The sequence below is a fragment of the Notolepis coatsorum genome (assembly GCF_963971535.1).
Source record: "Notolepis coatsorum genome assembly, chromosome: 3".
Classification (NCBI taxonomy): Eukaryota; Metazoa; Chordata; class Actinopteri; order Aulopiformes; family Paralepididae; genus Notolepis; species Notolepis coatsorum.
In genome coordinates, this window is record NC_140167.1 from 19,325,854 (window position 1) to 19,397,942 (window position 72,089).

Genomic DNA, 72,089 nt, shown 5'->3' on the forward strand with positions numbered 1-72,089 from the left:
AAAAAAGACATGCTAGGTTCCTGAGAAACTGGTTCTTATATATACTATGCAATATACAATTTACAATGTTAACTCTTACTGTATCTAAACTATACAGTACTCAATTATTTTAAAGTGTTTCTAAAGATTACATTTTTTAAAGTGACATTTTGTTTTTTTAGCCGTTGCTGCATGAGTGGTGTGTGTGTGTGTGTGTGTGTGTCTGTATGTGTGTAACGGAGGTACCGCAGTATATCCACAGTCACGATGGTACAAGTAGTTCAGTGGCTGTGGATAGTAAGCCTCCCATTCCTATCTAAGGTGCTGGAGAAGGTAGTTGCCGCTCAGCTTCAGGACCACCTAAACTCGAACCAACTTCTCGAGAAGTTCCAGTCAGGTTTCCGCTCTGGCCACAGCACAGAAACTGCCCTGGTCAGGGTCACCAACGACCTACTGATGACGGCTGATGCTGGCTCTCCTTCCCTCCTCATCCTCCTTGACCTCACAGCAGCCTTCGACACTGTCGATCATGACATCCTCCTTCACCGGCTCCAGTCCACCATCAGACTTTCAGACTCTGTCCTTGAGTGGTTCAGATCCTACCTCACCGGAAGAACGGAGTATGTCTCCTTGGGTGAGGCAGGGTCTGACACCCATCATGTCACCTGTGGTGTCCCACAAGGATCAGTCCTCGGCCCCACCCTATTCACCCTCTACATGCTCCCCCTTGGCTCTGTCATCAGCCGGCATGGAATATCATTCCACTGCTACGCTGATGACACCCAACTATACCTAAAAATAAACCCCACCCCATCCACAGTTCTGCCATCTTCCACGCTGACCACATGCCTGGAGGAGACCAAGGCATGGATGAAGCACAACTCTTTACAGCTAAACAGTTCAAAAACTGAAGCCATTATCATTGGCACCCCACACCAGGTTCGTTCATCCACCATCACCACCATCACCTTTTCCGGCCAAAACATCACCCTGTCACCAACAATAACCAACCTAGGGGTAAAAATGGACCCTCACCTGACCTTTGAGGCACACATAAATCAACTATACAAAAATTCTTTCTACCACCTTAGAAACATCGCCAAACTACGCCCCTCACTCACGCTGTCAGATGCCGAAAAGCTCATCCACGCCTTTGTTTCCTCCAGGCTGGATTACTGCAACGCACTCCTCATCGGGATTCCTAGCAAGAACATCCAAAGGCTACAATGTATCCAAAACAGCGCTGCTAGGATCCTGATGAGAGTGCGGAAATACCACCACATCACCCCCATCCTCAAGTCCCTTCACTGGCTCCCTGTCTCACTCAGGATTGAATTCAAAGTCTCCCTGCTCACCCACAAATGCCTCTACGGAAACGCCCCCCCTATACCTCAAAGAACTCATCATCCCTCACTCCTCCTATCGACATCTCCGCTCTGGCCAGGCAAACCTCCTCCAGCGCCCAAGGACAAATCTATGCACTATGGGAGATCGGGCTTTTTGCTCCTCCGCTCCCAGTCTGTGGAATGCTCTCCCTGACTACCTGAGAGCACCACAGACTGTGGATGTTTTTAAGAAAAGCCTCAAAACCCACCTTTTTAGTAGAGCCTTCTGTTGACCTTTTATCAAATTTTTTTTTTGCTCCACACATTTTATGTTCTTTTACCAATTTATTTTATCAGTTTTATTATTCTATGTTTCTCTGCTATTTTATGTTTTAGTCTTGCCTATTTTTATATTCTTTCTTTCCTTTATTCTCGCTAGCTTTTAAGTCCCTTTAACTGTAGCGCTCTGAGAGTTGCCCCGCAACTGTAAAGCGCATTACAAATGAAATCTATTATTATTATTATTATTAAGCGGTACTGCAAGTTAAACTCACTCCCCAGAGGCATACAAACTATAATAATAATAACAATTTAGGACCTGCTCAGAGGTCATCAATCGGCACACATGCGATGCATGCATGCAATTCGTATCTGCGATTAACCCATCCCGTCGTCCTTCCCCCCCAAGGGCAGCCGGGAGCAGACAGGCGTCAACGTGAGCCGCGCCAGGGGACCAATCCAAGTGCTCCTGTCCGTCTTCGTCAAGGACGCCACAGCGTTAGCGATCTATTGTTGTGCATCTTTTTCCATTGGGTTTATCTTATCGGGGGGGAAACCCTTGCGAGCACAGGGAGAACATGCAAACTCCACACAGAAAGGCCTAGGAGATACCCCACCTGGGTAACTGGCATCATGGAAACCTGGTCCCCAAGCGGGAATCGAACCCTGACCTTCTTGCTGTGAGGCGACAGTGTTAACCACTACACCACGTGCCGCTATACAACTGAGCGCTTAGGAGGGATATCCTTTCTTGGCGCAGCAATTTGTGATGTCTGCCCCGTTGCAGAGAGACCGGGGTTCAACTTCCACTCAGGGCGATCCCTTAACAGGGGTCGAATCGAAATACACAATGCAGTTTATATCACACCGGCTATACGTGCTCATGTGTATTTGTGAGTGGAGAGTTCAGTGTTCAGTGTTCTGATGGCCTGGGGGGAAAAGCTGAGTCGGAGTCTCTCTGTTCTTGCAGCGTGTGACCGTAAGCGCTTGCCTGACCGCAGCAGATTAAAGGTGACATGCATTATAAATTCAGCATTGTATTATAGTAATAGGAGTTAGTATCTATGTGTTTTTGTGTCTAAATACCATATTGGCGGATTGCTCTGATTCAGCTCAGACCATTTCCTGCTAGATTTAATTAGGTCATCCTGATTTGAGGCATGTCGTGACATCACCGGGGCCTGGGTAAGCGGACAGTGATGCGATTGGCTCTGTGGTTGGAGCTAATGCCCGCCCACAATCTACCTAGACTGACTACACAGCGAGTGGAAACCACTTCCTCATACTGCGGCAGAGTGAAACCCGACACCTCTGCATGCACTCTGGAGGGAGAGAGAGAGAGAGAGATAGAGAGGGAGAGAGAGAGGGAGAGAGAGAGGGAGAGAGAGAGAGAGAGACAGAGAGAGAGAGGGAGAGACAGAGAGAGAGAGGGAGAGAGAGAGAGAGAGAGACCACTGTGCAAACACTCCGCGCGCAGGTCCCCCCCCCCCCATTCGGGAGCACAAGCTGCCGCGCGGCACACACCCCCGAACGGGAGAGGGAGAGAGTGAAAGAAAGAAAAAAAGAAAGGAAGAGAGAGGGAGGGAGGGAGAGAGGGGGCCTTATCAATAACGGCCTGTCTTTTTCTTCTCTCTCTCTCTCTCTATCTCTCTCTATCTCTCTCTGTCTACCAGTCGCAGACTGTGTGGGCTGACTGTCACTCAAAGTGCTTATGGGCGAAGCCAGGCCATAACAGCCTGAAATCCTGAGGCTGAAAAATTATGGTTTTGAGTACTTGATTAGAAATATAAAACAATGCATTTAAAAAAAAATTACAGATGTCTTCAAATAGTGCCCAAATAGTGCTAGGAATAGCAATGCATGTAGCTTAAACAGGCTGTTGTTGGGGTGGTGAGGGTCTTTCATAATTCTGCAGGCTCTGGATTTGCACCTCCTGTTATATAAGTCCTGCAGGGGTGGTAGTGCAATACCCGTATAGTACGTTCAGCTGAGCGCACCACTCTCTGGAGTGCCTTCCTGTCCTGTGGGCAGTGATGTTTCCAGTCAGAATGCTCTCTACAGCCCCGGAGTAGAAGGAGTGGACTCAGTGGAGTATCTTCCCCGATACTCTGAACTTCCTTAGCTGTCTCAGCCAGGTGATAGAGGTGCTGTTTTGCCTTTTTCACCACAGAATCTATGTGTGACCATGTCAGGTCCTCTGTGATGTGGATTCTCAGGTACTTGAAACTGCTCACCCTGTCCACGATAGACCCGTTTATCCACAACGGCGCGTGTGTGTCCCCTGCTGTATTCTCCTAAAATCCACGATCAGCTCTTTGGTTGGCCTGCCAACAGTCCTGACCTCAACCCAATTGAACACTTGTGGGATCAGCTTGGGCAGCATGCTGTTCGTGCCAGGGTGACCAACACAACCACGTTGGCTGACTTGCTACAAATCCTGGTTGAGGAGTGGAATGCCATCCCACAGCAGTGTGTGCCCACGCTGGTGTCCAGCATGAGGAGGTGCCCGGCTGTTGTGGCTGTGTATGGTTCTTCCACACGCTACTGAGGCTCCTTGGGTTCTATGAAAGGCGCTATATAAATTTGATCTATTATTATTATTATTATTATTATTATTATTATTATTATTATTATTATTATTATTATTATTATTATTATTATTATTATTATTATTATTATTATTATTATTATTATTATTATTATTATTATCTTGACTGTTTGTTAAATTAAAACTCTTCCGGGTCTCGTTTCATCCTTGTTACTGATAAGACTTCAATCATCCAATCCACCAAATGACACCAAACAAGAGGCAATAGCAACAGCAGAATAAGCTGTTTGGCATTGGCAGAGAAGATTTGGCACAATTTTCATGGGCGCACAACCCACATACTCAGCTGTGCTGCTCATCCCACACATCCATGTTCCTTACAAATGGGGCACCATTTAAAAGGTAAATAAACAGGCTTTCCAAACAGTATAAATTGTATTGCCAAGAAGCATTGTTACAACATAGAGACATAATCTACCAAACACACATTTTACTTTTTGTTGGATGTTTTTATATATTCTGTAATACTTTTCCTCTCCTACCGCTGTGGATAATGCACTATTATTAGGAAGTCTAAGTTACGACGACCTTTGCTACCACACCAAATCTGGTACATTTTGGGGATGTATTTTGGAACATAATGATCCTAATTTTAGTTTTAATTTAGCTTTAGGTCTATTAGTGAAATGGGGGACCCTGATGTAAACAAGACGAAAGTCTTTCTCTGGTCTGTATCCCCTTAACAATTGTGTGTATTGAGCCGTACTGTATTGTACCCATTCTGCAATCTGTTAATAAAATGTTCAATCAATCAATCAATCAATCAATCAATCAATCAATCAATCAATCAATCAATCAATATTTCATTATTTTCTGCACAAGTACCAAGGTCTTCAGAATATAAACTTTGCCTAGTACTTTTAGAATAGTACCTATTCCTGGCCTGCTTGAGTAGAACTTCTACTTCAGTAGGCTACTCTTTACCCCTCTGACATAATCATAATGCAAGTTATTTGGAATCATCAGTGGCATTACATAACAGTCTCTCTGATTGGCATTACATAACAGCCTCTCTGATTGGACAGTGTGTCTTGAGGTTTGTAACCGGAAGCTGTCGTCTATGCCAGTGCTGAAAAACTTCCGCCTTCATTTGTTAAGAAAACATAGCAGCTAAAAGGCAATCGACGCCGTCAGTTGGCCTTCTTAAGAAGTCAGACTAAAGGTAGATATACCAAGATATTTATCACTCATCTACCGAGAGACCTATTGGCATCAACTCGTTTGTTGGCGCGTTTTAGCTGGACAGTAGTACATACAAAAACCAAACGTTACCATTTACGTTAGCTAGCAAGCTACGCTGAAGAGAGCAGTCTCGTCGGTCGGCCACAGCTAACGGGCCTCGATTGAACATTTTCGGGAGTATTTTTTCTTTAGAAACTTGGTTGACGTCAATTTATCCAGCCATACCAACATTAACCAACATTACACACGATTGGGCCAGTCTGTTTGCCAAAAACAGAACATCTACTAACGTAACTAAGGTTGCACCAACTACTTTGCTAGTCGGGTGGCTATGTCAACAGTCAGCTAGCTGGCTACAGTACAGCTCAATACATACAGTTGTTAAGGGGATGCAGACCAGAGAAAGACTTTCGTCTTGTTTACATCAGGGTCCCCCATTTTCAATTCATCATAACATATATGACATACATGACGTACAGATAGACAGTACTGTTACATCTATAGTTCTATACATTTGACATACCAGATTTACAAATGCTGAATACAACTTGCCAGGCAACTTACGTTGTGTAGAACCAAAGTACTCTGCAAACGCGCCAAGGAAACTTGACAGTGGCCTCTGGTCACGAAGTTCACAGCTGAATAGCTGACTACTAGTAAACATGTTTGATTGATTGATTGAAAACTTTATTAACAGATTGCAGAATGGGTACAGTACAGCTCAAAACATACAATTGTTAAGGGGATGCAGACCAGAGAAAGACGTTCGTCTTGTTTACATCAGGGTCCCCCATTTTCAGTCCCCCATGTGTAGTCAAATGGCTAAACAAACCAATTATTATCACACCATGTGAAAGACCACAGGTGTAGTTTGGCACCGTTAATCTATCCTGTTTAGCGAGGTAATTTAACTAAGATGAATCAGGGGAGGAAACTAACTTTTTGGCTTACCAGCCAACTGGCGAGTATCTGATTTTTTTTACCAGCCAAACAGATTTTTTACCAGACAAAAAAAATCGCTAATTGTGATAATTACTTCTTTGTATGTCAAGCCGTGTCAATGTTGTGTATGCATCTGGGTAGGCACACTGTGCCTTTAAGACAGCACGGTGGTCTTACGACAGTGCTGTGAAGTACCGTCAAGTGTTGTGGTAACGTCAGTTGGGTTGGTGTGCTGTTGTGCACAGTGCACTGGTTGAGCTAGCCCCTTTCGTGACTGCGATGTGCAAGCCAGGGGCTTTTGAGCATGAAATAAAATGTCTAACCTTACGTCGTAGTCCGGTGCTTTTTTGGAAACATTATAGTCATAACAGATACACCTAGCTGGCTGCTTTGAGCACACGGGGCTAACGTTAGCTAGCAAGCAGCTATAGCTAAAACGCTAACTAGAAGCTAACCACTGTATACAGTTCCAGTAGACTAACATTACACCTCTGTGATTTAAATGTGTCCTTAGTAACTTATACTCGAGGGTTGTACTAGGGTTGGATGCAGTTCCCCGTTGGTCAGTCTGTCTGTTTTCCATCTTCTGCTGTGTTTAACGTTATCTGTTTGCGAGTGCTCCTGATGGCTAGCCTAGTACCGCGGGACTTTTATTATATGTCCGCGGGTTGGCCAGTACTGCGCAAACGTTTATTAAACATTATATGTCCGCGGGTGGTCTTGTGCAGTGCTCTCGTGGCACTGTCAACTAAAGCGAACACTCAGAAGACGCGCACCGTTTGCCAGTGCAGTGATTGCAGAATGTTTTATTTTTTTGTATACTCGCCAGCAGGGGAGGAAACTAACTTTTTGGCTTACCAGCCAACTGGCGGGTATCTGATTTTTTTTTACCAGCCAAACGTAAAAAATACCAGCATTTGGCCAGTAAAGTGGCCTAATTTCCTCCCCTGATTTAGATGATCTTTCTTAAACTATAAATGCCCTGATGTTCTTGTGTCTCAACATCTGCCCAGGTTGCCGTCACTCTGGGGCCCGTGGGTTGTTCAGAGTGTTGGTGTGTGAGTGTGGGTGGATGAGTGTATGTGTGAGTGTGTGTGAGTTGCTGTCTGCCTCCTTCCTGTACCGTTTCACCGAGAGCTGCTCCACCCTGGAGCATGACAATGGAGGAGATGAAGAATGATACGGAGACAAACTCCATGGTTTCCATGACGCTGTACGCTGTGATGTACCCAGTTTTCAACGAGGTAAAACTTGTCAACTTAATTGTAACAGCCTCCCAAGAAATGACATCAAGGTGTATTTAGCTTCCAATCACTGCAGCAATTTGTGAGGCATAATTGATCATGGGAATGGCAACCATTAGGCCATCATAATGTCCCAAGACTAGGGATGCTCGATATTGGCTTTTTTACCGATACCGATATTCCGATATCGTCCAACTCTTAATTTCCGATACCGATATCAACCAATACCGATATATGCAGGGTTTCCCCCCAAAAAAACGGAATAATTTCATGTAACTAATAATTTCACTGGATGCATTCAAAAGGCTTTCTAAATGTAAGCATTATCTGTGCAAAATATGATCATTAAAAAAGTAAAAATTAACATTACATATCTCTTGTTGTTGAATTAAACCAACATGCATACTTTTGACAATAAATAAAATAAGAATTGGTTCTTACTTGCTTGCCTGGGTAAATAAATGTAAAAAAAAAAAAAAAAAAAAAAAAAGATTGTTATTGTTTTTTTCTTTTTCTTTTACCGATACAGATATTTTCCGATATCACATTTTACTGCCGATATCGGCCGATAATATCGGTCGGCCGATAATATCGGACATCCCTACCCAAGACCCTTTACACTCAGAATTCTAATAATTTCAATGTGCAAGATAAAAAAATAAATCTATTTCCTGACCTCTGATCAGCAGGTGGTTTTGGACACTTGGTGGAGGAACACATTGCTGGTGTTCCTTTTCTGAAGTGACACTGGGAACTAGAGTTGGGTGATGTGCTCCATATTCAGATCATTCCATCGTCACCCAATGCTATCACCCACATTTCTTCTCTCCCTCTCCCTCTCTCCCTTTCCCTCTCCCTCCTGTGGATTGGGTTGACGGGAGTCTAGGTTATTGGGTTATTGTTCAGATCACGCAAAAACAAAACATGATTGGTCATTGCATTGTTAATTGTAGTAGCTCAACAAATACTTGTTTGCATGATCTGGCTGGATTGTCAAAAACTTTGCAACCACGTCAAGAGAGGCTTGGCCTGGAGGAGGTGGTGAGAACATTACTAGTGTTAAGTCTGTAGTTGTTAAGTTCATCACTGGGTGGCAGCGCGGAGCGGCGCATGGGTTTTGAATAAAGGCACAGGTGTAGGCTATTGCAATCAAGGTATCAATGTATGGGTGACGGAGAGGTCTCACGGTTTTTACCGCACGCACGTACCCTCGCTCGTTTTCACTATTATGAACAAAATTGATCAGACACTATTGTTTGGCTCATCAACCATGTATTATGTAAATACTTTAATTAAATGGGAACTTCACCCAACGGCAAGTGACACCGCCTGGACATTACCATTATTCTAATTGCGCGTAAAAAATGCTTTTTGTAAACTTTATGTACATTATACCTGTTATGTCTCATTCTATGTATGTCTTATTCTTATTTTTATTACATGTATTATTGCACAATCGCTGCAGGCATGATCACCCGCATTTCACTGTATGCTTGTATGCCGTGACAAATAAAACTCTTGACTTTACTTGAAAAACGAGGATTTCCCGCACCCAACCGAGCGCCTACCAGGACGCGTCTATTCGAAATCCAAGCGGTTCATGCGTTTTGCGAATCTGATTGGCCACTGACGTTTCTGGTCATGTGACTGACATGTGCGCCCAATCGCGTGACGCGCCCATTTCCGCCTCGACCAGCAGCAAACTACCTAACGCCTAGTTTATCACTGGTTAAGCTTAGGCGACTTTTTCGAAGTTGGTTAAGGTTAGAGTTTGGAATCAGGGGGGGGCGTTCTATCGCCATGCTCTAAGACAAACTCTAATCTTAACCAACTTCGAAAGAGTGCCTAAGCTTAACTGGGGAAAGAACTTGCCGTCACACGATTGTTGCGACCAGAAACATCAGTGGCCAATCGGAGCGTAAAACGCGAACGCGGAAGCATGCACCGTTTGGGTTTCGAATAGACGCTACCAGGACATCAGGATAGTCGCTACAATTAGAGAGACCAATGGAATGAAACTGTCAAACCTAATCAGAATAGAATAGGTTTTTGGAATAGCATTATAAATGCTCAAACTCAAGCGGTTAGGTGGCCGAGCGGAGATTGCGTTCGTCACCAACCCCGGAGCTGTGAGCTGGATTCGCCTGTTCGAATCCAGCTCAGAGCTCCGGGGTTGTCACCAGCTTGGCTGGCCGTTCACACTAATACAATTGGCTGTATTAGAGGGTGGGAGAAGCTAGCGGGGTGGGTCCGGGTCGTTGTAAACAGCGACTCCTACAGTTCGGTCGGGGCGCCTGCTAAGCGCGGATAGGACCTGAGGGGGATAGTGTGATCCTCCCACACGCTACGCCCTCTCAATGAGAATCCGCGCTGCCAGGTGAAAAGAAACGGTGATTGGCTGGACGTGTGTCGGAGGAAGCACGTGGTAGCCTCCACTCTCCCAGATGATCTGACTGTGGGGGGTAAGTGCGCAGCGACCAGGAAGGGACTGGGAATTGGCATACGACTAACATTGGGATGGGAGAAAATCGGAGGAAAATGGAGGGGGAAAAAGATCAATAAAAAAAATGAAAATAAATGCTCAAACTCAAATGTTTTATCTTATTGAAAGGTACGAGTCAACATATTAGGTTATTTTATGTTGAACTATTGCAAATATCAATGCAATGTTGTCGGTGCCATTTTCGCGGTGGTACACTCATGTCTGGAGAAAGAACATCATGATTGATGAGAGATGACAGACATCCTTTTATTCATAATGGTGATATAACTCCTGTAGTGAGTTTGTGAACGTAATGATTTGATCAGTGTGGATGAACTCGCACAGCTCCAGTCTGCAGTTCCCTGTGCTCGGCATCAAGAGAGAGAAGAGAAACATAAGAGATGGGCTACAGTGAGAGCAAGGCACCTGAATATCAATTGATATACATTTTTTATTCAATCACATCACGTTTAACACAAAGCCTATTTAACGGCACAGGTCTCTGCTTAAATGCCAGTCGGTTGTTTTGGCTCAAGCGACCCAAAAATCATCATGCAATTGGCGATCGGTCTGAAGATCGTCGATGCACAACCCTAAGCTTTTGGTCCTTGGCTAAAAAGAATGGCAAAAAATGAAGTAGTTTTTGTTAAAGATATTCATATATCTTTGTATTATTTTATCTGCAATCAGTGCAATGTCTGAATAACTAATGTTCGATAAGATCAAGAAAAGTCATTTGTGTGTCTGGCATGTTTCTCAAGGCTAAGCACTTCTGCTTTGCACCTCTGCTAAAGCAGGAAGTTCCACTGGGCCTCTTTCAGTGGGCCATTTCCTGTAAGCCATCCTCTGCCGAGATACGCAGACATCCTCGCTTCTCTTTATCTGCTGAACCAAGTATATATATATATATGGGGCGCCTTTATTGTCACATGATGTTCTCCTTTGTCTCTGTCTTCTCTCTCTCAAATAAAACTGTGACAAGAAGTATTCCTCAGTGTGCTCTGAGAAGAGACACTCTCTGGACTGCAGCCTTGAAATAATTCTTACCATTTCCATTTGTCCTGCGTTGTTCTTCACTGTTTTGAGTATGTGCATGTTTAGGGCACAGTTAAATAACCTTTACAGTTTTCATTTTTGACATGTTTTTACATGTGACTCTCTCTTTGCCTGGTATATCAACCTGATCCAACATTGGTGCACAAAGTCAGTGGGCACTAGTCTGTCCTTGTACTAACATTGTGTGTTCTTTGTGTTTGTCAAACAGCTGGAGAGGATCAACCTGTCAGCAGCTCAAACACTGAGAGCAGCCTTCATCAAGGTAGGACCGCTGTGACCTCTGATGCCCATTAATAGATTGCAGTGTTTCCTCTAAAATTCACCGCTTGCAAAATGATGATTGACGTAGTGGTCCACGATTAAAACTCTCTGTAGGCGGTACCTCCTCAGACATCAGTGCTCGGACACAGTGCACTGAAAAAGATGTTCGACCCGACAAGGAATGGTGTGATGTTACGGGAATAATATATAAAGAAGAATTAACACATTAACGGATACAAATATGTTAAAAGATGTTATTGGAGTGTCTGGAGGACAATGCTATGTGGTTTGTTCTTGTGGTAATTAGCTGAGGCAGTTCATCATAGAAGTTTGTTGGACACAGCAAAAAGAAAAACGATCAGTTTTTGGTGGCAGTGACTACAAGGGTCATTTCAGTGCTGGAACCAGGGTCTGCTCCCAACCCAGACATTCTCATCAGTTTCCATATGTGTTCTGGTTTAGAAATGTCTTGTATTTGTACAGTTCTGGAATAATTGGAACAAAACGTGTTTGCTTAGAGTGAGCAGTAAGTCAAACTTTCATTGTCTTTACATTGTTCTAGCAGTGGGGACAATCTTTCTGCAGGCTAGTTGGGAGGGCACTACTGCTGAATGAATCTAGGGGAAATACTGGGGTTCTTGAAGCTCATACTACCAGCATATTTACAACCTGCTGTCATGATCTTTGTCTCTGGATATGTGCTTGCACCTATTTCCACATACTGAATTTTTGGGACTGATATTTTTCAGAGCAAAAACTATTCTGATAGCGATGTATTGGCTGATATTCACACAAATCTTTTGCAGGGATTCGGGTCTCTAACAATAATGTAATTGTGCTGGATTGATCAATGCACGCCACCTATACACAATTTCCATATTGCTGTCAAACAGCCCTAGTGTTCAGTACTGTGCATGATGGAGCGGATGAAAGAGTAATGAAGGAAGATTTTTATATATTTTACCTTTATTTAACCAGGCAAATCAATTAAGAACACATTCTTATTTACAAGAGCAGCATCATTATTATTAACCAAACCTGACGGAGATAAATCACCTGAGATTTAATAATTTTTGTTATGATACTAGTAGTGGGCCTTTATTCACCCTTTCCTTTTTATGTTTTTGGTAGATTTTTATTTGTTTGTACTACCGGGCAGTCCGGTAGAGGGAGAGAGAGAGAGGAAGAACGGGAGACAGAGCAGCGGGAAGACATTCGGCAAAGGACGCCGGGTCCGGGAATCGAACCCGGGTCGGCCGCTTCGCGACGCAGCGCGTTACATGGGTCGCCACTTGGGCGCCCTATTCACCCTTTCTATTGTCTACCACACCCACTGCTTCCAAACAACTGTAACTCGGCGAGTCGGCGTTGAATTATTCAGACTTTTAATCTAGATTCGGGGGGAGAGCTTTGTATATTCAATTGACTCTGTCCATCCTGTTCACAGCTCACTGTAGCTAACTCCCACGTGTCATAGGTCGCTTTCACACAGGGGCTGTTTGTTCCGGACTTTCGGACCAGAATTCGATAGTCCGGTTTTTCGGGTCTGTGTGAATGCGCGTCGAACTCGGTCCGCGGACCAAACAGGCGAACTCTAGTCCGCCTGAAAACGTCGGTCTCGGTTCGCTTCAGCGGACCAAACGCGAACCAAATATAGGAAGTGATTATTATTACCACTGCTCGCAGCACTCACTGCAAAACAAGCACACTGCATCTAATCTCTCTATCTATCTCTCTATCTCTCTATCTCTCTATCTATCTATCTATATATGTCTGTGCATCTTGGGAAGAAGGAAGAAAAAACGCGGCTTATTATTATTACCGAGGCGCGCGGCTTATTATATTATTAAAACAGCTACTTGTGGGCACTCATAAAAACACCGTGGTCTACAAGTTGTTTAGCGAGAGGATGGTGGTAATGTGCTTCAATAGAACAATGGATCAATGCCATGTCAAAACTCGGCTCCGCTGATCTGGGCTCCGCAGTACACACACAGACACACACACGCGCGCGCGCGCACACACAGGATCGCAGCCACACACACATTTCCACTGTCCAATAGACAAGCGCCCTTTTCGACCGCGTGACATTGTTCAGAAGGTCTCGGTCCGCCTGACAGAAACCTGTGTGAAAGCAGGCGAACCAAATGAAGAATGCAACAATGTTGCAACTTCACCCCCAGAACCGCACCGAGTCCTCTAAAACTCTTTTTGAACCTGAATCTTTCCTCCTTCTCCAAGGCACCCCAACTCTTCGAAGAGTTAAACAATTGAACAGACCTTATACTAAAAACATCATGAGGAATTACATTTGAATTATTGATGAATAATAATATGAATACGTATGTTATAACTTATTTTGTTTTGGCTGAAAATACTGCCTTTGTAAAAAATTTAATAACAATGCACAAACAAACCTGAATGAGACATAGCATGGTTGATTGATTGATAGATTTTTATTTAGTACAAATATTACAAAGGGCAGCATGTACCGGGATAACACATAGTTATTCAACTGATTTCCACTGCGGCCACATACATGTACAACATGTATTTTTCCATGAGTTTTAACAGGATAATAAAAGCATGGGCAAGAATGCATTAGCTCAGTCAAACTTTCATTAAATTAAAAAGTTCAAGTTCTCAAGTTCTTTAATAGTTGTCATACAGAAGTACAGAATACTTTCATACAAAATGCTTCTTACTGTTACGCTCCAGAGACTGTGCTAGACAAGATAGTATCAAATAACATAATAACATAATATAGCATGAATTTAGAAGAAGAAAAGGAAGAAAATGAGGTCACAGTGTTCGGTATAGACATATGTACAATGTTCTGAGTTACCATATAATATACAATACACAATACTATGCAGTGTACTAATGTACAGTACTATCTAGTGCAAAGCAGAAATGGGATGAGGTACAATTTTAGGTACAATTTACAGTAAGGTGTACGAGTTGTAGTGCAATCCTTCATCCATAAATATAAAGTGTGGGGAGTGGGTGCTACAGTGTGTTTGTTTAAAGTGGGTGTGTGCTATAAGTGTGTGGAGTGGGTGCTACAGTGTGTTTGTTTAAAGTGAGTGTGTGCGTGTGGATGTGTGTGCTATGTGCGTTTGGTGGTTGTTGTTGTGTAGTGTTCATTCATTGTTCGTTTAGCAGCCTGATGGCCTGGGGATAGAAGCTTCTTCTGAGTCTTTCTGTGCTCGCCTTGAGACTCCTGTATCGCTTGCCTGACCGCAGCAGTTCAAAGAGGCAGTTGTTCGGGTGACTGGAGTCTTTAATGATTCTCTTAGCCTTGCCCTTGCAACGCTTGTAGTAAATGTTCTGGAGGGTGGGGAGCCCCCCTCCAATTGTGCGTTCGGCTGAACGTGTCACTCTTTGTAGTCTGCTTTGGTCTTGTGCAGTGCTATTCCCAAACCAGGAGGTGATGTTGCCGGTCAAGATGCTCTCTATTGTACATGAGTAGAAGTTCTTAAGGATCTTCTGGCTGACTTGGAACTTCCTTAGGCGCCTGAGGAAGTAGAGGCGTTGTCGTGCCTTCTTCACAACACTGTTAATGTGTGTGGTCCATGTCAAGTCCTCGGATATGTAGGCTCCGAGGTACTTAAAGCTGTTGACTCTCTCAACCGGTGCCCCGTCGATGCTGAGGGGGCTGTAGTCCTTGACCCCCGACCTCCTGAAGTCCACAATCATCTCCTTTGTTTTGCTGACGTTCAGGGAGAGGCTGTTTTCCTGGCACCATCCCGCCAGGACCTTGACCTCAAAAACAAAAAAACAAAAAAACAAAAAATATGTATCAGAGCTTAAACTAAAAACGTGATGAATTGGTTGGTTTCAAAATTGGTTTAAAAAGTGAGTTACTATAATTGCAATCAAGAGTTCAAATCCATTGAACAAATAATCATATTCCTGTAAAACTGAAATGACAATACTACCAATGAAACATCAAATGCCATTAATTTTTATTATTGATGAACAATATTGTGAATAGGTATGTTATTTTGTTTTGGCTGAAAATAATGCCGTTGTAAAAAGTTTAACAATATACAAACAAACCTGAATGAGACATGGCATGTACATTTGACCAAATGTTTTTCTCCAATGAGTTTTCTAGCCATTTGCCATAACAGGATAATAAAAGTAATTGATGTTCATGCATGGGTAATGACAAGAATGCATATTTTCTTCTGCTCCAGATGGATAATTCCTCTACATTTTCCTTGTTTATATGTCGATCTTGATGGCTCAAAGTTTTGTTTCACGTGAAGGCCTTTTTTCAAACGCAAACATGGTTTGTGTTTCCTACTGTAATTTCATTGCATATCATCCATTGATTGTTTAAGGCAGAAGGGGTTGTGGTCACTACTTTTGAGTACATTATGTCAGCCCTCGGGGGGGGGGGCCGGGGGCTCCAAGTAGTTGCTTGCCTGTTCAGACGCTTCGCCTCTGCGACTCAAACCACTTCTCCAGCATGCGCACTGAGTGTGCAGGTGTGCAGCGATCAGTTTTAAAAAGACGCTGACTTGTGTGCTGCGTCATTCACTGTGACCCCCCCCCCCCATTGTAGCAGCCCAGTGAAGATCAAAGGATCAAACTACTACGTTTTATGGCCAAACTGTGTAAAGTAAATGTTTTTGATCAAATGTTTTTATTCTTTATAAATTGTACAGTATTTAAGGACAATACATACGTGAGAAATTATAATTGAACAAATTCATGAAAAGTACATTTAACCTCTTAGCCCGACCGGTCCAGTACGAGAATGACATCACGCCATAAATCCATCTACAGAATATGAATTAATGTTGCGTTCTTTTTTCAAATGTAAAGAACCTAACCCTGTCAAAACAGCAGCCAGCGTGTATATTCAGCACTACGTTTGTTTACCAATGATTTATTGTGTTATTAGTGAAATATTAGGTTATAGAAATATCAAGGCATCGATATTTTGCAAGGATTTGGCACAATTTTCTTTATAACGATTCACAAACAAACCTGAATGAGACATGGCATGTACATTTGACCAAATGTTTTTCTCCAATGAGTTTTAACAGGATAATACAATTAATTGACGTTCATGCATGGGCAAGATAATGGCAAGAATGCATCTTATTTTCTGCTCCAAATGGATAATTCCTCTAAATTGTTCTTCTTTACATGTCTGTCCTGATTCTGGCTCAAAGTTTTGTTTCACCCGAAGGCCTTTTTTCAAACACTGTACTGTAATTTCATTGCATATCATCCATCGATTGTTTAAGGCAGAAGGGGTTGTGGTCGCTGCTTTTGAGTACATTATGTCAGCCCTCGGGGGTTGAGATAATCAATTTCTTAATCAATTGCAATTAGATTAATCATGCAGCACTACTAGCAATGGTGCATGAGCCTGTACTGCCAAATGAAATTCAGATCAAACTGTCAAACTAGATGTTGCAGATTAAATATGACTCAAAGATCCAGCAACATCCTATCCAGTGATCCAGCATCTTCTGGCCATCTCAGACCCACTCCTATCTGTGCTCCGGGAGGGTCATCAAGGAGAAGCCGCCTTTTTTTTATTTTTTTTATCTACTTTTTCTCCCCATTTTTATATTTTTCTCCCATCCCAATTTTCGTATTATCCAATTCTTCCCTCCCCTGTCTCGAACGTTGCTAGACCATGCCTCCCACTGGTCGGCTGCAATGTGGATGAAGCCTTGCATCACGTGTCCCCTCCGGTACACGAGGAGGCAGCCGTCGCATCTTTTCACCTGTACAGCGCGATCTCTGTGGCGAGGAGTAACGCATGGGAGGCTCACGCTGCCCCTGATACTTCCTGATTCTGCTGTACAGGCGCACCAACCGACCTGTAGGAGTCGCCGTCCACAACGTCCGATCCCCACCCACCGGCTTTCCCACCCCCTAATACTGCCAATTGTATTAGTATGAACGACCAGCCAAGCCGGAAGCAACGCAGAGAGCTGGGCTCGAACCCAGCATCTCCTGCGTTAGTGGCGAGCGCCTTGCCCACTGCGCCACTTAGCCGCCCTAGAAGCCGCCTATTCTCAGTCCTTGCCCCACAATGGTGGAACGAACTGCCCACCACAGTTAGGACAGCCGAAACCCGTCCAATCTTTCGCCGTCGACTAAAGACGTACTTCTTAAACCATTATCTAAAAAAAAAGAAGAAAAGAATATCGAACCCTAACTAACCTTATTGTCATGCACTTGTCCTAATATACTAACCTACACTGTACACTTTGATGAACATTGTTAATCAGCTCAGCTGATAGATTTGTGCCCTTCCTGATCACTTGTCGTACAGAACTTGTAAGTCGCTTTGGATAAAAGTGTCAGCTAAATTACTGTAAATGTAAATATCAAACTTGCCGTTTAAAAATGGTCAAACTTTTTTATGTTCATAATTTTTCCAAGATCTCTTCACACACGTATACACACATTATTAACTGGCAATTGTGGCTGCAATTATGTCACAGGTGAATTGCATAAACTACACTGTTTGCATATTTCACAATGTCTTAGTGTTGAAAAGGCCATTTTACAATAGGGGCCCTTTAAATAAATAAATAAAGTATTTAAGGAGTGTAGATTTAATGATTGTTCAGTGCCTGGTAGATCATTGCTGCCTTTAAGGCCCTGAAATGATCTATGGAGCCTTCTCTCTCTACGTTAAATGATTTTATTAAGTAGCCAAACGTTGCACTATAAAAACGAACAGGATAGGTGATGATAATAAACATTTAACTTCATTAGCTGAAATATTCTAAAATCATTAAGTTAGCTATAAGCCATTCTCCCTTTCTGTGTGTGTGAGCGTGCTTGCTCCCATCTCTGGTCTTTAGAAAGACCAGATGAGGTCAGAGGAGTTTGATAGTATTTACTGAGGATGGCCAGATAATGTTGATATTTAAACATAAACAATTATAATACATAATAAATGTATACATGATCATGCAACATACAAAAAAAAATTGTTGTAGGAATGGTTTGGGAGAGGGTGGTAGGGAGGGGTTTTAGGTTGTGTGTTGTGATAAACTGATAATGTTGAAATTTAGAAGTTTTGACTTGGTTTTGTTTTACAGAGAGAGTAAAGTACCGGAAAAAGGTACCGTTGGGTACCGGCATCGATTCCCATGTAAAAAGAAACATTTCCAGGCTCTGTGTCCCGAGCAGACCCACAGCGTAGACCAGATAAGGCCGTGCGGTGATTTAATAAAAATGTAAAAGGAACTGAGACTAAGCGTGGATCTAAAATCATATACACTCAGACCACTAGAAAAGCATACTTGGCAGAAAATAACTTTCCCTTTTTTTCTCTCTCTTGCTGGCCAAACACTCAACACACACTCTCCAAATTAGTAGAATCCATCCGATAGATTACAGTAATTGCTGCTCCATTTGTCTTTCTCTACACTGTCGATTTAAGTGGTGCGCCTAACTTTTGTGCTGGTGCTCCTAAGATTTTCAGTAAGGAACACCAGTGCTCCTAGTGGAAAAAGTTAGTCTGGAGCCCTGCGCCATGTATGTATCACCTGTGTGATAAGAGGACTGGACCGAAGTCAACATTGTTTAATTGAAATATTGTATAATAATATCTTGTAATCTCAAGGGAGATGCTACGTTTTCCTCTAGTACATGCCAAGAAACATTGGACTGGGGATCAATCCAATTAGTCTGGGGCCTCATTGTGAAGGACCAGAAATACAGTTTGGAACTTCTAAGCTACCATGTCTCTTATGCTTGGTCATTGATATTTTTTATATTTTAAGACGCAGACATTTTCCGGTCCAAATTAATTTAGAGACTCTAGACTGTAGTTTCTGCCAGTAGCCAGCAGTGGGGGGTAAAGGAATCGTATAAATGGTGAAATGTATCCAGGGCAGTACATTCATCTTGATTATGGATGTGCGAGCTTGTGAAGAGTTTGGCAGACTTGATCATCTTTCAAGGTCTTTGAGGACTTTGTTCAATGTTCCAGTATAGTCATACTCAATTATCATATTGAGAGAAGGAAATATCTCAGTGCCAATGTATTTTAAATGTTTTATTATAGGAACCTCTGTAGGGAGAGAAGTTGGCCTAGTTGCCTCATTTAAAGGTAATAATGCAGATTTGGGCCATTTTATTTTAAAAGCTGACTAGTCTCAACTCTTCAAATGATGCTAAAACCGGGGTACATATTGACTAGGGTCCTGCATAAAACTAGGATATCATCTGCATACAGATTAATGTTATGTTAAATAAAGTGAACACCTGAGACGGCACGTTCTCTAGTTTAGACTAAAAAGGCCAAAGCACACGGCGGGCGACCGACGTTGCCTGGCGATGCGATCGTCTGTCGCTCGACGACAATCGCTTGGCCCCCCACACCAGATCCGACCGTTCAGGTATAATAAGCTATATGTCTCGCTCTGTCTAGCTGGGGGTGTGGTTTCCCCCGGGAGATATGAGAGGACGGACCGGACGTTAGGTTGTCGTGAAGCGAGATGAATTAGCAGGTAGCTTAGCTGTGTTGTGCATTACGAGGGAAGTATTAACCTGTAAAACCCATATTGAGCTGGAATTAAACCACCATAATACGAATACAACCTCTCCTCATTCTTCCTGACATGACTGCATGACTGATCGCTACAATACGTTCATTACCACCGATTGGACAAGTATTATGCACCTGCTGAGAGAGAGTGTTTTTTTCACGGAAGACGCAAACTGTTTTGTTCTCAACCATCATTTCTTTGGACAATAAACCTTACAAACTACCGGTACATCAGCTGCAGCCTGGACCAGGCCTGTACGCTAAGCTTTTTCACTAGGGGCACACTTGCCCCTAAATGAGAAATTTAGGGGCAAAAAATATTTTTTAGGGGCACATTTTTAAATAACAATTTACCATTATTTATATCGATTTTAATATATTATTAAAAATATATTATAATATATATTATATAATCATACTTGTAGTTGTATTATCTGCGAGACATCGCCACCACGCAACAAGTCAAAATGCTCGCTATATGCAACCAGCTCCACTGTCTGTGTGTACTCGAGTAGCCTCCAGCTACGGCCAGGATTCTCCGGAGCTGCAGCTGGACCCTATACTGTAGCCTCCAGCTACGGCCAGGATTCTCCGGCGCTGCAGCTGGACCCTATTGACTATATTCAGCGTGCCCTCAGCTCGAATACGCATCGACTCAGTGTTATAAGACATTGATATCAGGAGCTATCTGAACTATTTAGTTTAATGGGACGTTTCGTTTTGAACAGTTAGGGTTGGGTACCGTTCACATTTGAACCAGTACCTGGGGATCGACGACAGGGCTTGAGACTAACACCGTCCCGTCGTCCCGGGGGAAATAAAATATGTATTTGGGATGAAGAAAAATCCTCCACGGGGCCGGGACACAGTCGGGACGAAGAGGATTTATTTTCCCCCACTTGGAAAATGTCAACTGCGCCGACTGTCAGTGCGCATATCACTGTCAAACGGTGCGTGTCTTCCGAGTGCTCGCTTTAGTTGACAGTGGCACGAGACCACTGCACGAGACCCGCGGAAATATCAGAATGTTTAATAGAATGTTTAATAAAAGTTCTCGTGGTTCCGGCCATCCTCTAGCCATCCTCTCAGTCAAGGGAGCACTCTCAAACATGCTGCACTATTTGAAGTGTATAACGTTAAACAGAGCAGAAGAAGATGGAATAACAGACACAGACTGACCAACAGGGAACTGCATCCAACCCTAGTACAAAGGCAGGTCTGCGGTGGTGGCTACTGCCACTGCTGGCTCAATGTTCTCGACGGTCACATTTTCATTCGACGGCTCACTAGGAGGTGGAACGCGTCGAAAATATGAAGCAATACTAACTTTACTTTTCTTCATAGGCATAGCTAAATCAGACAGTCAGCCAGTCTATCAGAGTGCTCAATCGATTTTCCCCACTCTCATACCTGAGTGCTCAGCTCGCGTGAGTGGCGTCATCACACGGCTTGGATAATTTAGGAGTGAAATGCGAATGCAAGGCTTGAAATCCCTACTCGCAAGCCCGCCCCCAAATATTATTTACCAATCGCAACGGCCAATTAAAGGGGCAATTTGCGACGAGCTCGTCGCACTGTACAGCCCTGTGGACATTAAACTCTGTCAACATCCACAACTTATTTTGTTACCCGAGTATAAAAACATCTAGTAGGTGCATCGTGGCGCATTGTCAATTTATTAGTTAATGACAAGCGGCCACTAAACCTTAAGTTCTCCAACTAACGTTATTTATTTAAATTGTTCCTGTTAATTAATAATTAACATAAGTAGCATGGTAATAATACGTAGGTTATTGATCAATGAATGTATTGATAAATTCATTTATATTACAAATGATACACCAGAAGTAATGTTATTTCCTCATTGTCCTTGCTGTGTCGCCTGCCGTCGCTTCAAAAAAATAGGTTTGAGGCGATATTTAGCCAGGCGACAGAAATTGCTGCGCGATCGTCGCTCGAAAATCTCCTGCCGTCACTGTGCCCGTGTGCGTTGGGCTTTATACGTCTCCGATTTAGAACAACAATTTTACAAGTGTTGCTACTAATGATGAGAAAATGTACAGTCATCATGCAGGCGTGCTGTATTTTTATAGTTGGCTAACATTCTGCACTAGCAAGCATTGTTGTGTGATGATGAGCAGCAGCATTAACTCAAGGATGATCTCTATGTGTAGCCTATGTTGTAGGATGTTGTCTGGTAACGTTAGATAGATTTGTATCGTCATGTTGGGAGAGAGTAGGGATGGGTGTGAGTAATTGATTAATCGATTACTCGTAGCTATGAGACAAATCTAGCTTAAATTATTAATAATCTTTATGAATTTTTTTTTTTAAATCTTTTTTCTTTTTACATTTGTTTCACATGTATGTGTAAGATTATAACTGTTTGTTGGTTTCCTTAAACATATACGTGAATGAACTAAATTAAGTTAAATGTGAAATGGGCAGATTGTGCGCATGGCAGACCACTTGGAACCACGTTAAGTAAAAGAGAGAAATCGACTATCCGTTTTTCATTCGGTTAATGATGGCGGATAGCCCGCTATCAAAATAATTATTGCACATCCCTATATGGATCAAATCCTTGTCAAATCCCATAATCTCCAGGACCAACCACAATCAAGTCTGTCAAATTCCTTCATGGCATCTATCTAAGTATAATACGGTTGCTGAAGACTTGATCTATACCAGCATTGATTATGTGTAAAAAGCATCTAATGTTGTCACTGGCAAGACAGCCTTTTATGAAGCCTGTTTGATCGCAGTTAATCAAACCTGTCATGTGCTTCTGTAGACGCCGGGGGAGAACTTGAGCATAGATCAGATTTGTCCGGCACCGTGGCTACATGAGTAGAGCTCTGGACTCATGATCGGAAAGTGGTGGTGTTGTCCAGCAGGGGGCACTCTGTCCTCTGGACTTGTCAGTAATAATGCCCCTGTTACGGTGATAGAGACACCATATCCTTCGGGCGTCTATGCCAAATACAACGCAGTTCGGTTTCCGGTTCCCCTGATTGGCCACTAAGCCCCCCCCTATCGCCCACTGCCGCGCTGTGAAGCGGAAGAGCCAGCGGGCGACGCGGGCGGTGGTTTCAGCAGCAGCGGCCGTCTTCTTCCGAGGCGGCTCGTTCTTCAAGATAAACGTCTTTCTCTGGTCTGCATCCCCTTAACAATTGTCTGTATTGCGCCGTACTGTATTGTACCCATTCTGCAATCTGTTAAATAAAGTTTTCATTCATTCATTCATTCATTCATTTCTCCCCCACTACTCCCAAAAGTAACACTAAATAGATGAAGTACAACAACGCCAGACTCAAGAAACTGTGTTCCCTTTGGATGTGTTCTCCTAAACAATGTTTGTTTACGCTGCACACGACACTCGAGGCTGCATGGGTGTAATCTCTCCTCTAGCTATATCAAAGAGGTTGCATTCAGGAATCGACGTTGTGGCGTCCTACGGATCTTCCTCTCTAAAAGCCCCACGCAATACAGCATGTCTTGAATGTTCAGGCAGGAATTCACCGCAAGAAAATGTGTTGCTAATCTTTGTTCAGTACAATATGATTGGAAAAATAAGCTACATCTGGAATGAATAAAGTGATTTATTTTTTTTTAACTGTCAAGGGTACCAGCGTCTTTTTCTCCAGTAGCGCGACTAATATCCATATCAGTTACATCATCCAAGGTATTGTTACTCAATGTTTGAGCGTGGTTTGGAGATATTCACAGTAATTGTTAATTCAGTAAAGTAGTCAGATCTACTCTTTATTGAAGGTACTGATATGATATGATTCTACGATTAATACTACAAATGTAATGGTCCTCAACAATTACACAAAACATTAGCTTTACATCAGCCTTTCTGAAAGAAGAAATGGTTTCTTTATACATAGTCCTATATATATAATTTGAAATAAAAGAATACCATGTTCCTTAGTCCTGTATTATGATCAAACAATTACACAAAAATGCATCTATATAGACTCGTATGCCAAAACATTCAGAAATACCCAAATTATGCTAGTTTGTTTTTTTATGACATGCACAACTACAAGCTTTTAAGAACACTGACATAACCGCTGAATATCACTGAAATCCAAGTTAATGTATATCTTAGAAGTTCTTTGTTTCATCGTACAAACAGCCAAAGCTGTCATGTATGTTGTGTATGTCGCCTCGCGCCGCCCCGCTGGCTCTTCCGCTTCACAGCGCGGCAGTGGGCGATAAGGGGGGCGCGCTAGTGGGCTTAGTGGCCAATCAGAGGAACCCGGAAACCGAACTGCGTTGTATTTGGCATAGACGCATCCTTCGGATGAGACGCTAAACCGAGGTTGTGACTGAATTCCATCGTTAAAGAACCCAGGACGCCTATAACAAAGAGTAGGGGGTTCCCCGACGTTCCTGGCCAAATTCCCAATCAGGTATCTGACATCAAGGCCACCTAATCATCCCTCCCCCTTAATTGGCTGATATCAAACCCTGTCTCCTGAGCGCCGTTGTGTAGTGTGATGTGTGCCTGGTGCCAGTGTATGGCAGCCATTGAGCCTGCGTAGCCCAAGGTTGGGTGCTACCAGTGGTGGTGAAGGAGGCAATTTCCACCCTACATTGTGGGGAGCGCTTTGAGTGTCTATAAAAGCGCTATATAAATGTAATGATCATTCATTCAACTTTGGGTCGGTATTGAGAAGACTGAGGGGCCTATAGTTGTTTCAATCTGTTGGGTTTTTCTCCTTGTTTAAGAGTAAAGAGAACACTAATGTTCACAGGGCGACATTGGCTCAGGAGGTAGAACGGTTGTCCGGCAATCAGAAGGTTCCCGGGTTCGATTCTGGCTCCTCCCGGCAGCCAAAGTGCCCTTCAGGGCTTGACATTCACTTTTTGAGCCACTTGTCCTTCAGAGAAGTGGCTCAGATATTTTACTTGTCCGAAAGCTAAACTTACTTGTCCGAAATGTACTTGTGTCCACTAAGCGAGCACTCAGAAGATGCTCGCCGTTTGTCCAGGACAAGTAATATTGACGTACAGAGATTGAGAGTTTCCAGTGTGACACTGTGAGACAGGCACTTTCTGATCAGATGGAGTAACGTTACTATTCGTTTGGGGAATATATATATATATTTTTTTTTACTTGTCCAGTCGGACAAGTTAAATTGTATCATGCTTGTCCGATTTTTTTTTTTTTTTTTTTTTTTTTTTTTTATACTTGTGCCGGACGCCTGATCGCTTTTACCAAACGGTTTGTGTTTCCGCGTTCCCGTTTTGCGCTCTGATTGGCCACTGATGTTTCTGGTCATGTGACATGTGCGCCCAATCGTGTGACGGCAAGTACTTTGGACGGTTAAGCTTAGGCGCTCTTTCGAAGTTGGTTAAGGTTAGAGTTTGTCTTAGAGCAGGGCGATATCGTGTGACGGCAAGTTCTTTCGCCGGTTAAGCTTAGGCACTCTTTCGAAGTTGGTTAAGGTTAGAGTGTGGATCGTAGGAGTTAGGTAGTTTGCTGCTGGTCGAGGCGGAAATGGGCGCGTCATGCGATTGGGCGCACATGTCACATGACCAGAAACGTGCGTGGCTAATCGGAGCGCAAAACGGGAACGCGGAAACACGGAACTGTTTGGTAAAAGCATAGACGCGTCCCGGGCAATAGGACAAGCCTTAATGCCAAGCCCTGCCCTTGAGCAAGACACTTAACCCCTAACTGCTCCCGATCAGCAGGTTGGCAGCTTGCATGGTCCTCCACCTTGCATGGACCTCCGCCTTGCATGGACCTCCGCCGTGAGTGAATGAGAGACATAAGTTGTAAAGCGATTTGGGTAAAAGTGCTATATAAATGCATTCCATTTCCCATTCACGTCCCTGGCAAAGCAACCATGTTCTTTTTTATCCACTTTTTCTCCCATTTTCTATATTTTCTCCCATCCCAATTTCGTATCATCCAATTCAACCCTCCCCTGTCACGAACGCTGTTTCTTGCCTCCCACAAGCCGGCTGCAATGTGGACTAAGTCATACATAGCACAAGTCCCCTCCGGTACTTGAGGTAACAGCAGTCGCATCTTTTCACCTGCGCAGCTCGATCTCTCAGTGGCGAGGAGTAACGCGTGACAGGCTCACGCTGCCCCCGACACTTCCTTATTCTACTGCGCAGGCGCACCAACCGACCTGTAGGAGTCTCTGTCCACAACGCCCGATCCCCACCCATCAGTTTCCCACCCCCTAATACGGCCAATGTGTATTAGTATGAACGACCAGCTAAACTGAAAGCAATGTGGAGCGCTGGGCTCGAACAGGCAAGCCCAGCGTCTCCGTCATTCGTGGCGAGCGCCTTGCCCACTACGCCACGTAGCCGCCCTACAAAGCAACCATGTTCTATAGAGTAATGAATCATATTGAGCAGTAATGGGCCTAGAAGGAGGGATGCCATCAAGACCAGCTCCCTCCCCCTCTGCATATCAAGTGCCGCCGCCCTTAGTTCCTCGAAGGTAATTGTTTCAGCCAGTTGCTTTGAATCAGTCTCTGTAAGGTACGGTTAGCTGTACTCTGCTAAAGAAGGCGTCACATCTTTCCCTGTCAAAATCTATGTCCATCTTGTACAGGCTAGAGTAAAAATAGCGGAACGCATCATTAATCTCCATGGGGTCAGTTGTTATACCTCCCATTCTGAGCTCTAATAGATGAGCAGCAAACTGCTCACGAGTCCTGATCCTCCTTTATAGCGAGTAAATTACTTGGTCTGGATTCATGGAAATAATAACGTTGCCTGGTTCTGTGGATAAGAAATTGTGAACGCTGTCTAGGAATTGTTCATATACTTTTGACCAGCTTTCATTGCAAATCTAATTGTTCTGTATGATTTGACTGAAGTAGCATAGATTATCCAAGTTCTCTAGAGAGGCGCGGCTTTGCGCAAATTTTATAGAAATAGTGTTTCATTGCTCCTGATAAAACTGATAAAACCTTTAACAGAGTTCCACTATATTCTGGATTCCTTAACCGATCCTGTGTTGATCTCCGCAAATTGACATTCTTGCTTATTCAACAATAGCAATACTATGTGGGATATAGCTTAGCTTCATCTCTATCTTTGATCGTTTAATTCCTAATCACATAGTTTCAAATGAATAATAATAGACTATTCTCTAGGCACAGTCTTTCTAGTTATGAACCAGTTCTTCAGGCCAAATTGTGTACCCGTAGTAGCTGATCAAAGCACAAAAGGGTGTCCATCATCATCATGCTTGTATAAGTTGTATTTGATCTCTGCTCTTTAAATGTGTCCCTCTGTTTACTAAGATCTGAACTCACATCGAGCATAGATGCTTATTTTCTTCTCTTTTGTAGTTCAGAGGTGCATTTCTCGACGTTGGAACGAATAATCATTGTTTTTAGCTCGGAGCCGCAGAGACGAGCGATCGTACAACGGGAGGCATCGCTCGAGGGCCCAGTGCGGGGAGCCACAATTACCGGTGGCATAGGACCCAATTTCTCATTGTCAAACGGCTCATGCAAGAAATTGTTCATCAACTCCGCCGGGTCACCCGTCTCCATGTTCTTCACCAAACTCCGGTGTTGCATTAATGTGCGTGATTTTCAACCTTTTGTCGTAATTGTTTTATTCTCCTCTTGCACTTCTTTCCGCTCCTTTTCCAACTGTGGAAGTCGTTCACTTGCATCTGTAGCAGATGTCTCCAGAGCCCCCAGCTCACCTATGACTTCATGGTTTCAATAAAGTAATTTATCAGCCGAAAACCTTTTAGTCGAGAGGATGTTTCCTCGCGGATAACCTGACCCACATTGTTGCAAATCAGCGCTGCGTGCCGTCTGCGTCATGGTCGTTGTTAACCAGGTCGATGGGATTCCTGCACACGGATATTCCTTTGTCTTCCTTAGCTTGTCTTCAAAACTTCTCGTTGATTAATGTCTTTTAAAGCAGCGTTTTAGTGTCTGAAATAATAGTGATGTATAGGCCACCTATTTCATATGTTAATAACGAGAGAATGATCACCAGGTAGCTGCCTCGCGTCAGAGCATGCAAAAAAAAAAAGGAAATGTGAAAAAAAAATAAGGAAATGTGTTTTTATATCGGCATGTTTACTTGTTTTCATGACATCTACAGTACCCATAAGCCTCGCCGGTCTTCGACCAATCACAAGAGCACACCAACTCTGATGTTGGTATCCCTTGTCCCTTGTACATTTTTGTTTTCAGTGATCCCTATGAACATTCCACCAAATGATGGTGTTGAAAAGTTTGTAATTCCAATAGTGTATTCTGTCTGTCCTTTTTTACTCAACTCTGCTACCGTCGAATTTCTGAGCACTTGAATAAGTGGAGCCATATAAACCCAGCTACCTTGAGACAGTCCTTATTATAGTAGTCTATATTACCCCTGTTCAGTATAGGAGTGTCTATGACTGGCCAATTAATCGAGTTGACGATCATGAAAACAAGATCATGGAGATAAACGATTATTGTGCCACATGTTGCGCTGCGCTCATTTTGTCTTGTGTTATAAATGCAGCGCACCTTTCCTTCACAGCGGTGTGCTCCACTCCGCAGCACCCCCCCCCCCCCCCCCGAGCCCAAACAGTAGTTTCAGCGCGCGTTGAGAGGGAGCCACAGTGCCTTAATTCATCCTCCTATGACCTCACAAAACTGCAATAGTTCTGCACGGCTTGTTTAGGCTTGTTCATCTGAAGACCTGGAACCCTGGCCAAATGGCATTGGAAGTATCTATGTCACCCCCTTCCCCCCAGAGCCTAAAATAAATAACATCTCAGACTGAGATCCATACAAAGACTTGACAAAACCCATTTTTCCTAATATGTCCCCTTTTAAGTGAATGAAACGTTTAGAACGCTGGTCCCCAGACTAGTTGGTGCTCCAGTGGTAGATTTATTAGATTAGATTATATTCTAGTTTATTGTCCTTTTATACAGCACAAGTACAGTACAACAAAAAGAGGTTTGGCATCCAACCAGTAGTTCAAATGTAACAGTAAAGTGCAATGTAACATACAATGACATGCACAGGTGATTAAACTGTATAAAATATATAAATTAGTACTACTGGGTGTAATCAGATGTATGTACGGAGTTGTAATATTAATATGTATTATACAGTGATACAGGTATATGATACAGTGTAACTAGTAAGACTAGGTAAGGGATATGTATAGATATAGTATCTACTAGGCCTGTCCCTGACTAAGGACTTTGATTGGCCGGAATTTGCCCCAGTGAATGAAAAATAAAAATAAAAATAAAAAATATATATATATATATTATTTAACTTTTTTGGGGAGATCATTCCATTTGGGCTGTGGGGGTGCCTAATGTCTGAAGGAGTCGACTGAAGGCTTCTTGTCCTGCGAAAGCATGCAATTGGTACACTGAATACATCTTGATATTTGTCTAGTATGTGCGCCATTAGCATTAGCCACGCTTCTAGGCCTCTTTGCTTTTGGAAAGAATGATTAAAAAATATATATATATATATATTTTTTTCTTTTTTGCATTAAAAAAAGGTTTTAAGAGGTTGACTACGGCTCCTTTCGATCAATTAGTCGACTAATCGAGGTCAGCCCTAGTATCTACAGATATGTAAAAGAGTTATGTGCAGGTATGTACAGATATATATACGGTATATACAGCACTGTTGTACATGCTATCATACAGAGTATATGGGTAGACTTAACTATAGCATTTATGTCTGCATCAGTGACCAAAACCTTGTTATCGAAGAACCCTGGGTCTTGGTCTGTGACAGAGGGGTGGACTTGTCCTTGCCATGTCTAAGATATTCCATGTTCTGAGCAGGCTACCTATTTAATTTGCCATCTCCGGCCTCACCTTCTTAGTGGCCATTAACCCTTTCACTGCCACACGACAGCCGGTTAACCATTTCACTGTGACAATACAGAAGGTTAGCCCTTTACTATCACACAACCGACGCGGAGCTAATGATGCTAATGATGAAGCATTGCCGTCGGTTGTGTGATAGTAAAGGGTTAACCTTCTGTCGTGTGGCAGTGAAAGGGTTAAAGACCTGAGAGAAATGGGAACAGACATGCTTTCATTGATTTGACTGAGCTCTTGATACAAGGGCTAATTAGACGGCAGGTAAATATGGATTTTTAATTGTATTACGGTAGCTGTATTTTGTGGCTGTAAAAGGTTTGTTGACATTGTTAATGTCTATAAACACTGGAGTGAATATTCTGATTTCTTGTTTTAAGAAAGTTCCAAAAAGCATATTTCCATCCAGATTGGGTCTTTAAAAGAACATGCCTCAATTACTGAAGGAAAAAGAAAACGTATAATAGGTTACGTATAATGGAAGCCAAGCCCTTGTTGTTGAGCATCATGTCACTCTGTGCTGTTGCCAGGCGGAGAGGGAGAACCCTGGTCTGACTCAGGACATCATCATGAAGGTCCTGGAAAAGAAGAACGTCCAAATCAACTTCACTGAATCCCTACTGCGCATGGCAGCAGACGACGTGGAAGGTACACACTGTCTGGATGCTTTCATGTCTGTTCTGTAGGGCTGTACCGAATGTCATTTTTTAACATTCGAAGCTTCTATTGAAGTATTAGAACGAAGCTTTGAATGTCTTAATTTTTTTTTTTTTACTTTATTTGAATAAAGTGATTAATCTGATTAAATTAGTCTTTTTTTTATTAAATCAACTTTCTTTAATGAGTATAACTCATCAGTTTTGTCAACATAAATAATCCAATAAGGGCACGGTTGGTACGAAAGTGATGATGACATCTTATAGTATAATATTATAATATTAGTGTAGCCTAATCTTTAACTGCAACTGTGAAGAAAAACCCCATTGGTTTAAACAGATTGAATAGACATACCGGTATACGAAAAAGATACTTTTTTTTTTTTGTTATAAAAAAAAATTCGAATGTTGATTTAGAATTCTAATGTCAACATTATGATCGAAGCATTCGGTACAGCCCTATGTGTCTGAATGTCTTTATGTCTTACTCTGTTCTGTGTCTGAATGTCTTCATGCCTGTTGGGACAGAATGTTCTGTGTGTGTCTGGATGGTTTCATGTCTGTTCTGTGTGTGTCTGGATGGTTTCATGTCTGTTCTGTGTGTCTGGATGGTTTCATGTCTGTTCTGTGTGTGTCTGGATGGTTTCATGTCTGTTCTGTGTGTGTCTGGATGGTTTCATGTCTGTTCTGTGTGTGTCTGGATGGTTTCATGTCTGTATGTTGAGACGGAATGTTATGCGTGTCTGTATGTTAGAATGTTATGCGTGTGTGTGTATGTTGGGACAGAATGTTATGCGTGTGTCTGTATGTTGAGCCAGAATGTTATGTGTGTATGTTGAGACGGAATGTTATGTGTGTTTATGTTGAGACAGAATGTTGTGTGTGTTTGTATGTTGAGACAGAATGTTATGTGTGTTTATGTTGAGACAGAATGTTATGTGCGTGTTTGTATGTTGGGACAGAATGTTATGTGTGTATGTTGAGACAGAATGTTATGTGTGTTTATGTTGAGACAGAATGTTATGTGTGTATGTTGAGACAGAATGTTATGTGTGTATGTTGAGACAGAATGTTATGTGTGTGTTTGTATGTTGAGACAGAATGTTATGCGTGTGTTTATGTTGAGACAGAATGTTATGTGTGTGTTTGTATGTTGGGACAGAATGTTATGCGTGTGTTTATGTTGAGACAGAATGTTATGTGTGTGTCTGTATGTTGGGTCAGAATGTTATGTGTGTGTGTATGTTGAGACGGAATGTTATGCGTGTCTGTATGTTAGAATGGTATGTGTGTGTGTATGTTGGGATAGAATGTTATGCGTGTGTCTGCATGTTGAGCCAGAATGTTATGTGTGTCTGTATGTTGAGACAGAATGTTATGTGTGTTTATGTTGAGACAGAATGTTATGTGTGTATGTTGAGACAGAATGTTATGTGTGTATGTTGAGACAGAATGTTATGTGTGTATGTTGAGACAGAATGTTATGTGTGTGTTTGTATGTTGAGACAGAATGTTATGCGTGTGTTTATGTTGAGACAGAATGTTATGTGTGTATGTTGAGACAGAATGTTATGCGTGTGTTTGTATGTTGGGACAGAATGTTATGCGTGTGTCTGTATGTTGAGACAGAATGTTATGTGTGTGTCTGTATGTTGAGACAGAATGTTATGTGTGTTTATGTTGAGACAGAATGTTATGTGTGTGTCTGTATGTTGGGACAGAATGTTATGTGTGTGTGTATGTTGAGACAGAATGTTATGTGTGTGTCTGTATGTTGGGTCAGAATGTTATGTGTGTGTCTGTATGTTGGGACAGAATGTTATGCGTGTGTCTGTATGTTGAGACATAATGTTATGCGTGTGTCTGTATGTTGAGACAGAATGTTGTGTGTGTCTGTATGTTGAGACAGAATGTTATGTGTGTGTCTGTATGTTGAGACAGAATGTTATGTGTGTGTCTGTATGTTGAGACAGAATGTTATGTGTGTGTGTGTATGTTGGGACAGAATGTTATGTGTGTTTATGTTGAGACAGAATGTTATGTGTGTGTCTGTATGTTGGGTCAGAATGTTATGTGTGTCTGTATGTTGAGACAGAATGTTATGTGTGTCTGTATGTTGAGACAGAATGTTGTGTTTATGTTGAGACAGAATGTTATGTGTGTGTCTGTATGTTGAGACAGAATGTTATGTGTGTCTGTATGTTGAGACAGAATGTTGTGTGTGTGTTTATGTTGAGACATAATGTTATGCGTGTGTCTGTATGTTGAGACAGAATGTTATGTGTGTGTCTGTATGTTGAGCCAGAATGTTATGCGTGTGTCTGTATGTTGAGACAGAATGTTATGTGTGTGTTTGTATGTTGGGACAGAATGTTATGTGTGTGTTTATGTTGAGACAGAATGTTATGTGTGTCTGTATGTTGGGTCAGAATGTTATGTGTGTCTGTATGTTGAGACAGAATGTTATGTGTGTCTGTATGTTGAGACAGAATGTTATGCGTGTGTGTGTATGTTGGGACAGAATGTTATGCGTGTGTCTGTATGTTGGGACAGAATGTTATGTGTGTGTTTGTATGTTGGGACAGAATGTTATGCGTGTGTCTGTATGTTGAGACAGAATGTTATGTGTGTGTCTGTATGTTGGGTCAGAATGTTATGTGTGTGTGTATGTTGGGACAGAATGTTATGCGTGTGTCTGTATGTTGGGACAGAATGTTATGCGTGTGTCTGTATGTTGAGACAGAATGTTATGTGTGCGTCTGTATGTTGAGACAGAATGTTATGTGTGTGTTTGTATGTTGGGACAGAATGTTATGCGTGCGTCTGTATGTTGAGCCAGAATGTTATGTGTGCGTCTGTATGTTGGGTCAGAATGTTATGTGTGTGCACACTTTGATATTGATGCTGGGGTGTTATTTTGCACAGGCATCCATATAATTTTAACTTGCAAGACAAAATGCTGAAATGCTGACTAATCTGGTTAGGCGCTTAGACGGATACAGTACAAACGGGGCAAGGACAGTGATTGGCTTTCACTTGCAAAGAACGTCGAAAACTCAGCTTGGTTGTGTGTGACGTGTGAGTGAAATGTATACATATTAAGGGAGAGGTTTAGTAAATGTGAAATGGGGCTAAGAGACCGTTGTCGGAGCATCATGGTGTAGAGAAAGATGTGCAGGAAAAGATCAAAACGACCCTTTCCAGGCTCTGTGTGCCAGGTAACCTATCTATCATCTATCCATAAGAAATGTAACGCATCTATCATCCATCCATTATCCATAAGAAATGTAACTCGTCTATCATCCATCCATTAAATAGGTAACACATCTATCATCCATCCATTATCCATAAGACAGGTAACGCATCCATCATCCATCCATTAAATAGGTAACACATCTATCATCCATCCATTATCCATAAGAAAGGTACTACATCTATCATCCATCCATTATCCATAATAATAATAATAATTAATTTAATTTATATAGCGCTTCTCAATAACCCGAAGTCGCTGACAGTAGTCGGGAGCAGGGGTACAAACAAAGAAACGAAAGCAAAGAAACAAAAACAAAACAACAAAGAAACAAAAACAAAAGGAACATGAGACCATGGGGGGAACGGGGGAGACAACCTGATGGCACAAAAAAAGACTGGAGACATATCAATCAGGTTGGAGGGGAGGGGGGGGTTTAGGGGTGGGGGGGGTTGAAGGCAAGGGAGAACAGGTGGGTTTTGAGGCGAGCTTTGAAGGTGGAGAGTGTAGGGGAGTCTCTGATGGACTGGGCGAGGGAGTTCCAGAGTCGGGGTGCAGTGCGAGAGAAGGCCCGATCTCCGAAGTTTTTAAGCTTGGATGTCGGGACAGTGAGGGAGGCAGTGGAGGAGGACCGGAGGGAACATATCTCATCCATCCATTATCCATACTGTAAGACAGGTAACGCATCTATCATCCATCCATTATCCATAAGACAGGTAACGCATCCATCATCCATCCATTATCCATAAGACGGGTAATTCAATCATTCAGATCATTACAAAAGAACAACACCCCTTGTGTCTCGTATAGGCCTCTGTGTCTCATATAGCAGTAAAACCAGAGAGACACCGTAGGCCTTTGTGTCTCGTATAGCAGTAAGACCAGAAAGACGCTGTAGGCCATTTTCTCGTCTGCCCGCTGACATTTAGCTTAAATGCTGCTGCTTCTTTCCAACCGTGATTGTCATCCAATGATTCGTTTCACAGGGTGCCCTTTACCGATGGAGGAGACCGGATCAAGCGATACAGTTAGATGGTGTTATATGATCGGGAGGCTTTTAAGTTGTTTTGACTTTGATCCTTTTAATAGGTCAAAACCGGCAGTGTCTGTCTAACACAAACGCTGCTCGAGATGCGTGTGTCTAGGTTGTACGTGTTAGTGTCTCTGTACGTCTGTTTATATGATAAATTGGAGTCCTGGGGGCGTATTTCAGATTCACATTTTTTAATATCACGTCTTTCATGTTCAAGTACAGGAGAAAGTCTTTGGTCTTGGTTCCTCAACCGTACAGCAGCAATGGTAATAAAAAAGCAATAAGATGGCAGCATACGAAATAACTTTGGAGTAGCATTAAAAAATATAATACAGTAACGTTATATAATTAAGCAATAATACACGAGAACCAGTGGAATATTCATGATATCCCACTGGTTCAAGTGTGTTATTGCTTTTATACAGCAAGTTGCACCGTCTGGAAAAATATAGGATGAATACAGACAATTCTAGGGTATTTTATATTTCAGTGAACTTGGTGTAGAAAAATAGTTCAAGTTTGCTTTTTATTTGTCAGAACAGGATACTTTATAATGAAATGCTTGTTTCTTCTGAGCCCTGAGAGTGTGCTACATACAGTAAAGAGAAAGTACGGTAAGTAAAAACAATTAAGAAGTAAAAAGCAGGTAAAGTCAATATACATATATACAATATACAATACAGAGTAAAATGAGTAACGGTGAGGTAGAATGCAGAGGTACAAAACTTGGGGTAGGGTGCAAATGAGGTATGAATGTGGTGCAAATCTCTTTAATAATAGATAAATATAAAGTGTGTTAAAGTGAGTGGTAAGGTGAGTGTTTGTTTAAAGTGAGTGTGTACATGTGGATGTGTGTGCAGTGTGTGTAGATGATGGGTTGTTACATAGTGTCATTGTCATTGAGCATCCTGATGGCCTGGGGATAGAAGCTCCTTCTGAGTCTCTCTGTACTGGCCATGAGGCTCCGGTAGCGCTTGCCTGACCGCAGCAGTTCAAAGAGGCAGTTGTTTGGGTGACTAGAGTCTTTGATTATACTCTTAGCCTTGGCCCTGCAACGCTTGTTATAAACGTCCTGGAGAGTGGGAAGCCCACCTCCAATTATGCGCTCCGCTGAACGGGCCACTCTCTGTAGTAGGGCTGGGCGATTCTTGCTAAAATGTGAATCACTGTTTTTCTCTCTAAGAATTGAGAAATGGAAAAGAAAAAGAAAAGGAAATAAAAACTGATCTTCATCCCGCCCGGTTAGAGCCGAATAAAGATAATAAACAAACGTAACAATCCTCGCACCGTTTACTGGATAGCTCAAGTGTTGGATGATAAAAAGGGCAAGAGATAAATAATAATGAAAAAACTGATAAGATTATACGGCGTCTGAATTACATTCAATTAGTCCGTAATCATGTTTGTGATTGAAACAGTACCGTATAGAGAAGTCAGGTATTACTGTCTTGAAAATTGAGTAAGCAGCGGTCGAAAGTGATTACCATAATGCCGGGCTGGCTAGCTAGCCGGTGTGCTAAAAGCACACGTGCAGTGAGGACGGTAGCTTGGTTAGCTTGTATGCTAGCCGCCCGCCCACACGTGGAATCAGCTCCGCTCCTATGGGGATGCTAGCCTGCATAGCTAGCATGTTAGCAGGCCACGCGTGAAGCCCGCCTCAGGTACCCGCTCCAGCCCCTCATTGCCCATCGCTCGGCGCATGCTCCACCGCGGCCTGTCCGCTCACCCCCGTCTGAGCGACCGTGCTGCTTCTTCGGATGTAGTCCTCCGCCTCAGATGGTGACTTGAACAGCCGGTTGCACGATACCTCTCCCCGTCCCGTCTTTACCTTTAGCGTTGCTGGGAATAGCAGAAACACCTCCACAGCTCGCTCTCGTGCCAGATCCGCCTGCGAATGCTCTTCACCGTTTAGCTGTGTAATCGCTAAAGTCAGCGGCAAATCTCAATGTACAGCCATTCACAACCGGAGGTTTCTGTCTGGCCTCTCTCAGTATATGCTGTCTCGTCTGGAATCTCAGGCAGCAGAAAATGAATGTGCGAGGGTTTGCACGTCCGCCCTTCAACTGGATAGCGGGTCTAAAGATCCTATGCGCTCTTTCGATCTCAGGTCGAGCTAGCTTTGGGAACCATTTTGGGACCATTTCCTCAAGGTACCCTATCGGGTCGTCATCCTCCGTTTCATCAGGCAGTCCATAAATTCTCACATTGCATCTCCTACCACGGTCCTCCAGGTCTGCCGCCTTCATCTCACAATCACGTAGCCTGTCCAAGTTTAATATTCCTGCAACGTTGGTCTCAGCCGTCTGCATGTGACAGAGAGAGAGGGGCCCGCTGAGGGGCCCCCATGTAACCAATTTGACAAGAAGACATATTGGGGGTCATTTTGACCTGGCTAGACCCATAGAGGTACACCCACACATTTAAAACAGCCAAGGTCGACCAAAGTGCTGTACAGTATGTGTGGGTAAAACAATCACAGATTAAAGCATACACAGTAAAACAGTGACACATACTGTATACACAGTGAAAACACACATCATGCTTCAAAAGGCCAGTGAGAAACGGTGGGTTCTTAGTGATGATTCAAACATTTCTAGTGTCTGGGCTGATCTAATGTGGAAAGGTAGACTGGTAATGTGGAAAGGTAGACTAACTCACACACACACTCACTTTAAACAAACAACTCACTGCAGCACCCACTTTACACACTTTAGAACACCTAAACACACTTTATATTTATTGGTAAAGAATTTGCACTACAACCCATACCTCATTACACCTTACTGTAAATTGTACCTAAATTGTACCTCATCCCATTTCTGCTTTGCACTATATAGTATATTGTATATTAGTATATTGTATAGTATATTGTATGGTAACTCAGTTACTTCTACTCTGCATTGAACATTGTACATATGTACATACTGAACACTTGTGCCTACGTAATTGAATTCTATTTTATACTTCTATTTTATACTTGCTATACTTATTTTTATTTTATTTTATACTTACCTATTTTTGTCTAGCACAGTCTGGAGCGTAACAGAAAGAAGCATTTTGTATAAAAGTATTCTGTATAATAAAGAAACTTGAACTTTAACTTGAGGTGACCAGGAATACCTGTTTTTTCTAAAATTCAGTTCAAATGCCATCTTGGAATAACACGATTGTGTGCAGACAATTGAAAATGTTGGGTTCCTTTCCACTTTCTTGAAGATAGAATGTTTTTTAATACTTGTTCTAGAACTGCATTTTTTGCACTTGTTTGTTAAGTTACTGGGAATACCCTTTCCTTGTTTTTGCTCATTTTAACAGACAAAACACAACACATTCTAGTAATTCTGGTTTACATCTAACCCTTATTATTGCTGTTATGATTTCCAAAAATAAAATCTCACCAATCTTTAGTAAAATAGGAGATTCGCGGTAACCTGGGATCAATATGTGAAACGTAATTATCTCCTAAAATAATTGGCCACAAAAGACGAAACTCATTTTGGTTGTTCATTGGGGTGCCAAGATCATGCCCAAAACATATCATGCATCTGCCATGAAAATTAAGCCTTTTTTGTTCGTCATCAATTGAAGGCCATGAACTATGTTGACTCATATCCCTCTACCCGGATTTTTCCTTCAGATTCAGCTAAATTTGAATTCTCTTGAGATAACTCGGGGAGAACTATGGTTATATGTTACATGATGATGATATCCCTACAAAACAACCAAAACATTTAAATTCCCTCTTAAATTGGAGGAGATAAGTGAATTGGTATTCCCTGTAACTTAGGTCAACTTTAGAGGTCCGCCATCCCTCATTACATGATGTTTTTTAATTTTTTTTAAATGTGAATTATTTGGCATCTATAACAATCATTTTTGACAAATATTTGAATGTTCGTATAACGTCCTAGGTTATATGGCTTAGAAATGGGGCAGGTTACCGGGAATACATGCGTTACCCATAGAGAGAGAGAGAGAGAGAGAGAGATCATTATAAGCGCCTTGCAAGTTGCAACGTTGGTTAAGATATGAAAATACTTGCTAGCTTGGCGGCTACGTGGTGCAGTGGGCAAGGCGCTCACCACGAATACTGGAGGCTGAGCTCAAACAGATCATCTCCCTGTTCGAGCCCAGCGCTCCACATTGCTTTCAGTTTAGCTGGTCATCCGCACTAATACACATTGGCAGTATTAGGGGGAGGGAAAACTGATGGGTGGGGATCGGGCGTTGTGGACAGCGACTCCTACAGGTCGGTTGGTGCGCCTGCGCAGTAGAATCAGGAAGCGACGGGGGCGGGGCCCCTCCAAACCCCAGACCCCCGACGCTGAAAGATCGAGCCACGCAGGTGGAAAGATGCGACTGCTGTTACCTCGAGTATCGGAGGGGACTCGTATGACTTAAGGCCTCTACATGCTACAGCAACTTCAAAGCAACACAACATCAGCGCGATTTCAACGCGGTTGTTTTAGAGGGTCTTGTAGACTGTGTTGCGAGGACGTTGCGTACATGTCCCCCAAATCTAACCTAAACAGCTGTTGCGTTGATATTGTGTAGCAGTGATTGGTTGGTAGTGAATGGGGACGGGGCTGTCATAGAATAATATTGGTCCCGCAGCGAGGAATACCATCCGCCATTGTTGTAGCCAGCAAGCTATGCTATCAATATTAGCTAAATAATAAGCGTCATAGCTGGCCTTTTTCTGAAAACCCAAGCACATATTGTTCCATAGCATACGCCTTCAGTTGATCATGACAAATCCTCTCTTACCTTGACGATTAAAAAGCCTCCATAATTTAGTAAATAAAGCTGTAGCCAGCCAGCTAGCATTGATGCTATACAAAATGCTATCCACATTAGCTACATAGCTAACCAACTAAATACAATGGTATCCTGAGGTAACGTTAAATACAACGTTTGCTAGTTGAAATGACTGGACACACACAGGGACAAGTTAAACATCAATCAATAAATTTATTTCAACAGGTAGTTTGAGCTGCATGAGCCGAGGTCTTTCTCTCCTCTCCATTGGAAACTAATGCCGTTACGGTAACGTTAGCTCGAAAAGCACAGAAACGGGCGACAGAAGTTAAGCTGCTAGCAACAGACACTATAACACTTCCGGTCGGGGGATTTCAAAATAAAAGAGCGACGTCTAAAAGCACCGGAAATACGTTTATTTTGTACATTATCTAACGTTAACACGAACCTAAACTAACTTTAGTTAAACTAACTTTGCGCGTCGATGTTGCAGAAGCATAAAGGCAGAGTGTCTACAACACCGTTGCTTTGTCGATGTTGTGGTGCAGTTGCTTTGAAGTTGCTGTAGCATGTAGAGGCCTTTAGTCCACATTGCAGCCGGCTTGTGGGAGGCATGAAACGGCGTTCGAAGACAGGGGAGGGTTGAATTGGACGATACGAAATTGGGATGGGAGAAAAATAGAAAACGGGGGAAAAAAATACTTGCTAGCTTACTTACAGAGACTTGTGGCGGTTGTAGCTGTGTTCAACTTCGAACGAGCCTGCCAGCTTGATTTGAGCCAGGCAGAAAACGGGTCCAGAAACGAAAGTTTTAAAACTTTTAATCCACACCACAATATGTAAACAAAGGTTTTAACCATCCACAACAGAATACTGCAGTCCAAATGTATTTCCGATGCTTGATTCTTCTCTCAGACCGACGCAATGTCTTGAAACTTATGTTTATTGTCGACGCGAGTGTAGTAGCAGTGTGTAAACAAACACGCCCACAATGTGTCTCCGCACACACTGAGTAATTCGACCAGGTATACATCAGCTAATGTAATTGGCTCCCAGACCCAATTTTGAGAATAGATTAACTGCGGCAATTTATTTATCGCGCGATAATAGTCTGCCGTTAACTTAGCCCGGCTCTAATAATAACACTATAACACAAATCTGATTAGCATTATTACTCTGTAGTACTTATTTATATATATACTCCAGTTTAATCCAACCCGCACATTACTGTTGCATTTGCACTCGGGTTAGATGCCCAACCTCTTTTCGTTGTACTGTACTTGTGCTGTAGAATGACAATAAATGTGAATCTAATCTAAAACTTATTGATTCAATTCAATTGATACCTTGATGGTTATATTGATTTTCAACACCCAGCCTTACTATACTAGGGGCGACAGTGCCTTGAGAGGTAGATCAGTCGTCTGGTAATCCGGAGGTTCCTGGTTCGATTCCCGCTCCTCCCCGGCAGCATGTCGACGTGTCCTTGAGCAAGACACTTAACCCCTAACTGCTCCCGATGAGCAGGTTATAGCACCTTGCATGGTTGTCACCACCATCGGTGTGTGAATGGGTAAAATCAAATGTGACAAACAAATTGTAAAGCTCTTTGGATAAAAACGCCATATAAATGCACCATTTATCATTCACTGGGAATGCTGGGCTAAACACTTCCCCCGTTTTCTCTTTCCTCCCAGAGTTTATGATCGACAGGCCTGAGCAGGAGTTCCTGGACCTGAACGAGAAGGCCAGAGCCCTGAAGCACATCCTCAGCAAGATCCCCGACGAGATCAACGACAGAGTACGCTTCTTACAGACCATCAAGTGAGTGTTCCAGGGCCTCCGCGTCTTAGCCCATCACCTGACTCCTAGGTTGCTAGGGTCTTTGTCAGTTGTTTTACGTGTTGTTTTCTTTCTTTAACAAGTGGTCGTTCTGCAGTATTACATTTATTTGCAGAAGTACAATAAATAGGAAAACGCTATTTTCCAGATTTGTTGATTTTAAAGGAAGACTGTCTTTGCCTCATCTCTAGCCCAACTAAACATTAGCAAAAATAGTAAACGCTTTTGATATTAGTAAAAGTAGTAAAGGCTTTGAATATGTTGGTTCTCTCAGTCCTGGGCTCTGATTGGTGTTGCTGTTGTTAATTCTCTCAGTCCTGGGCTCTGATTGGTGTTGCTGTTGTTGATTATCTCAGTCCTGTGCTCTGATTGGTGTTGCTGTTGTTGATTCTCTGTCATGTGCTCTGATTGGTGTTGCTGTTGTTGTTGATTATCTCAGTCCTGGGCCCTATTCCCCGTACCTGGTTCAATTAAGTCGATCAAAAGTCCCATTATCCAGATTCAATTAACCCGATGTTTGAATCCGGGCTTTCCCTGTTCCTCGAACGCTGATTCAGTCTTGTTCATTCGAACCAGACTTGATACTCAGGATAATTGCGCACGGCCGCCTCACCTGAAAAGACAGCAGGTGTCGATCGCAGAAATCCTGATTTTCTAACGGCATTGATTGATTGATTGATTGAAAACTTTATTAACAGATTGCAGAATGGGTACAATACAGTACGGCTCAATAGCCTCACCGACAAGTTAAATGCATAATCTATATCATAATCCGTATAAAATATGACGTGCATTATTTAGGACAAAGTAAATCTATAGGCTGAATATGATTTATTATCAGAATTTTAGGTATTTATAATGGGATCTAGACTGTGAGAATTATTTCAGGAAGCGAGCTGGGATTTCTTTGCGAGGCTGTGGCCAACTGAACTAAACCCTGCTCTGGAGCAGGTTAAAACTTTTTGATATGTTGCCATAGTGATTTAGAAAATCGCACGTCGGGGAACGTCTGGCTTAAGTCGAGCTATGCTGAAAATTATCCGGCTAACTCAGTTAGCCAGGTACGAGGAACAGGGCCCAGTGCTCTGATTGGTGTTGCTGTTGTTGATTCTGTCATGTGCTCTGATTGGTGTTGCTGTTGTTGATTCTCTCAGTTCTGGGCCCCGTTCCCCGTACCTGGCTAACTGAGTTAGCCGGATAATTTTCAGCATAGCTTGACTTAAGCCAGACCTTTCCATTCCCCGACGCTCGATTGTCTAAATCACTATGACAACAGATCAAAAAGTTTGAACCTGGTCGAGGGCAGGGTTAAGTTCAGTTAGCTGGATGAACTATGGCCACGCCCCCGCAAAGAAATCCCAGCTCCCTTCCTGAAATATTTCTCACAGTCTAGATCCCATTATGCCATTCTGAATTAGGTTTTTGTGCTTCGTTTGAAATGTAAAATAATAGGTCTGCATCTGCAGTAACGCTGATAATAAATCATATTCAGCCTATTAATTTACTTTGTCCTATATAATGCACGTCATATTTATACGGATACGGCGCTCGCGAGTCGCGACACACAGTTATTTTAATAACGGACTAAACGGATCATTGCAAATGTGAATCCCGCTGGGATATTTTTAATGAATGAAACCTATCGGGTGTAGGGATGGGTACCGAATTCCGTACTTTTGAGGCACTGAACCGAAACACGTCGGTACTACCGAGTATCGAATCAAGTGAGAAACCGATTTTTTATTTTTTATTATTATTATTATTATTATTATTATTATTATTATTATTATTATTATTATTATTATTATTATTATTATTATTATTATTATTATTATTATTATTATTATTTATTATTATTTATTATTATTTTTAACTTTTTTCTTTTCATGTCAACGTTCACACGCACAATATATGCTTACCTAGGATTTGACTTGATTCAACAACAAAGCAGTCGGAGCAATGACAAGCCGAAAACTGTCGAAATTGTAGTTATTTGAAGTTTGGATTTTTTTTTTACGACTGAGGTAGGTAAATTAAATTTCTTGAGACTAAAGTACCGAAAAAAGGTACCGTTGGGTACCGGTATCGATTCACAGGTACCGGTACCGGTTCAAATGTGAAAGGTACCCATCCCTAATCGGGTGTTTGGCTCTGATTAGTTTAATATTCTTCGCTGTGTATTTGCTTAACGGAGCACCCGGATGCGTTTCATTCAAGCTGAAGCGTCTATGCGCGGATTGTGGATATGAATTATGAGGAATCTGAATCTGTGGAGTATTTAATTGTATCACTGTGACAGTGTCACACGTTATTGTGATATTGTAACTGGGATTAAAATATATGAGGAGATGCGCTGTTTGATGGATTTGATGACGTGACTTGATAAATTGAATGAGCCTTTGACGTTTTTGATGAATGAATTTGAGAAAATGCATTTATCTTTTCAAGCACTGTTATCTGATGATGAACATGAGGTGTCACTGGTATAAACCAAATGGTAATCAATTCAATGCATGTATGGATTAGGTCCGAAACAGATTAAAACCTGATGAATAGTGTAACTGCAAGCCTCCCTCCAAGCCTCTCTTTGGAAACCATGTATTTATATAGTACATAATACCTAAGCACATACAGATATCCTCATGATATAATTCGTATCAATTAGATATACTATTTGGGCTTGTTTTTATCGTTATTCTGAAAGAGCTGAACTAATTATTTTCGCTAGCAAGATCTCATTTGATTATTCATTCCATAAGCCTATACTGCCAGCAGGCACGCCCATTCTGCAATCTGTTAATAAAGTTTTAAATCAATCAATCAATGCCGTTAGAAGATCAGGATTTCTGCTATCGACACTTGCTGTCTTTTCAGCTGAGGAGGGCGCGTGCAATTATCCTGAGTCTCAAGTCTGGTTCAAATGAACGAGACTGAATCCACCTTCGAGGAACAGGAAAATCCCGGATTCAAACATCGGGTTAATTGAATCTGGATAATGGGACTCTTGATCAACTTAGTTGAACCAGGTACGGGGAATAGGGCCCTGGGCTCTGATTGGTGTTGCTAATGTTGATTCTCAGTCCTGCGCTCTGATTGCTGTTGCTATTGTTGGTTCGGTCAGTCCTATGCTCTGATTGGTATTGCTGTTGTTGATTTCCTACAGAGACATTGCCAGTGCTATAAAGGAGCTTCTTGACACAGTCAACACAGTCTTTAAGAAATACCAGTACCAGAATCGCAGAGTGAGTAACACACACACACACACACACACACACACACACACACACACACACACACACACACACACACACACACCAGGCCACGTGAGCGGATCGGCGCGGGCGTGAAATCAGCTCTTCGCTCTAGATGGCTTGTTTTCCTCCGCTATTCGCTCATGTTGACCCCGCCCCCAAGTCGCTCTCCGCTCGCTCACCTTGAATCGAGCGCTCCCTGCTCTACATCCCTCGGCAGATTTTTAGATGTTTTTGGAGCATGGTGTAAATTAGCTCAAACAACAGTCTACACCCCCTGGGCCCCTTAACAATTGTTTGTATTGAGCCGTATTGTAATTGTACCCATTCTGCAATGTTAAATAACGTTGTTTATCCATTCACTAGCTCTACTAAGCGATGATAGCTAGCCTAGCCACAATGCTATGGTCGCTGCCATTAACGTTAGCATGTAAGCTAACGACAACAACAATGGCGTCATATACTTTTTCTAACAGGATGTGAGTGACGGTTCACCCTTCTCATTGGTTGAAAATGGCCTTCATGTTTGTACATTGCCATCTGTTGCTTTGGCATTGTACTACATGTATATTACATCAGTGTTAAACCACTGTGAGCGGCCCGGAGTGGATTGGAGCGGAGGAGAACTCTCGCTCCGGACGTCGCGCCGACCCATTTTAAAACCCACTCCTCGCTCACGTCAAAACCGCCCGCTCCGCTCCCCGCGCCGCTCACGTGCACTGACACACACACACACACACACACACACACACACGCATTGTTCTCTGCTTTATGAGAAGATGGTGCAGGGAAAGTACATAAATATGATACTTTGACTGAGATGGATGTTAAGCCTGATGGTGCCGGTACCGGGTTGAGATTTATTTCACGTCAAAAATAGATCAATACAGACCGTATGAATTAATGTTTTAACTGCAACTTCTGTATGAAAAGTGCTATACAAAAAGAAATTAAAATAAAAATGTATTAATTTTTTTTTTTCCAAATGTAGCCAAGAGTAAAGACTCGAACCGTATGAAAACAGCAGTCAAAGTGTATATTTTCAGCACTGTTTGTTTACCAATTTTTTGTGCACTTGATCTCAAGAAGGTGCTGAATGAGCTCAGTGGCAATTTTTCACATATGGTCAATGTTAGCATGGTGTTATTCACCGTCAAAGATGGAAAAACGTGTAAATTTATATTCTCTTTTGGTTCATTACAATTTACTCAAGCATATTAACAGACACAATATTTCTGTAGAATTGGAGCAATCTTCCATTTACTTGGGTATGTACTTTTAGGTGAATTTTCTGAAAATATGGCTAGGGCTTAAGAGGTTCATTTACATGGTAGCTTAAATCCACAAGGTGGTGTAGTAGCACTGCTAAATTCAAGATTCATCACATACATACACAAGACATAATATAGTGAAATGAAGGTGGCCATGCCCGCTTCGATTGTGCAAGAAAGAATAATACAAATAATAATAGAATATAAATAAAATAGACATGATAAAAGTACTAAGATAAAATACAAAAGGTAATGAGTCCTATGTACACTATTATACAATATACAGTTATACTCTGTCACTATGCTATCCTAACTATACAAAAACATCCAGTTATGTTTTTCCCCCCTTTTAAAGTGACCTTTTTTCTTTTAAAGTTGCCTTTCCTTGTGTGTTTAAAGGGACCTGTGGTGTGTTTGTGTGAGAGAGAGTGCAGAATGGGTGTGTGTGTGTTCATGTGTGCTTGTGTGTGGAGAGATCAGTGTTCAATGTTCTGATCGCCTGGGGGAAGAAGCTGAGCCTGAGTCTCTCTGTTCTTGCTGCATGTATGCGGAGGCGCTTGCCTGACCGCAGCAGCTTGAACAGGCTATTGTTGGGGTGGTGAGGGTCCTTCATTATTCTGCAGGCTCTGGATTTGCACATCCTATTGTATAAGTCCTGCAGGGGTGGTAGTGCAATACCCATAGTACGCTCTGCTGAGTGCACCACTCTCTGTAGGGCCTTCCTGTCCTGGGCAGTGCAGTGCAGTTTCCAAACCAGGCAGTGATGTTCCCAGTCAGGATGCTCTCTACAGCCCCGGAGTAGAAGGCGTGGAGTATCTTCCCCGATACGCTGTACTTCCTTAATTGTCTCAGGTGATAGAGGCGCTGCTTTGCCTTTTTTACCACAGTGTCTATGTGTGTTGTCCATGTCGGGTCCTCTGTGATGCGGACTCCCAGGTACTTAAAACTGCTCACCCTGTCCACGATAGCCACATTTATCCACAGTGTGTCCCCTGCTGTATTCTCCTAAAATCCACGATCAGCTCCTTGGTCTTACCGATGTTCAGGAGTAGGCTGTTATCCCGGCACCAGCGTGCCAGGACATCAACCTCCTCCCGGTAGGCCTTCTCGTCGTTGTCAGAGATCAGACCCACCACCACTGTGTCGTCTGCAAACTTCACTATGGAGTTGGAGCTGAACCTGGCCACATGTTCCTGTGTACAGTGAATACGGCAGGGGGCTGAGAACACAGCCCTGGGGGGACCCGATGCTCAGGGTGATTGAGTTGGAGGTATGTCCACCCACCCTGACCGCCTGGGGCCTGTCGGTCAGAAAGTCCAGGATCCAGGCGTTCAGGGTGGGGTTCAGACCCAGATCGATCAACTTGTCAGCCAGTCTGGTGGGGACTATTGTATTGAAAGCTGAACTATAGTCAATGAACAGCAATCTCACATAGCCCCCCTTCTGACTGTTGAGGTGAGAAAGGGTGTTGTGCAGTACCTGGGAGACCACGTCGTCAGTGGACCTGTTTGTCCTGTATGCAAACTGCAATGGGTCCATGGTACTAGGGAGGGAGGCACATATGTAATCCTTGACCAGCCTCTCAAAGCATTTCATGACCACAGAGGTGACTGCCACTGGTCTGTAGTAATTTAGGCCTGCTGGGGAGGAGTTTTTTTGGTACAGTGATTATAGTGGATACCTTGAAGCAGGCAGGGACCACGGACTCGGCCAGGGATAGGTTGAATATAGTGGTGAACACTGGGGCTAGCTGGTTAGCACAGGACTTAACCTGTTAAGCTGTAGCCCTATTTTCAGAAATCTCACCTAAAGGTACATGCCTAAGTAAATGGAAGATTTCTCCACTTCTACAAGGCCAATTTGCATGTTCTTGGTATCTAGGAACATCTAGGGACCTGGGGGTATGTATTTCCAGTGTCAGAAATATTGTGTCTGTTACTAGGCTTGAGTAAATTGTAATGAAAAAAGGGAGAATATAAATTATGATTTATTTTTGCATCTGTGCCGGTGAATAACACCATGTTACAATTGTGAGCCAGCCGAGCTCGCTCACTGAGCTCATTCAGCACCTTCTTGAGATCAAGTGTAAAAAAAATCTAAGCAAATGAATAAAGGGAAGATGATTAAACAGAAGGATTTGTAGATACAGTAATAAATGATTTAATTATAAATTCATATTTTACCTTGAACTTGACCTTATTATGGCCAAATCATACATCTATGGATAGGGAAAAGGCTCCTCTTTCCAATGGCAGGGTTTAGTAATTTCCTTGCGGTTTTACGATAAAATAGATATAATTAGCATTTTTCCGATAAATTCGTATTTTCGGTAAATCGTAAAAAAGAAAATATACACTTTGACTACTGTTTTGATAGGGTTATGGTATTTACTCTTGGCTACAAAAAAAATAATTAAAAAACAGAACCTTTTAACACTTTGACTGCCACTCATGACTTTTCTCGGATTTACAATAGTTACGTTGAAAGCCACTCACGAGATTTTTCGGAATCTTTTTTTTTTCTTTTTTCTTTTTTTAATAAAGCGATCTGAAATCATATTGCATCACGCGAGCCTACCCAAAGGCCGCCGGCGATCAGATGTGAAAAAAGCGCCCCCTATCGTCTCCCAGATGACATCAGGGATTTTGGAATGGACTCAATGAAAATGGATGGGGAAAAAAAATTATTCCAGTCCACATTTTCCAGTCCACTGATGCAGCCGGGGTTACCAGAGTTCATTCTGGAGACTCTGAGCCACGGCAAGCATGAGATCTACTGTATACACGTTAGATCTATACACTTATCGATTTTTTCGAATGGTGATCAGGAATTGGAATATACCAGTTGGATACCATCTGATCGCAGGTAAGGAATCCATGTTATCAGTGTTAGGATAATCGGACTCGTTTTGATGAAGATATAAGCTTTTTTCTGATATGTGCTCCAGCGGTTTCACTGTAAAATCCATGAGGAAATGAAAACTGCTATAAGCGCGCGCCTCGAATGTGCGTGCGTGTACGGATAATATTGATCATCTAGCGTAAATAGGCCGACAAATAGCAACATTCTGTAATATTCCAGTAAAAGACGATTATCACAGAATGGCCCAGAATGGGCAGTTTTTTACCTCAAAACGGGTGCTTTTCAAAATGCTCTCAAATGGAAATGAAGCGATAAAAAACCAATCTGCCTTGACAGCACTGACTGGAAAATGATTCTTTGATAAGCAACGGGGCAGATTAGACACATAGCCATAATTTAAAACATAGATTAGGCGATATTAACGTTAACATTAGTGCCGATGGTGGCATTCATGCACTAAGTCGTGCGCCCCCTGGTGGCACTGAAAGTGTTAACATCCAAGGGCCCACATGTGGGCCCTCATGAGGACGATTTGCGACGCGCCACTTTGCCGACCTCTAGCGGCTTGGGTGTGCATTTCTTTTAATACAATATATAGATATAATTAAAGCCCTATTTGTTGCCTGTCAAGTGCCCTTTCAGGTGACGAAATCCGTTCAGCGGTTCTCGAGTTACATGCCGATATGTGAGGCGTGCACCAAAGTACACATTACCACCCCGACTTCCGGGGGCTCTAGCTCATTTGGTGATCTTGAAAAATTTTGGACAGGGTTGTAGCCAATGAGTGTGGCTTTCCAAGGATACCCCATGATATGATAATTGGCGATCTAATACGTTGGGGATCTGTTATCCCATCTGGGCTTTACTTTTTTGCTATGCAATTTGTGGAGATACACACACACACACAACACACACACCTAATCATGTACTAGGGCTGGACGAAAAGGGAAAAAAAATCAATGTCACAATATTCAGGTGTTTGTTCCGCGATATTGATAGATTTCACGATATCTGCATGTATGGTAAAATTCACACGATGGATAATCCAATCAATGTTCAACATATTTGCCTGCATGGTAACGTGAAGTATGATAATGTTCAGTATCAAACTGAAACTTAAGTTGCCAACTGACATTCTCAAATATTTCAGAAATTATTTTGTGAGAAATACGACTTAATATTTGCTTTTAAGCATTAATTTAGGCAACAGTCGTGTGCCACGATTAATGATGTAATAGAACAACCACTGTGCGATAACGCAGATAGACGATACACAATAAATATCGATATATTGCACAGCCTTAACACATTGGTTGCCAATGACGAGTTTTCTTGTTATTTAATCGTTATTTCTTTTATTAGCGATATCCATTCATTTTTCATCCGTCCAGCCTGACATTATCATTGTGAATGGCTCTGAGCTCAAAGGGCAAATACCGCCCCCTATCGTCTCCCGGATGGTAATGCACATCATTGGATTGGAGTCGATGGGACTTGCATCAGAAAAAAGAACTCTGTCCACATTTTACTTCTGGGGCATGCAACCTGATACTAGTGCATTCATTGAGGGGACTGGAAGCAGCGTCGACTATCTGTTTCGGAGTATAACGTTGGATCAATAAACGCGATCGATATTTGGAATGGCGATCAGGAATTGGATTAATCTTTTTGCAGAACATCTGATCTGAGGTAAGGAATCTATTTTACCAGTTTTGGGGTAATCGGATGTTTTTTCACAGCGGTCACAACGTGCGTGTATGACGTTAGCGCTGACCAGGTCATGGATAATTGATTTTTCAGCTCGCTTCTTTAGTGTGCATAAGTACACATATACTATCGATAATCTAGCGTTTATTTGAAAACTATTCATAAATGGGCCGAACAATGACGACGTGTTTTGTGTATTCCAGTAAAGAGCTATTTTCGCGGATTTTTCTGGAATCACTAGAAATCTTCAAAACTATACTCGTATGCAAAACGGTATAAAACGGAAATTTACTGATGAAAAAACAATCCGTTTCGTACATGTTGACTGCAAGCAAGTCATTGATGAGCGACAGGTGTATTAGACACACAGCCATAATTTAAGATATAGTTTATGCGTTCGCAAATGTGCTCGTCCTCCCATTGATTAACGTGCTGGCATCCAAGCGATAAATCAGCATATCCGGCTGGCAACCAATGTGTTAACATGTACCATTCCCTTTGCTGTTCATGAAAGTGTTCCTTTCTGTTGTTTCTGTACACAGGCCCTGGAGCACCAGAAAAAGGAGTTTGTGAAATACTCCAAAAGCTTCAGCGACACCCTCAAAACATACTTCAAAGACGGAAAGTGAGTAGATCCATAACATCCTGAGCTGTGCTGAAGATCTGTGCTGAAGAGCTGGGCTGATACTGCGGGGGTCAGCGTCTCCACGGTTACTATGAAAACATCACCGCAAAGAGAGAGAGCCTACACTGAGATATACCTGCCTGTATTCTGATGAGCTGTTTGGATGGGACATAATAACACTACTCCTCACCTTCAAAGCCCTCCATAGCCTGGCCCCCCCCTACCTGACTGACCTCCTTCTCCCCTACCGCCCCACCCGTTTCCTCCGGTCCTCTTCCACTCTTTCCCTCACTGTCCCGTCATCCAAACTGAAAAGTTTTGGTAACCGGGCATTCTCACGAGCTGCACCCCGACTCTGGAACTCCCTCCCTCAGACCATCAGAGACTCTCCCTCACTCTCCACCTTCAAATCCAGACTCAAAAACCTACCTGTTCTCCCAAGCATTCAACCTTCCTTACCCATAACCACCCTCCTCCAACTCGCCACCATTTCCCCCTGCCCCACGTTCTCTCCTCTCCTGCCCCCCCCCAACCCCCTTGGTTTTCCCTTACTCTCCTCCCGACTGTCTCCCCTACTCACTCCCGTATTTGTTATCCGTTACTCGTGGTTTTATGTTTCCTGTGTATTCTTATTGTCCTCCGTTTCCCTATGGTTCTGTTTCTTTGTTTTCTTTGTTTCTTTTTTGCCTATTGTCAGCGACTTTGGGTCTTTGAAAAGCGCTATACAAAATAAATGAATTATTATTATTATTATTATTATAATAATAATAATCTTTATTTGTATAGCACCTGTCTTACAAACAGCCCAAAGTGCTACACACCAGTAATGTAGACATAATAGACATACAATGAGCATAAATATAGACTAGTATAAAATGAGCAGAGAATTTACTAAATAAAAACAATACATAAAGTGCAGACATAAAACAAGTATAAAATAGACTGTAATCATAAAATAGACGACATGCATTCATACGTTCAATCGATAATGCGAGTTCTCCATCCGTTACCTGTATGCTCTGTCGCTTTGACACCATGTACGCTTGGACCCCAGTGATTTACATTTGGTCATGTAGCTGACACTTTTATCCAGACTCTGGCAGCTAAGGGTGGCATTGTTTGTCAAATAGTAACAAGCTCGAGTGTTACACTATGTTTTTAGTCGACGGCGAAAAAAATAAAAGAATTGACCGGGTTTATGCTGTCCTGACTGGTGGGGAGTTCGTTCCACCACTGTGGAGCCAGGGCCGAGAATAGCCTGTGAGAATAGTCACAAATGAGAGACTCCTCCCTTGGATACAGTATTGAAGAAGCAAGTTATTCAAATGGCCGGCTGTAAAGCAAGTGTAAATAAGTAGGTCAAAGCGACTTGTGGTCGACATCAGCCATACGAGGGAGTCTAGACCAGGGAGATGGATTGCAGGGCGCTGCGCCTACCGTCCGCTCCCAGCACATACAGTTACCCAAGCTGTGTCATTTGTACACTGAGCTGGTGAACGCTCTACCGAGCACCTTGCGAATGTCTTCATTTGGCCAGCGGCATTGGTTGCTACTCGGAGTCAAGTCTCGTTTGTCTGAACTAGAGTGTAGGTCTGTCAGAGCTATAAAATGGTTACATTTTCATTACACGTTGAAATACCCACAACGCCAAAACAAACACGGAGTCTAAATTTTTTTTGCCAAAAGGCTTTTTATTTGCATGCGTTTACCTTCCCCGTCAACTTCTAGGGTTTGGGTTAAATTAGGTTAACCCAAGAAGCCCTGCGTCATCACTTTATCCATTTAACGCACAGAGTGGTAAATATAGTCCAACTTGACTGCTATTGTTCAAGTCTTTTAGGTGACTCCCTGCTGTGGAAGCCAGGCATGAAAGGCATACATAAATAAAGAACCACAGGAGCTATAAACTCCCCGTGGGCACAACATACTGAGCAGAACCAGAGAAGGTGGTGGTTGAAGAAAACACACACAATAAAGTAATGGCAGCAAATAGTGCTTGGAGTGAATCAGCTACTTATTTTATGCTCATATATAGTTTCAAGTTTTGTTTTATTTGTCACATATATAGGGTACATGTACATTACAGTGACATGCTTGGTTCTGTATGAGCCCCCTGAGATTGTGCTTCATACATAAAAAAAAAAAAAAGAATAAAGACCAAACACTATACAAAATAATATACAAACTAAAGTACAAAATGCTAAAATATATACGTTATTTACTGCATAAATATGCATTATATATATTGTATATATATAATATATATATATATATGCACACACATATTTGTCTGAATATACCTGCATATAATCCCTTTAGGTGAGGCCGGAGATCAAGTCAAGAGTTTTCAAGTCAAGTCAAGAGTTTTATTTGTCACGGCATACAAGTATACAATGAAATGCGGGTGGTCTTGCCCGCAACGATGTGCAATACAGTAGTAACAACATATAGTAGAATCCAATAAAACAACATTGTGCAATAAACATATAATAGAATCCAATAAAACAACATTGTGCAATAAACAGGTAACATAGTAGGGCATATCGGTATTTGTACATAAGTTATTTACAGAGCATGGAGGACATGCTAGGTCCTTTGGTAGTGCATATACACTGTTACTGTTACTATACTATTTTTAAAGTGACCTTTCCTTAGTGTCCATAAGTGTGGGCGTGTGCAGCATGAGTGTGTGCTTGCTCATGTTAAAGTGGCTGCTAGTGTGCGAGCGGGTACAGCGTGCGTGTCGTGTGTGTGCTCATGTGTGTTTGTGTGTAGAGAGTTCAGTGTTCAAGGCTCTGATGGCCTGGGGGAAGAAGCTGAGCCGAAGTCTCTCTGTCCTAGTAGCTGGGGTTCGCAGGCGTCTGCCTGACCTCAGCAGCTGGAACAGGCTGTTGTTGGTGTGGTGAGGGTCTTTCATTATTCTGCAGGCTCTCGATTTGCACCTCTTGTTGTATAGAACCTGCAGGGGAGGTAGTGCAATACCCGTGGTACGCTCGGCTGAGCGCACCACTCTCTGTAGGGCCTTCTTGTCCTGTGCCGTGCTATTTCCATACCAGGCAGTTAAATTAAATAGGTAGCGTGCTCAGAACATGGAATATTTTAGACATGGCAAGGACAAGTCCACCCCTCCGTCACAGACCAAGGCTGTAGGCGACACCCAGGGTTCTTAGATAATAAGGTTTGGGTCACTGATGCAGACATAAATTCCTATGCCTAAATGCATAAATAGTCTACCTAGGGCTGTACCGAATTCTTCTAAGCTTCGATCGTAATGTTGACATTCGAATTCTAAATCAACATTAGAATTTGTAATTTTTTATTTAAAAAAATCTCTTTAAACCAATGGGGGTTTTCTTCACAGTTGCAGTTAAAGATTAGGCTACACTAATATTATAATATTATACTATAAGACGTCATCATCACTTTCATACCAACCGTGCCCTTATTGGATTATTTATGTTGATGAAAATGATGAGTTATATTCATTAAAGAAAGTTGATTTAATAAAAGAAAAAGACTAATTTAATCAGATTAATCACTTTATTCAAATTGAGGATTTCGTTAAAAAAAAAATTTAAAGGGACATTTGGGCAACTTTACACAATTCCTGTGAGTATGGAAGACATCTGTAACGTTTATTTAAAAAAATAAATCATTGTTTTATATTTCTAATGGAGTACTCAAAAGCATCATTTTCCAGCCTCAAGATTTCAGCCTGTTATTGGCTGCGCTCCGCCCATAAGCACTTTCAGTGATAGTCATCCACACAGTCTGCGAGTGGCAGACACAGAGAGAGAGAGAGAGCACTGTGTAAAACACAGCTGCGTGCGAGGCCAAAATTATTAGAACACTTGGCATATTTAAGAGGTTTCAGTTGTTGTTTCAATTGGCCATTAAAATACCCATAAAACGAATGAAATATATACAAAGTCATCATTATGCTCTATAGGGCTGCAACTAACGATTATTTTGGTAGTCGACTAATCTGTCGATTTATTTTTTCGATCAGTCGACTAATCTTAACGATTATTTCTGTCACACCCTCCATCTCTGCTTCCTGTGGGCGTGTCTCCTTTTCAGGGCTCCAGTGCATGTTTTACCTCATGTGCTCAAGTCTGCACACGTGTGAATGTCACCCTCCCTCTGCCTTAACATGATCCCATAGAAAATTTAAATAAGGAGGAGGGCGGCTAGGTGGTGTAGTGGGCAAGGCACTCGCCACCAGTGTGGAGACGCTAGGATTCGCGTGTTCGAATCCAGCTCTCCACATTGTTTTCAGTTTAGCTGGTCGTCCGCAGTAATACACATTGGCCGTATTACGGGGAGGGAAAACTGAAGGGTGGGGATCGAACGTTGTGAACAAGCGACTCCTACAAGTCGGTTGGTGCGCCTGCGCAGTAGAATCAGGAAGTGTCGGGGGCAGCGTGAGCCTCCCACGCGTTACTCCTCGACACTGAGAGATCGAGCTGCGCAGGTGAAAAGATGCGACTGCTGTTACCTCAAGTACCGGAGGGGACTTGTGCTATGTATGACTTAGTCCACATTGCAGCCGGCTTGTGGGAGGCAAGAAACAGCGTTCGTGACAGGGGAGGGTTGAATTGGATGATACGAAATTGGGATGGGAGAAAAATATAGAAAAATGGGAGAAAAAGTGGATCAAAAAAAAAAAGAAAATTTAAATAAGGACTCATGAAACATTTGAATTTGGATCTTAATTAAGCTACTTGCTTAATCAAATGTATTTTAATAACAAATACAATAATCAATCATAATGAAAACAAATTAAATAATACAAATTAAAGTGCAAGTTTAAATGTAAAGATAATGTGCAAATAATGGAGGAGGGTGACGTGGATCCACTCACTAGGCTCCACCATCTCCAACAGCTGTAGGGGGAGAGGAGAGGAGGATGAGTCAGATCAGACAGACTTCTAAGTCTTTTGTTTGCTGTGTGTGAGTGAGAGGAGCTGTGTGTGTATGTGTGTGTGTCTTACTCTGATCTCCTGCAGAGGAACACACCATTTACAAATGACAGCATCCATAAAGGAACCCGTGATTGCATTGCTATAGCAAACTTATAAATCATCAGATATAAGATAGTTAGCTGTCTCTGCAGTCTTAGCCCAAAAAGTTAAACTTTTTTCAACTGAGAAATTATCGGTGCGCTGTGTTAACAATGTACAGTCGCGTGAAATAACATAATAATGTTATGGCGTTATGAGTGAATCTGGTCCTCGTTTGGATAATATGTAAAGTACAGTTGACAGCTGCGTTGTGTTAACGTTACAATGTACAGCGAAATAACGTTATGGCGCGTTTGGATAATATGTATTCCATTTCCGCGTGTGAGTGGCAAAAAAGAAAATGCGCATTGGATTGCGTTACCTGGGCCAATCAGGCGAATGCGGAAGCACTCTTGGGCTGGCATTAATATAGACGCCGTCAGGAAGTCCAAGACCCACTGGCAGAGGTCATAGTTCAAGCCCAGGTCCCTGAGCGTGGCTATGAGTTTGGAGGGGACTATGGTATTGAATGCCGAGCTGTAGTCGATGAATAGCATTCTCACATAGTTCCCCTTCCTCTTGTCCAGGTGTGATGCTGCTGTGTGCAGCACATGGGCTATGGCGTCCTCCGTGGACCTGTTGGGGCGGTATGCAAATTGCAGGGGGTCCAGGTTGATGGGGAGGGAGGAGCAGATGTAGCCCTTTACTAGCTTATCAAAGCACTTCATGGCTATGGAGGTGAGAGCTACAGGGCGGTAGTCGTTGAGGCAAGCAGGCTTGGATTTTTTAGGTACAGGGATGATAGTGGACTTCTTCAGGCAGGTGGGGATGACAGCCTGTTCTAAGGACAGGTTAAATATGTCAGTGAATACCGGGGCCAGTTGGTCGGCACAGACTTTTAGGACGCGGCCGGGGATGCCGTCCGGTCCTGCTGCCTTCCTGATATTCACTTTTTTAAAGGTCCGCCTCACCTCACCTCATGCTCTGTTACCCTGAACACTGAGTCTCCATCAGCAGACCCCCCCCCCCCCCCCATTGCCGTGGCTTGTAGGCTGGTGTTGTTATTACCAGCCTCAAACCTCGCATAGAAGGTATTGAGATAATTTGCTAAGGAGATGTCACTGTTCAGTTTGAGGGAGGTGCCTTTGTAGTCTGTCATCGTGCACATAATCCTTTTACATATCTGTAGATACTATATCTATATCTGTACATATCCTACTCTTACTAGTTGCGCTGCTGGTCAGTATGACTACTAACTTACTCTGACAACTTGTTGACTGACAAGTCAACTTACCTGCTTCTGCTTGATCCTGTGATCAACTTTCATATAATATCTATCTGTACATATCCCTTACCTACTCTTACTAGTTACGCTGCTGGCCAGTATGACTTACTACCATAGTGTCTTTACACCTGTATCACTGTACATATTATACTACAACTCTGTACATACATCTGATTAGCACTACACTCGGTAGTACTAATTTGTATATTTTGTACCCAGTTTAATCACCTGTATATTGCTGTTGCACTTTACTGTTTCATTTGCACTCTGGTTGGATGCCAAACCTCTTTTCATTGTACTGTACTTGTGCTGTATAATGACAATATATTTTAATCTAATGTCAAGCTGAACTGCTGTGTGCATGCATGCCTTTTGAGTGTCCTGCCAGCGCTAGCGTCAGCTATTACCTCTACTATATCATTAATGATCGGCTGTTTTTAGTTTTTTTTTTAACGGCGCATGCTTTTCTGAATGTTGTTTTTCTGAAGCTTGTTCTTTTTTTGGTCTCGTTTCCAGGGCGATAAACGTCTTCATCAGTGCAAACCGGCTCATCCACCAAACCAACCTCATACTGCAGACCTTTAAAACCGTGGCCTAGCACCTTGGAGACCACAGCCCCTCCTCCCCCCTCCTCGAGGAGCCACTTCGACGATCGTGGATGGTTGAAGAGCGCCTGACCCATATATGTAAAATAGAAAGATTTGATTTTAGGGTTGGGGGGTCGATTCCATTCGATTTGAGAATCGAGTTTAGATTCCAATTCAAGAGACTGAAAAGAGCCATTTGTTTTGTTCGGATGAGGATTTAGTCTTGAAATGGAACAGAATTGGCCTAGAGAGAGTCTGTTTGATTGATTTTATTTGGACAGTTTTAATTTATAACCCTGGTCTTGGTTGGGAGTAGGTGAGGCGAGGTGTTTATTAAAGACTAATTGCCATTTTTTTCCTAATATATTCACGTTGATCATTTTACTTAGCTTTCCAATCATGGTTTCACATGAGACTGCATTCACTACGGTGCATCCCAGCTGTCTGAGTTAGCGGCCCCCCCCCACCCTCCTTAATTCTTCCTCTGTCGTGGTCTGAACATGCAGGAGAGACGAGAGCAATAAAAACAATTCCCCTCCCGCCCCCTGCGAGTAAATGCGCTTTTGTCTGCTGTTCTCACACCATCGCAAGGGAAGGAATGGAAGCGGAGGAGAGGAGGTGACTTCAGACACTTGAGCTGCGAGCACCAGATTTCTGCTCTCCTTTTTAGCAGAAGACACAACAAGCCAAAAGACTTCCAGCACAGTGTGCTCCTTTTACCATAACATTCCCTCCTCTCACAGAGTGTAACTAAGTGGAGTTAGTCCCCGGTGTTTTGGGGACGTAGAGTGAAATGAAAGTCCTGTATTTAACTGATATCTGGCTGCAAATGTTCAATAAATAGTTTCCAAATGATGATTTTTTTTTTTTTTTGTCTCGAGTCCAGTGTTTTGGTATTGATCGGCAGAAATATATTGTCATCTTTTTTTTACAGGAATGGATTAGACAGGTGTGTATGTGACTAGTAGCATTAACACTTTAAAAGGCACACCATGACTTATTTTTCTCTAGGACCTGTAGCCTCAATATAGAAATGAATACGAAAAAAACGATTTGAATGGGTATTCAGACATTTGTGATCGTAACAATTAAATGTATTTCATCTGCCACATACACTTATAGAAGCTTTGCACTGCTTTATCATGATATGTATAATATGCAGACTTGTAACAAATATTCAAATGCATGTAAATCAATGCAATTGTATGAAAGGTTGATACAATATATATATATTTTAAATATACTAATATTAGAAATTCATTCCACACAGAGTAACCGCCTAGTTGACCTTTTTTCCTGTGCACATGTATTTTTAACAAAGGACATGTTTAACCCTTTCACTACAAGGGTTAACGCTTTCACTTCCACACGTCAGAAGGTTAACTAGTGTGTGGTAGTGAAAGGGTTTAGATGTCTACAATTTACTTTAATGTGATCAGTTTAACAAGCATCCTTGTAGAGAATCAAACAGAAGTCATGTTTCCCTTCTTTCTAGCACTCTGCCCTTCTAACGGGTTAAAACGGGGAAAGTACAGTCGGCTTGCATTTATCTTGTTTCCTTATGTAGAAATGCTGATCTTTGCATGTCTAACCGTATCCTTGATCCCGTTCATTATGACAAAAGGCATCATTTACGGTACCAGGCACTTCCTTACTGGCAGATGTGTTCTGACAATGTGCTCAGGTTGCATTCCACACCTCCAGCTGAAGGAGCACTGTTGTACAGGAAAACATCAGAAACATTTCCATGTTGCCTGGTAACGGTGTAAAAAGATCCTGGGGCGAGAATGAGGTTTAAATAACGGCTTTAATTGTGTTGATAGTTGGTCATGTTTAACACTTTGAGTGCCAGCAGGGGGCGCACGATTTAGCGCTTGAGTGCCAACGGCCCAACGCTCTATTCATTGAGGGCGAGCACATTTGCGAACGCATAAACTATATCTTAAAATTATGGCTGTGTCTAATACGCCCGTTGCTTATCAATGACTTGCTTGCAGTCAACATTGTTGAAACAGATTGTTTTTTCATCTGTACATTTCCGTTTAATACCATTTTGAAAAACGCTCGTTTTTGTAAATTTCCAGAAAAAGGTTATTCTGCAGGAATCGCCCTTTACTGGAATACACAAAAAACGTAATTTTTCTGCCTATTTATGAATCGTTTTCAAATAAACGCTAGATTATCGATAGTATGTGTACTTATGCACGCTAGAGAAGCGGGCTGAAAAATCGATTATCTTATTTCCTGATCAGCACACACAAGTATACACTTGGGGACACGTTGATATATCTGTGAAAAAAGCTCTGATTATCCCAAGACTGGTAAAATAGATTCCTTACCTCAAATCCGATGTTCTCCAAAAAGATTATTCCAATTCCTGATCGCCATTCCAAATATCAATCGCGTTTATTGATCCAACGCTGGGTGCTCGAACACATTATTCCACGCTGTTCTGAGGGACCACAAAGACTGCAATCGGCTTGGATTACATGCCTGACAAGTAAAATGTGGATTCCGGATTTTCTTTTCCCCATGCGTTTTCATTCAGTCCAATCCAAAGGGGGACGATAGGGGGCGGTATTTTCCCTGTTTGAGCTCAGAGATAGTCCCAGTGGTAACATGAATGAATGAATGAATGAAAACTTTATTTAACAGATTGCAGAATGGGTACAATACAGTACGGCTCAATACATACAATTGTTAAGGGGATGCAGACCTGAGAAAGACGTTTGTCTTGTTTCCATCAGGGTCCCCCAGTTTCAATTCATATAGACATTTATGACATACACAACATACATGACATTTATGGCATAGGGACATATAGGTATTTAGTACTGATACATTTGTGACAGGCGGTATTCAAATATACAGTACTGTTACCCCTAGATCCTGACAGAGTATATACATATGATGGGGAGGGGACTGTACATTAGGAGGGGGTGGGTGGGTGGGAGGGAAATATACATACGGCGGGGAGGGAATATATACATGCGGTGGGGAGGAGACTGTCTATTAGGAGGTGGTGGGGGTTTTGGGCATTTACGGTGGCCAGTTTCGAATTGCAGCCTCCCGTAGGTGCTCTTTAAGGGCGGTTTTGAATGTGGGCAGGGATTCACATTCCTTTACAGCTTTGGGTAGGGCGTTCCACATTGTTGTGGCATAATTGCGAAACGTGTTTAGTCCCTTGTTTGAGCCGAATCTGGGTTTAACATGATTTGTTGAGCTTCCTCTGGTGTAGTGGTTGTGGTATTCACTGACCTTTGGGAAGTATTTTGACATGTACATGGGCACCCCGGTCGTATAGTGTATCTTGTAGACCAGACCCATTGCAAGTTGCTGTACTCTGTCGTCTACTCTAAGCCATCCTAGGTTGGCAAAGTGGGCAGGGGTGAGGTGGGTTCTGGGGTTCAGGTCAAGTAGTAGTCTGACCAGTTTGTTTTGTGATGTTTGTAATTTTGTCTTAAGCGCCTTTGAGGTGCTTTGGTACCATGAGGTGCACGCATAGTCATAGTACCCTTGAATGAGTGCTCCTGCCAGAGTCTTCAGGGCATTCTTGTTTACCAGAGAGGAGATCCGGTACAAGAATCTAGTTCGTTGGTTGACTTTTTTTATTACATTGGATGCCATTTTGTCACAGGAAAGATTTGCCTCTAGGATGGAACCCAGGTAGGTAATTTCGTCTTTCCTTGTGACAATATTGTCACCCACTGTAACTGAGAAGCCGTCGGTCTTGCTGAGTTTGTTATTTGAACCGAAGAGAATGGACTCTGTTTTGCCCATGTGTAATGATAGGCAAAGATTGTATGTATTGAAAAAACATGAGGCTAGATTGATGAAAAATTAATGGAAATCGCTAATAAAAAACTGAACTGTTGGCATGAAATAACGAGAATTCTCGTCGTTGGCACTTAAATTGTTAATGACCATGTTATTCTTTCAAGATAATTAACGCTGGTCTCTTTCAAGCATTCACCTGCTGTAGGAGATTTGTTTTTTGAGGGCCAAATATCTAGGAGTTACAGCAGCTAGTTGTCGTGTGCAATGACCTTGAAACGAGACCAATTAGTAAATACTGTATAAAACGTCAGTAGTTTTACAAGAAGTGTGAGGATGGCAGGCAGCCCACAGACAGACAGAGGATGGCAGGGAGCGCACAGACAGAGGATGGCAGGCAGCGCACAGACAGACGATTGGCACAACGGCACAGAACTCTTCTTAGCAACGTGAAAGCGCAAATTCTCATTGGTCGGTGAGCTGCTGAGCGCACGCCCATCATAGTTGCCAAGTCAGTTTATTTCCCGCAACTTTCGGGCACAATTTCGCTTGTTTTTGTAGGTCGGCTGACTAATTTCTCTCACTAAACTGGCAACCTTAAAATACGGAACAAGGGGCGTCCCGTATCAGTTCAATACGGAACGCGTCTTTTAGTTTCCAATTAAAGGACTATTCCGTATTTTAAGGGACGGGTGGCAACCCTATGTGCATCTGTCCGATAATTGACAATAAAACTCCTCAAAGGACGTTCCTGCCTCCCGTGTCCTGACTAGACAGCCCGTGTCGTTGACTACATTTCCTAACCACCAAGAGCTTCAATACAAAAATACTGTACATAAAACAAAAATTAAATAAAGGTTTAACGTATGTTAAAAGAACATTCGTTGGGGAGCCTAGCTGAAACACGACCTCACCCCATGTTGCCTGGCCACGCCTCCCAAAAATACTAGGCTAACGGGCGAGCTCAACAGCTTAGCCCAACATAACCCGCTAGCTTAATATACAAACTTGGGACGAACATAGCCCATCTAGCTTAATGCAATAGTTTCCTGGCCACACGCACGTGGTTCACCTAGCTCAATTGAACAGTATGATGGTCATAACTTGAAGGCTAGCTTAATACAATACAATTTTCTAGCACACGCACGTGGTTCACCTAGCTTAATTGAACAGTGATGGGCACAACATGAAGGAACTCAGTTGACTTAGCTTAGCTTTAATAAAGTGTGTTATCCATCAACCATGAACCATCGTAATTGAAATATAGTTGTCTTGGGACCATTCAACATGAGCTTGTTACTTAGCTTAGCATTACCACAATGAAAGTCCCATAGCGTGGCCAATTTAGCTTAGGGTGACCAAAACGTCCTCTTTTGCCCGGACATGTCCTCTTTTCACGCCCTGTCCGGGGGGTTTATAAATTCATGAAAATGTCTGGGTTTTATTGTTTTTCAGTTTCACGGCACTTTGCGAGCGTCTGAAGGCTCTGGGCTGCATTTCTCGCCGACCATATAAATGAACGAATTAAAGCGCTATTTGTTGCCGTTCGAATGCCATCTCAATCGACAAGATCCGTGCCTCGGTTCTCGAGTTACATGCCGATATGTCAGGCGAGCGTCTTTTTACGCGAGGCGCGTCAGATTATCACCCCGGACTCCCGAGGCTCCAGAAGTCAATCATCCGCCGATTGCGAAAATGATTGGTCAGCGTTGTTGTAACTTGTAGCAAACAATGAGTGTAGCTTTCCAGTGATATCCCACGTGGGGGTGTCCGAATCAGGGATCTAGGTGAAAATTGACAAACGAAGACAGGATCAAGTGATACAAATTCCGAATGAATTTACTTGGATCAGGAAATGGAGAGATGGAGAGCTTTTTTCTTGGCACACAGTTTACCCGGATGTCTCTAGATTAAAGACTCATTTCTGAACAGATTTTTATAAAATTTGGACCTGTACTACATAATACTTCAGGCTATGGATTTGCTGTGTTTTCCAGCTTATACAAAAAAAAAATACATATATATATTATTTTGGAATATTGCAACTACAATGCGTGTGCTATAAGCATAACGTATAAAGATAAGCTTTGCAAAAAAAGTATGCAGTCCTCAAGTTCAAGTAAAAAAAAATTGCCACTTTTCTGGGCACATGTTATGTGGTTAAATTTGGGATATTGCAACCACTACAGAAAAAGGTGAGTACACAAGTGCACGTTCAACTCAAGTTCAGACCTATGCTACTCTATTTCATTAGCACTAAAAGTGATTTTCCTTTTTTGCATTAGTAACTTCAGAATGTTATCTTTCAAAAGAGACCAGGCTTATGCATGTGCTATAGTCCACACGTTTAGGGATTTATCATTGGGAAAATGTATTATCGGCTATTGTAATAATTCTGCCTCATGAACATTGGCAAGCTTTCCATTTTTTGCACAAAATTAGTTCCCTTCTATCACTAACATTATTGTTTAAGCTTTTTTGGTTGAAATAAAATTCAACGTAATTATTTTACGATTAATTGCTAATTGTTTCATGTTGAGCTATAGATTGTGGATGAATACACACAGAAAGGTACACCATGCCAATGTTCATGCTTCATTTGTTTTAAACGAGACGATTTACAAATGTGTCCATTGGAAATACATTGCAATTTCAAGCGAGGTGGACCGGCCGGAAACAACAATGACGTAACCACTACACCTCCCTATAAGCATAAAGTATAAAGATAAGCTTTGCAAAAAAAGTATGCAGTCCTCAAGTTCAAGAAAAAAAAATGGCAGCTTTTATGGGTGCATTAAAGGATAACTCCACTATTTTGGGAAATTAGCTTATTTAACATCTTCCCTGGAGTTAGACAAGAAGATGCATACCTTTTTTGTCTCTGTGCGTGCATTTTAGCTTTGGGAATAGATGCTCCGTTAGCATAGCTTAGCTTCATCACTGGAAGTGAGGCAGGACAGTAGCCTTACAGTGCCTTACAGTGTATTGCAAGGTCTGACATTGACCAAACTTGATATGCATGACCTTGGTGGGCTCTAGGTCAACTCCTGAAAAGGGGGTCAATGTCAGACTTTGCAATCAAAAGTTAGGGGGCTAATAACCCTTGCCATAATTTCAGTGCGCCCCTAACTTTTGATTGCAAGGTCTGACATTGACCCCCTTTTCAGGAGTTGACCTAGAGCCCACCAAGGTCATGCATATCAAGTTTGGTCAATGTCAGACCTTGCAATACACTGTAAGGCACTGTAAGGCTACTGTCCTGCCTCACTTCCAGTGATGAAGCTAAGCTATGCTAACGGAGCATCTATTCCCAAAGCTAAAATGCACGCACAGAGACAAAAAAGGTATGCATCTTCTTGTCTAACTCCAGGGAAGATGTTAAATAAGCTAATTTCCCAAAATAGTGGAGTTATCCTTTAAGAAGTTAAAACAATAAGGCATCTTTGAGTAAACTTTGAGTAGAGATTCAAGATTCAAGAGGTTTATTCCTCACATACATACATATAGTGAAATGAAGGTGGCCATGCCCGCTTCGATTGTGCAAAGTATCATTGAGTATCTCGAGGCTGGGGCCAGCATGTCCTCTTTTTTGGAAATCAAAATATGGTATTGGTCACCCTAATTTAGTTTGGCCTAACTGTAGACATGCTCGACAGCCATGTTGCTAGCAAACATCCTCTGCAGTTTCTGGGTCCCCCCGTGCCTCTTTAAGGTAGTCCTCTGCCTCAGCAACCGACCCAAGCCTCTTTCTCACTTTGGTTACGATAGATAGCCTGGCTGGAAATAGTAGCGTTGGTCTGCCATGGCCTCTCTGTATTCTCCACGTTGGGCCACGATCTCCGGAGGATAGTCTTTGTAGGCCTATATAGCGATGGATTGGCCTTTGTACAACTTTCCTCTTTTGGCCCGGGCCTCCCCGATGATTAGTTCCTTTAGTTGCAATCTATGGATCCGGTTAATTATAGCTCTCGGCTTCTGTCCTTTTGGTGGTTTAGCCATATTAGCTCGATGGGCTTTATCACATTCCCGAGGGCTAGCCAACAGTTCTTTACCCAGGATTTCTTGCAGCATATCTGGAACAAAGCTTGATGGATCGGTTCCTTCAGTGTCCTCTGGTATACCGACAATTATTATGTTATTCCGTCTTTCACAAGACTGAACTTCGGTGAGCCTAGCTTGCATCTTGGCTAGCTCGGCTAGCTATGTTCTGCTCGACGCGTTGTAAACGTTGGTCCTGTTGACTAGCCTCTCTCGTGAGTGAGATAATCTCATTGGTATTGTCAATGGTTTTCGTGTGGAGCATTTCCACTTTCCCATCCAAGGGGTTGAATGGCCGCTTTTATCTCAGCTGTTATTGCTAGGCGCCGGCGGTAAGTCTCAAATTGCTTCATTTCCGTAAGGAATAGCTTGATAGCGGCCAGGCTAGGACCACTCAGTGTGGTTTCGGGCGTGCTTGGCGGTTGAGGTTGTACCCTGTCGGCTACCGAGGACGCAGCACTGTGCCTATTCGTCTGTTTGCTTGCCATGTTTGTCACAAAAATATTATACTGTCGAAATCATAAATTAAAAGGAAAAAAATAAAGACTAGTGAGGGCATTAAAAGTGTTAGTTTGTAAAAGTTAGGGGAGCAGTTGCAATGTGCGACCTACTCCATGCCACCGGCCCCGCCCTTCACCAGCAGATTAACTTTAAGGTTCTCCTGCTGGTCTACAAGCCCATTAATCACTCCGGCCCGACCTACTTCCAGGACCTCCTCCTCTCCCCTCAACCTCCATCCAGGTCACTCAGGTCTGGCAGCCAAAACCTCCTCGCCATCCCACACACCAGGCTGTCAACCATGGGGCACCGTGCTTTTTCCACACTGGGGCCACGCCTGTGGAATCAGCTGCCAAGATCCGTCAAGGCCTCAGACTCCCTTGCTGCCTTCAAAACCAGCCTTAAAACAAATTTATTTTGAGCGGCTACGTGGCGTAGTGGGCAAGGCGCTCGCCATGATTGCGGAGACGCTGGGATCGCCTGTTCGATCCCAGCGCTCCACATTGCTTTCAGTTTAGCTGGTCGTTCATACTAATATACATTGGCCGTATTAGGGGGTGGGAAACTGATGGGTGGGGATCGGGCGTTGTGGACAGCGACTCCTACAGGTCGGTTGGTGCGCCTGCGCAGTAGAATCAGGAAGTGTCGGGGGCAGCGTGAGCCTCCCACGCGTTACTCCTCGCCACTGAGAGATCGAGCTGCGCAGGTGAAAAGATGCGACTGCTGTTACCTCAAGTACCGGAGGGGACTTGTGCTATGTATGACTTAGTCCACATTGCAGCCGGCTTGTGGGAGGCAAGAAACAGCGTTCGTGACAGGGGAGGGTTGAATTGGATGATACGAAAAAAATTGGGATGGGAGAAAATATAGAAAATGGGAGAAAAAGTGGATAAAAAAAATAAAATTATTTTACTTTGCCTTCCACTAGGGCCTGTTTTTACTGCTCCTATGTTTTTATTTTATTAATTTTTAATGTTTTTAACTTTGAAACCTTTTTATTTTTCCTTTTGCTGTGAAGCACCTTGAGATCTCGTTGAGTTTAAAGTGTGCTATATAAATTAAATGTATTATTATTATTACAACATATACAGCAGATTCTTGTGGGTGTGTTTCTCATAGAGTGTGAAGGCACGGAGACATAGGTCTGGTATTCATCTAGTCCTTGAGTCAACCTGTTTGTGACAGGCCTTTAGACATTATTGCCTTTCTAAATCAAATCAAATCAAATTTATTTATAGGGCCCGACAACACACGTTAATGTCCCCATGGGCCGTACAGGTCTTCTTTAAACAAGTCAAGAAGAAAACATAACAATAAGTCAAGAACAGAACAAGAACACCATAAAGTCCAAACATTTTTAGATGAATGCAAATAAATGAAAGAATGCAAGCACTCCCAGACATACCCCACGCGAAGGTAAGGAAAAACTCACTAAAACCTAACAATAGGGAAAAAAGCTCCACAGGCAGTGTGGAGGAGAGAAACCTTAGAAGGGCCATTCAAGGGGGGATCTCCCTTCTTAGATGTTGGTGATAGTAGTGTTGCAGACGGACAGTTGGTAAGCATGCACTCATGTGTGTAGTGGAACACAGATGAGTGCATGCAATAGCAACTGTACATTTTGAAAGATTAAAGATAGAGCTAATAGCGATAGCAACTGAACATTTTGAAAGATTAAAGATAGAGCTGATAGTGATTGCAACTGAACATTTTGAAAGATTAAAGATAGAGTTGATAGCGGATCTATTTGAGGCACAGGGGCGGCGCAAAGAGGGTCTGTGTTGTTCTGCTGTTTTATAATTATTTTACACTCACCGACGGTGGAAAGCGACCATGCAAGGTGCCAACCTGCTCATCGGGAGCAGTTAGGGCGTCAAGTGTCTTGCTCAGGGACGCTTTGACATGCTGCCCGGGAGAGGCAGAAATCAAACCGGGAACCTTCCGATTACCAGACTGCTGCTCTTCCCCCTGAGCCACTGTTACCCCCTTCTCTGCCTCTGTGGCTAGATCTTCAATGTCTTCTTGTTCTTTCTGGCTCCTTTCTTCACTTCTGGGGCGACAGTGGTTCAGGAGGTAGAGCGGTCGACTGGTAATCGGAACGTTTGTGCATGGTTGCCTCCACTGTGAATGTGAGTGAATGTGAGGAACAAAATTGTAAAGCGCATTTTTAATTGTAATTTTTCAATTACATCGCATTCAGAACATGTACTATAAATGTAATGTAACTACCAATATTACAGTCCAGTATTTGAAATATTAACATCACAACAACATACAACAGTGTCGACAGTGGCTCAGGAGGTTGAGCAGTCATCTGGTAATCCAGAGGTTCCCGGTTCGATTCCCGCTCATCCCGGGCAGTGTGTCTAAGTGTCCTTGAGCAAGACACTTAACCCCTAACTGCTCACGATGAGCGGGTTGCATGGTTGCTTCTGCCATCGGTGTGTGAATGTTTGAGTGGACATCAATACTGGTAATCGCGATCAGACAATTGGAATATTCATTTTGGAATAACTCCTAGCGAAGGTAAGGACTATATGACATCAATCCTACTTTGATCCAACAATGATTTCACATCGATTGCAACGATCAACGTATGTACTATGTAGTATTCAAAACATATGCAGTTGCTGACGATCAGAGCATCACAAAACGACCCCCCTTTGATGCCTTCATGATGAAACATAATACCTATTATAATACCTTTGATTTGGAAATAATATCGTGTCCAGGCGAGCAACACAAATGCACATAGCGCTCCATAACTCAGCTTCCAGGAATTAGCCCGGATAACTCTGAAACTATACAATATTCACCACGGGATAACATGCGAACGTATACATGAAAATTTTTACTATTTTTTACATGTTGGACGGGAGATAGTGACTGTCAAATGAGCCATAGTATTGTCTCCATAGCTATAATATACAATATAGATATAGCTCTGCAAACATACGCACAGTGAAAATGCCTATTTTTTAAAGCGTGGCCCATTGACTACAGGGATGAGGATAATGGCTGGCACTGAATGAGTTAAGCAGCGCCCACGTTTACATGTACAAAGTCTTTCTCTTTTCCCTTAGCGATGTAAGACCGATACAGACTGAAAGTTCCTTTATCCACATTCTCAGTGTCCGAGCAGCCATGCTCTTCCAACATAGTGCAATAGCCCTCCTGGCCTGGAGAAGCTCAGAGGTTTAGTCCATCTCTGAGTTTGTACAAATATATTCCAAGTATACAACATGATGATGGCACCTTGCATGGTTGCCTCCACCATTGGTGTGTGTGCATGTGTGAGTGAATTGGTGAATGTAAGGAACAAAAATTGTAAAGTGCTTTGGATAAAAGTGTTACAGGTACCAGGATATGGCACCTGATAGCAGATATATGTTCAACCTATAAAACAGGTTGTAGTTAGTCATGGACAAAAGGAGGCGCGGACATGGTGTTACTGCTTCTGAATCCTCTCAGTCTCAGTTGTTTATTACAACAGCCCTCATTTATTCATAAGAATCTTCAATCAATCATTATAACATTATACCATCACTTAGTTCAATTATTTTACATGACTTTTAATACATTCCATTATAGTTCCGTTCTTGTCATCAATTCAAAAGCATATTCATCATTACAGTACACATTCTACCCTTTTAGGATACACTGGTTCACTTCAATAGCATTTTCCTTTCAAATGTAGTTATCCAGCATTATATACTGTACATTGCAATCAATTATGTCTTTATGCATATTTGGTCTTAAATATAAGCATGCGAAAAGGGAGCATTCTCCTGTTAACCTCTGTCTAGGCATATTGGAAGAGAACATCGTATCTGTCTTCTTTTAATAACACTGTCATTCTAATTGTCTGTCAAACAATTCCTTACATCATCAATAGCTATTACCTTTCATCATTCGTTTATCATCAGTCATATCCACTATTCTATAGTGCACAGGAATACCTCAACACCTCTGTGTCACTCATATTTGTGTTCCAGCTCAAGTTCGTTTGAACCTTTAATCAATGTGCATCGAAAGTGCATTTATATATATATACGTATATGGCCGATCTCAGCCTTACTAGGACTTTGCTAAACCGTGGCCATGGTGAAACCCAAAGGAATAGATTTATATTTACATTTAACGGAGAGCGGGATAGAAAGAGAGAGAGAGAGAGGACGTGGGACAGCTCCAGTGCCTAGCTAACTTCTAGCTAGCGTGGGCTAATTCTAGTCCTCGACTAAACCACCTTTTAACACTTATACCAAATATGTCAATATTCATTTACCAAACAACATTTCAACTCAAACAGTACATATTTCCCAAACATAACCTTTATAATTCCCTTGGAGATACTTAGCTCCGACACTTTAATGATTAATGGGGAATTGTATTTCAACACTCTATATTTCAACACTCTATTTTAATGTACCACGAGACACGGCATCATCAATTGACGGTCAACTTCTAAACCACTTTACTTGTCGTCTTAAACTTCTTAAACTTGACTCAAACATCACCTCATTGGGCTCTCGACATTGCATGTATCATTGTTAACCTTTATGTGTGTTTTGTAATGTATTACCCACCTATAAAACAGGTTGTAGTTAGTCATGGACAAAAGGAGGCGCGGACATGGTGTTACTGGTTCTGAATCCTCTCAGTTGTGAGAATCAGCTCGCCTCGTGCGCCTGTAGGTAGCAAAGTACGGTTCCCTAGAAGGCGAAGTTGCTGAACACAAGTCCTATACTGCCACCTATTGACCAAATTATATTAATGTTGTCCATTAAGTATGACATCAATCAATCAATCAATCAAATGTATTTGTATAGCACGTTTAAACATGACGCTTGTCAACCAAAGTGCTTCACATGGCTAAGCTAAGTACAAAGAAAAGTATAAAATAAACAGAGAAACAAAATAAAATCAACGGATAGACAAAGGAAAAACAGAACAACACGTCAACAAGTACGGCAAGAGTCAAAGTGAGTCAGGGAAGGCCAGGCGATATACATAGGATACATGACTGTTCTACCTTATTTCTGATGGAGGTAATCCTGTACAAGTATGTTCACAACGTTTTGACACATAATCTAATGATATTAACGTGATACCACTTCTAGTGGGCATCACAAAAGCGCTATATAAAATGCACCATTTACCTCTCTCACACACACACACACACACACACACACACACACACACACACACACACACACACACACACACACACACACACACACACACACACACACACACACACACACACACACACACACACACACACACACACACACAGAGAGAGAGAGAAATTAATGACTAGTCAGGGTTTTGAATTTTATTTTTAATTAAATAGAAAATCCATTGTCACAAAGTCAGGGTGTTCAACTGTGCATTTTTCAAGTTTCCTGATGTAGAAATCATCATCATCATCATCAAACCTTTATTTAAAACCTCGTAAAATCTTTGAGGTTTCCCTAATTTACAACGATGTAGAGCAAAGTGAGAGATATCTGTGTTTTTTCAATGTATGTAATGTATATTGGGGGAGATGACAGCAGCTGGAGGGGCCGGGTCAGAGAGGTCGAAATGTGCATGGTTTAGCAGAGGGTGGTGGAAGCAGTCAGTGTGAGCAGCACACTGAGCAGCGTGCAGGGTGTTTACATTCCATCAAGAACATCAACAAGTTGATAAGAACAGCAACAGGCACAGGAGCGAGGGAGAGGTTTGACATCATTAATGAAACAGACGTTTAAAATGTGTGTTTAAAGTCGCCTATTCTCAGTCCTTGCCCCACAATGGTGGAATGAACTACCCACCCCAGTCAGGACAGCTGAAACCCGTCCAATCTTTCGCCGTCGTCTAAAGACGCACTTCTTCAACCATTATCTGAAATTAAAAA

General features: G+C 42.4%; 1 protein-coding gene across 1 annotated transcript; it reads left to right on the plus strand.

Moving 5' to 3' along the window:
• The first annotated feature begins 5,253 nt into the window (after window positions 1-5,253).
• Window positions 5,254-58,735, plus strand: LOC311224512 (programmed cell death protein 10). Its single transcript, XM_084309533.1, has 8 exons — window positions 5,254-5,353; window positions 7,329-7,559; window positions 11,306-11,359; window positions 30,278-30,395; window positions 41,145-41,271; window positions 44,453-44,531; window positions 50,923-51,005; window positions 57,810-58,735. Exons 2-8 carry the CDS (start codon window positions 7,470-7,472, stop codon window positions 57,889-57,891), a joined length of 633 nt encoding a protein of 210 aa, XP_084165659.1. The 5' UTR covers window positions 5,254-5,353; window positions 7,329-7,469; the 3' UTR covers window positions 57,892-58,735.
• The last annotated feature ends 13,354 nt before the right edge of the window (window positions 58,736-72,089 follow it).

Excerpts from the sequence above, each read along its gene's own strand:
- LOC311224512 (XM_084309533.1), top strand. The coding sequence starts at position 7,470 with ATGACAATGGAGGAGATGAAGAATGATACGGAGACAAACTCCATGGTT. Across the intron at positions 11,360-30,277 it reads TGAGAGCAGCCTTCATCAAG|GCGGAGAGGGAGAACCCTGG; the intron begins GTAGGACCGCTG and ends TGCTGTTGCCAG. Across the intron at positions 44,532-50,922 it reads ACCAGTACCAGAATCGCAGA|GCCCTGGAGCACCAGAAAAA; the intron begins GTGAGTAACACA and ends TTCTGTACACAG.